This window comes from Chenopodium album, chromosome 8 (genome assembly GCF_948465745.1).
Source record: "Chenopodium album chromosome 8, dcCheAlbu1.1, whole genome shotgun sequence".
NCBI lineage: Eukaryota > Viridiplantae > Streptophyta > Magnoliopsida > Caryophyllales > Amaranthaceae > Chenopodium > Chenopodium album.
In genome coordinates this window covers 53,978,129-54,050,217 of record NC_137841.1, presented here as the reverse complement: position 1 = coordinate 54,050,217, position 72,089 = coordinate 53,978,129, and the positions used below count along the sequence as shown (strand labels likewise).

At 36.3% G+C, this 72,089-nt stretch overlaps 3 protein-coding genes, 2 long non-coding RNA genes and 2 pseudogenes across 6 annotated transcripts in view; 4 read left to right on the top strand and 3 right to left on the bottom strand.

Moving 5' to 3' along the window:
• Positions 1-608, top strand: part of LOC145556131 (uncharacterized) — a 3,310-nt gene extending 2,702 nt beyond the window's left edge. The window contains exons 3-4 of one of the 2 annotated variants that reach the window (XR_014091764.1): positions 155-446; positions 551-608. This is a non-coding gene — a long non-coding RNA (uncharacterized LOC145556131). Of the gene's footprint in view, positions 447-550 lie in introns of both variants that reach the window. The other variant, XR_014091763.1, reaches the window with a different exon arrangement.
• A 6,668-nt stretch (positions 609-7,276) lies between these two features.
• LOC145556130 (uncharacterized) lies at positions 7,277-12,317 on the top strand. Its single transcript, XM_081617789.1, has 4 exons — positions 7,277-7,691; positions 8,643-10,101; positions 11,142-11,280; positions 11,366-12,317. The coding sequence occupies exons 2-4, from the start codon at positions 8,659-8,661 to the stop codon at positions 12,019-12,021; spliced, it is 2,238 nt and encodes a 745-aa protein (XP_081473915.1). The 5' UTR covers positions 7,277-7,691; positions 8,643-8,658; the 3' UTR covers positions 12,022-12,317.
• A 1,109-nt stretch (positions 12,318-13,426) lies between these two features.
• On the top strand, positions 13,427-14,074 carry LOC145556129 (dirigent protein 25 pseudogene; annotated as a pseudogene).
• Positions 14,075-15,374: 1,300 nt separating this feature from the next.
• Positions 15,375-16,706, bottom strand: LOC145556128 (dirigent protein 24 pseudogene; annotated as a pseudogene).
• Positions 16,707-23,141: 6,435 nt separating this feature from the next.
• LOC145643052 (dirigent protein 24-like) lies at positions 23,142-23,597 on the bottom strand. Its single transcript, XM_081694213.1, has one exon. The coding sequence runs from the start codon at positions 23,595-23,597 to the stop codon at positions 23,142-23,144; it is 456 nt and encodes a 151-aa protein (XP_081550339.1).
• A 10,575-nt stretch (positions 23,598-34,172) lies between these two features.
• LOC145641861 (uncharacterized) lies at positions 34,173-37,432 on the bottom strand. Its single transcript, XR_014115569.1, has 3 exons — positions 37,305-37,432; positions 36,886-37,042; positions 34,173-35,165 (listed from the first exon to the last, which is right to left on the bottom strand). It is a non-coding gene; the product is annotated as an uncharacterized LOC145641861 (long non-coding RNA).
• Positions 37,433-41,292: 3,860 nt separating this feature from the next.
• On the top strand, positions 41,293-48,679 carry LOC145643051 (uncharacterized). Its single transcript, XM_081694212.1, has 10 exons — positions 41,293-41,358; positions 41,755-41,779; positions 41,906-41,993; positions 42,171-42,317; positions 42,883-42,895; positions 43,037-43,093; positions 45,956-46,084; positions 47,498-47,611; positions 47,694-48,138; positions 48,445-48,679. The coding sequence occupies exons 1-9, from the start codon at positions 41,293-41,295 to the stop codon at positions 48,135-48,137; spliced, it is 1,083 nt and encodes a 360-aa protein (XP_081550338.1). The 3' UTR covers position 48,138; positions 48,445-48,679.
• The last annotated feature ends 23,410 nt before the right edge of the window (positions 48,680-72,089 follow it).

The window sequence follows — 72,089 nt, the reverse complement described above, 5'->3', positions numbered from 1 at the left end:
TAAGAATTTTTAGTTTAACTTGCAGTTCTTCTGGTTGTGAGCGTAATTGGAGTGCATTTGAGATGGTAAAAAGCTCCACAATCTAATGATACATTCATGAATCATATAAATGGGTTTATGTTCTGATTTTTTAATTGATATTTGATAATAACAGGTTCATACAAAGAAGAGAAATCGGTTGCATCAACAAAGAATGAATGATCTTGTTTTTGTGATGTACAATTTGAAGTTAAAGCGTAGACAAGAGAAACGAGCAAGCAAGTTTGTGATACAATAACCTATAATTTTTGATGAATTGCAATCTGATGATGAATAGATTACTGAAATAGAGGAACCTGTTCTTCCGACGGGTGGAGAATGGTTTGATGAACTCGATCGAACGGCTAGAAGATTCACTAGACAAGGAATACGAGATGAGAATGAAAGCTTGTACAGAGAAGTACAAGGTATGTATCTTTAGTGTTTTTTTTTTCTTCATTCTAATTTCTAAAACTCCTAGTCTCCTAATATATTACACTTCTTGTTTTTATCTTTTCCTTTTTTCACATAGATAATGTGGTTGAAGTCCAAACATTAAATGATGATGATGATCCTGCTGAAGGAAATGAAGGAAATGAGGCTGCTGCAACTTTTATTGGCTCTAATGAAATTGATTTGGATGATTTTGGAGTTGTTGACGATACCGATGTTGGAAGGACTACCACAGGAACTGATATAGGAAGTGATGATGTAGATTGTGGTAGTTTTTGCTTTGATGATTATTAATTAATTTCAATTTATTTTCTAAGAATGATTTGTAATTACTACTAATTAGTGCTTTGCACTATTCTAAACATCATTATCATTATAAAATTTAGCTTTAGATAGATAAGTTTGACAATATTGTCATTTTCTTAGGTTATATGTAAAAAAAATGTATTTAATATCATGATTTACATAAAAAATGAGTAAATAAGTGAAACAGTTGGGTATACTTTCTTATTTTTACAAAATTGGTAGAATCGGTCGATTCTACGATTTGATTCTACCCCCCTCTTCCGATTCAAAGTAGAATCCCAATCCTAATTACGTTGGTACCAGCTATAAAGGAAAATTGGCCAAATGAAGGGAAGCCAAAGGTTATTTATATTCAACAAGATAATTGCAAAACACACATAACTCAGGATGATCTTGAGTGGCAACAAGTCTACAAACAAGATGATTTCACATTCATTTTGGTACAACAACCACCAAACAACCCTAATCTTAACATATTAGATTTGGGATTTTTCAGAAGCATACAATCATTGCAACACAAAAAAAATGCCAAAAGACATTGATGAGCTACTCAAGGCAGTTAATGATGCATATCATGAGATAGAGCCACAAACACTCTATTTTGTGTGGTGTACTTTGCAAACTGTCATGAATGAAATACTAAAGGTTGGAGGTGGAAATGACTTCATCGTGCCTCACATTAATAAAGAGAAACCTTTAAGGCAAAGCAAACTAAAGGAAAGAATTGATGCGCCTACATGGGATGTTTTGAAGGCATGCGAGGCAATTTAAGGGGATGTGGGTGATCCAACATTTGAAGAACAAGATGAAGAACCAGAAAACATAACAGAAGCATAGCACCAACTACCACCAGAAACGGTTGCAGGTATTTAGGAGGAATATAACACAAAGATTCATGAAGAAGAAGCAGAGAACATGGAATTCAGAAGGTTCGACTATAGTTAGTACAATGAAGAACTACATCATTGGGCATCATTACTCAACAATGAAAATTTTCTAAAGTCACAAGGCTTGTCAAAATATGGAACTCTATTCTGCAGCAATGACCATGAGGTTGGTTCATCGAAGAAAAGTAATATGATGTTATGTGCATAGTGGTAGCAAGTTTTTGGGGACTTTACTACATGTGGGCTATGTGTTGCTATGTAAGTAGTGGTAGCAAGTTTTTGTAAGTGTTTTAATGACTCAATGAAATGAAAAGTTTTTTCATCATATAATCAAATGTTTTTTTAAGGCCAAGTATAAACATATTCTTATAATCTCAGAAGTCCCCATCGATCACTGATTATTCACACAAACGTTGCTCACAATTAGCTGCTTAAAAGTCTCAACACCCATAGGTAAAGGTGGAATCAGATGGAAAATAATCATGACATGTTGTTGCATAGATAATCTCATTTTTTGGAGTCTCATAATTGATTGAAAGAAGAAAAAAAACATATGTGTAGGAATATTTCAAGCATTCCACACTTGAGCCCCACTGTGATCATAGACTTAAGTATGATGGCATCCAAAGGGAAAGAATCTAGAGCAAAAGAGTCGCCAACAAGTTTTAGGAACTTGTAAACCATTCACAGGGTGAAGGTTACACCCCTTCACGATCCATGAGATCGCTAACTCCATAGTGGTCTGGAACCGTGACTGGATATTTGGGGATGAAGGTACAAATCCAACCTAAAAGAGATTGAACCTGCCCTAATAATAGGCCTCTACTTTATTCTTCTCATATCCATGTGCGCTTTCTGACTAACATACAATCAATATATTAATCCTAAACCTGTTTAATCTATGTTGGTTGAATATTAATGCACAAACAAATCTATTATTGGCGATCACTTGAATTATAATCATATTAGCCTAAACAAGATTATTAATTATCTTATTAAGCGTGATTACGAGTACAAATTCCCTTTAAACCTGCAAGAGAGGGCGTGATCAAGCAATAATATAATATCAAGCAACATAATATTATATTGACACAACAAATCATCATCATAATAATAATCTCAATCTCAATAAAGCATAATAATATTAGGAAGATCCTAGGCATAATACTAACAAGATTAATGACAAATCCTAGCATGTCACTAAACATTAAAGATCAAAGTTTAACCCTAACATGATACTAGCATGATAGAAAAAGACAGGAAGCAACCTAAAAATGATACTAGAAAGCAATAAAAGCATCCTAACATGATACTAGGAATTAAAATAATATAAACATGCTTTCTAAAGATATATAACAATTAAAACAACTAACTTGGTTGCCTTGTATCTCTTTCTAATAACAAAATACACGCGTTAGTAACTTCAAGGAAAATATTAAATCAAACAATTGATTTAAATAATTGAAATAGAGATTTGGGAGCAAACCCTCGGAAATTATCAACCTTTGACGTCTAGGGCGAAGGCAACTTTGAGCTTGGCTAGGTGTGTCTAGAACTCGTGAATGCGGTATTTTGTATGTAAAAGCTAGCTATAAAGCAAAAGAGAGAAAGAAAAAGCTATTGCTTGAGAGAGAGGAGAGAATAAAATTGATGATGATTGTTGATTATTAAAAACGGGGAAATACAACCCTATTTATAGAGAAAATAGTCCGGAAATGATAGAAAAGAGTTAGAATTCGAATCGGAGTAAAATTGGCTCCTGTCGCGAACGACAAGACCCAACACGAAACAACAGGGATCATGCATGGCGACAGAGTCTGTCGTTTGGCACTGGTTTAAAAGATAAAACGCGCTTTTGTGCGGAATCCTTTTCCTAATATAATTAAGTAAACAAACTTCGTGTTTATCAATTTTAAATCAGATTTATCACAATAAAACACTTGTTTCATTTCAAATCAAATTTCATATTTCTCAAAAGATATAATTATTAATCTTAACTCTATTAGAGCTCAAAATAACCTTCTAGATTATTCTAGAAGATTAAAATCAATCCTAATAATTTTAGGAATATTAATTAATGGGTCCTTTACTAGATCATTAGGCCACAAAACCATTTCAGGCTCAATTTAGTGTTTTGGCCATAACTTCCTCATTATTCATGGGAATTAGGCTTATAATATATCATTGGAAAGCTCTTTGCGATCCCGATCCAACTACACTATTTTTTTTACTCCTTTTTAATTCAAATTTTCGAAAATAAATAAAGAAGAAGACCAAAAAATTTCGGCCCTCCCCCCTTAAAAATTTTTTCTGACATTCCCTAAAATTAAAAAAAAAAAAAAAAAAATCGGACCTCTTTTAAAAAAAATTCGGACCCTTTTTAAAATAAAAAAAAAATCAGGTTTTAATTTAATCAATTAAATATTTGATTTTCTCAAAATAAAATAAAATAAAATAATTCTTTTAAAAATTTTCACCAATAAATAAGTACTTGGCCAAGTTTAAAATTAAAACACTTTAAAACACGTTTTTGGCTTTAGTGGTAATAAAATCTCAACCAAAGATCTGATATTATTCAAATCAACCTTGGCAAACATTTAATCAAAATAGGAATCATAACCTTTGATTCATTAGCATAGTCAAAACAGAATCAAATCATGACTATAATCAAACCATATAGAATTCATAATCATAATCATAATCATAATCGACGAAGAATCAAATCATAATTATAATATGTACGCCCTGGCAACTGGAAGAAAGTAAACGAGATAAGCATTAACATATTGGAAGCTAGGACAAATAAAGGGCAACTAGTACATGGGGAAACAGAGGAATCAGAGAATAAAGTAAAGCATATATCATATATCAAAAATCATAAACATGTTAAAACAAAATCATATCAGATCATATATCATAAACATGTTAAAGTAAAGCATAAATTCAATCTTAACATGCTCCTATTCGTCGTTCTCCTCATTCAAACACACATAATTCCCCTGGCCAGCAAGAGATCACACTTGCTAGCATACACTTTCAACAACTAACCTAATCAAAAGTTCTTAAACAACATAGATTTAAAAGGAGGAAGAATACTTAGCTATGTGATTCACATGAATCACTTACGTAGCCGCCAACATTAACGTCATTTGAAGGCGAATTAGTGTTGCTGGAGTTACTCATATAGCAAAATGTGTAATGACGAACTGAAGATGGAGATGACATAGTGCTGCTAGAGTTACTCACATAACCAAATACAAGGGACTTTTTTCATCAACAGGGGACTTTTTTTAACAGCAGAGGCTTTTTTTTCAGTAACAAGGGAGCAGTTAACTTCCTCAACATGTTTTTTGTTTATTTTAGATGTCACCTCCCCACCACTAAGGGTTTTACCGTCACTGACAAACCACCTAAAATACCCACTTTCTTCCCTAGGGTTGAGGTAACAACCAAATCGCCTCCGCCAAACATCTAGGCTGTAAGAATGGTTGCCATTGCTTTCAATCGGCCAGTGACAGTCACAATTCGAACACTCGTAAGGTGGAGTTTCCCCACCATCATCATCACTATCAGAACGAAACAAAACATCATGATCTGGGCCAAACCGCTCATCCCAAACAAGGAACTTTTTTCAGCCATTTTAGATGTCACCTCCTCACCACTTAGGGTTTTACCGTCACCGTCACCAACAGACCACCTAAAACAACCACTTTCTTCCCTAGGGTCGAGGTAACGACCAAATCGCCTCCTCCAAACATCTAAGCTGTAAGAATGGTTGCCATTGCAGTTAGTTGGTCAATGACAGTCATGATCCGAACACTCATAAGGTGGAGTTTTCCCACCATCATCATCACTATCGCAACGAAACAAAACATCAGGATTTGGGCCAAACCGTTCATCCCAAACAGGACGATTTGGTTGTTTTGGAAGATAGGAACTCGAATTCTTAGACATCCTTCGAAAATAAATGGAAGAGGGAAACTCGGTTTCAAAGAAATTGATGAAGGTTGTCGAAAATTACCTCAAAATAATCGGGGGGGAATGCATAATAAACATCGATTGAGCAAGCTAACCCTAGATTTGATGGTTTTTTAAGAGAGAGAAAATAAACGGTGATTACGAAAACTTCAAATCTACGAAAAAGGAACACTATTTGTGCAAAATTCACATGATACTTTTGTAGAGAAGACTATTTCAGATGTAATCATGAGAATTAAGGAGAGAGAGAGAGAGAAAGAGAGAGAGGATGAAGAAGAGAGTAGAGAGAGAACCTGGTGGAAGAACCCAAAAACAACGATGAAGGAGGAGTGGGAAAATAAGAGTGAGAATGATAAAATAAGAGTGAGAAAATAGAGAAAATATTGATAGCAAAACAGAAAAATAGGAATTATTTGGGATATTTGGTAAAAATTCACTTACTAAAAAAGGAAAGTAGGAATGTAATTTTGAAAGACCCAAAAAGGAAAGCAGGAATGTAAAAAAAAAAAAAAAAAAAAAGACGGAGGGAGTAAGATATTTTTTTATTTTTCCAAAATATAATTGCACAAAAAAAAAAAAAAAAAAAAAAACCCATACATTTCCTTGCATCCTCGATTTATAAAAATGGGCAAAATAAAGAGGATTCTAACTCTATTAAATTATTTTCAACAAATTAAACCACATATATAGAGAAAACTTATATTACTGTATGTCATTTACTTTGTGTTATCTATTATAGACAATTATATATATATAGTTGCATATATATGAATGGAAACTTTTATAGGTAGCTGGTCGCATGGTGTATAGGTTATTTTGTCAGTGTTATAGGGGTTATTTTGACACTTAAGTGGTATTCAATAAATATAATAAGGGGTTACCATGTTAGTATAATAGAGATTATTTCGTTGTTTTACAAGTGGCCACGCACTGTAGCCAACTGCATACAAAACGCGATGTATACAAATTTATACAAGTAATTTATCAAAATAATTATTTTGTTGTGTGAATACAAATTACTCCGAATAAGAGTCTGTTCAGATTTACAGAACTGAGCTAAACTGAACTTATTGGAGCTGAACCAAACTGAACTAAACTGAATATTTTATGAGAGAAAGAACTTAAGAACAGAACCGAACTTAACTCATTGGAGCTGAACTGAATTAAAATGAACTAAAAATAAGTTGAAAAGAACAACCCTTAGCCCCTTACTTTTTTTTTTTACTAATCAATAGTAACATGCCCTTTCAAAAAAATAAAAAATAAAAAACAAAAAAATAATAAAATTAATAGTAACATGTGGAAAAATTGTGTAATTAAGGCCCTGTTTGATTCACCTTAAAAAAATAATATTAAGTAAAAATAATTTCAGTTCAGTAAAAATAAGTTCAGTTCAGTAAAATTAATTTCAGTTCAGTAAAAATAAGTTGAAAAGAACAACCCTTAGCCCCTTACTAAAAACTGGTTATAAACCAAAACCAACATGAATTATTAATATTGAAAAAAATAAAATAAAAAGGGACCCCATGGCGCCTACCCATTTGCAAATGCATGATATAGTTCACTTTCCCTCGCATTTCCAATTTCCATTGACCTATAACATTATAAATTTGGGTTGAATCATATAAGTTGGCAAGTAGATATACCATATACGTATATGATAATGACATATTTAGCATCAATTAATTAATTAATTAATTATTACTCCATACAAAAACAAATTTTGCGTCCAATTTTTATTTTAAGAGATGTCATAGCCTTTGGCGGGCCGGTTCGACTTTCTAAATGTCGGCCGGCGAGTCTTCTCATCTTCCTACTTCACATCCAATTTTTTTTTCTTACTTCCAAATTTTTTCGTCAAATTCTTTCCTAGTTTTTCTCTAATTTTCCCGCAATTTCGGGTATTTTTTAACCCTTTTTTCTTTCTTTCCATTTTCATTTTGGGTTTATTTTTAGACAGATTTTTCTTTATTCTTTTGAATTTTTGTTTCAATCCATTTTTTCTTCATTTGGGCGATTTCTTCCTCTCTGTAATAATTCTGGGTTAAGGTTAGTTTTCTGATTTTTGTTAAATTTTATTTTGGTTTATGTTCATTCATTTTGTATTTATGTTTGTTATAATCTGAAGCTGGGTATTATTGAATTCTGGGTTATAAATACTTTGATGATTTTCGTTTAATTTTTATTAATGGAAGATGGGTTTCAGTGTTCTCGGAGTTGTTGGCATTCTTAATGTTAAATAATGGAGAATGAATAATTATGTATGTTATTTTTATTATAATAATTTGGCTTTATTTGTCATTATTTTGCTTGTATGGAATCACTGTGTAACCACTTTCATGCTTTAGTGAATTTTAGCTATAATATTAATGGGTTTTCTCTGCAATGCACACTTTTTATATTCAGAAATTTCTTTTTTTCGCCCGAATCTTCATATTTTCCCCTTCATGTACATCCGACCGTTATTGTAGAACCCGAACTTTGAGGCCCTATATATAAATTTCTAGAGAATATCGGTCCAATTTTATATAGGGATTTAAAAAATGTAGAGAAATGTTGTTTACTATAGATTATATTTGATGTTTAATGTGAAAAAATTAATGCAGAAAATTCTGTTTGGTGGGTTGTATTTTTGATTATTGTATGTTGTAGGAATTTGCTTTTTTAGTGAATTTCTGAGTGGCTTCTTATGCAAATTTAATGAGTGCTGAGTAGAGCATTATATTTGTCTTTTCTAGCTTTAATTAATTTGATAAAAAAAAAATAAAAAAAATTAATGAAAGTATGAGTTGTAATTAGTGTATGCTGTCTCTGGCATGATGCAATTATGGTTCCAAAGAGATTTATGTTAGATATATAGAGTGTGGGTCTAAAAGTGTGCGGTGCTAATTTGTGTTCTTCATACTTTTTTTTTTAAAACTAAAGGTGCATGTATGATGAATTATGATACGTTTCGTGGAATTTTCGTGTTGATTTGTCCTGTCTTTGTTATGCATCTAGTGTGTTGAAGCTGTATATGGTAGCAGCTGGGTTACTGCATTGGGAAATGGCAACAGAAAGTAATGCGTCGAGTGTTTTAGCAAAGTTGATGGGTATTGATAGACCATCAAACTTGAATACTGCACATCAAAGGCATAAAGTACTCTCTCAGAACTATCTTCAGAATATTGCTTCAGTTGCTAAGAGGAAGAAAGCATTCTTGTATTTGGATGAGGTTGATTCTTACATGGAGGAAAGTGAAGATACAGCTGATTATTTAAGAGGAGCAAGTGTGATTGATTACCAGAGTTTGCTTTGTCGAACTGAGAAGTCCTTTCTTGCTAGGAATTCACGTTCATCATCTAATTCCTCATCTAGTGACCGGAAAAGAAAATTATCTGTGTCTGAAGGGATTAATGGACATTTTCAAGGGAGGAAAACGAGTAGCTTCTATAACAGCTTAAAGTCTCCTACTCATGGCTCTTTGTCATCTCAGGAAATAGCAAAGCAAATTTCGGGTCAAGTAAAGCATAGTATTTGGCATAGTTGTGCAGAGTTATCCAGTTCAAGGCCTAGAGGTGAAAAGAATTCTGAAAATGATGAGGAAAAAATGACTTTATCAGCTCGTTTATTTGATTCAGAGAAAAAACATGAAGCTTTGTCTTTCAATTCAGCTGATGGATCTTCTAGCAGGGTATCTCAGACAGTCAGAAAACAGATCTCAGAAAGGTACAGAACAAGGAAATGCTCTGAGGAGGTTAGAACATCTTGTGGAAGCAGCAAAATCCAAGATGAAGTGTTTGTTACAAGCAGTAATAGAAGGGATTCTGTCCTCAACAGTAGTGATGGGAATTTCAACACTCCTTTACATACTGACACTTTGAATGTTTGTCCGGTTTCTGCAGCCAGATATTTGTCCAAACCAACACGTTTTCCTTCTGCTTGGGTTCCCAGAAGCAGAGCAAGGCAATTTACTTTTGATAAAAGTTGGCGCTTGAGACCAGGAAAGTGGGGTATTAAGCAATGCAATGACTCAGGGGAGGACAATATTGGGCATAAAGATGTACAATCAACATCTGAATGTAATAGCTTAGACTCAGAGAAGCCTGGCATTCATCATGCAGCTTCCACAATACTTAATGATTCAGTTGAGCTTGCGGAAGATAAGTCACATGAAGAAACTTTGACATCGATCAATTCTGTAAATAACACGGCCTTTTCAGATTTAGAGAGTCCTGCTTACCACGAGGCTCACATCATTTTGAATGAGATTAAGGGAAGGCATCGAGAGAAGGTTGTTTCTCAAAACAACACTGTTGAACCCTTGTCTACAAATTGTAATCTAGCCTTGGAGACAGAGGGCCTTTCTGATGATGAGCATAAAAGAGTGAACTTGTCTACTGAAGTTAGAAGGGAGAACTCGTCAGCTAAGTCAACTTCATGCATTTTGTTGGGAGATCAAGAATCTTGGAAGCACCAGGTACCTTTTAACTTTATTTTATCCTCATATGACTTATCAATATACGCTGGTGTAATATGGGGTTGGTAAAATTGCAAATAATTTAAGATGGAGGGTAATTTTTACACTTGGAAGAGCTAAAATATGAATGAAACCCTTCTTATACATTGCTTCTAAATCTGTTTGTTGCAAAGCAACGAGCCATGCTTTTTATCTACATTTCATCTACTCCAGATTTAAAATGCTATGTTTATTCTTGTTGCTGATTGTGGCAGCTATAGTCTCAATTCTTTCAGCCACCACGTAGGTCATTTCTGTCTTGGCTGTTTCCTCTGGTAATTTGTTTTTGACGTCAGGTCCTACAGGCTTGATGAAATAGAGAATTTCTCAATTTTTCTAGAAACTGATCTAGAATTTTGATTAAAGTTTTGTGGTGTTCTCATTAAATCTTAATAACTTTATTGAAGCTTGAAGATCAATATACTGTGTCTATTGGGAGAGTACTGTTTTTGGGTCTGGTTTTAAAATCCTTAGTTACTAGTAGTTTTAATATACTATACCTTCAAATAAAGATGCGGCAAAGTGTTTGAGAAATTGCATGAGGATGATTCCCGCAGTTGGAGACTTGGATTGTAAACCGTTATAACACACTTATTTCATTAATAAGACAAGATTTGAGGTATTGTGGGAGCTTTGCTTCCAGAATAGGATGAAATATTGAAAAATCTTGGAGGATGTTACCTTTGTTAAAGATAAATGTTGGAGGTCTTATATACATAATTAGCAGAGACATATAACTTCATTCATGGAATTTCATTTACATTGTGTTGTTTCTTGTTTGAGCTTGATTTGGCTTTATTACCTTTTCATAAATATCCTTAAATCGGTTAAGGAAGTTGTTTTGTAGATAATTCTGGTCCAACCCCTCCCTCCCCCCCCCCCCCCCCCCCCCCAATCCTCTTTTTCCAAAAGCTATCATCCTCCTAATTTTTAGTCTTTACAATGGTTCCTTAGTCCATTTCAGTACTTCTCTTCTCATTATTTGGATGTCATTTTTGTAGTTAAAAAAGAAAGACAAGGCTGCTGAGCCAAGGTCTCCTGTGAGTTCATTGGAAGGCCCAGAAGGTTGCATGCATATTCCAAATATATCTGTGGAGGCAGTGGGATATTTGTCTGATCAAGTAGAGAACGATTGCCAAGGTTGGTAAAAAAGTCTTATTTACTGACTCTGTTATAGATGATAATGTTGTCTCTCTAAATTTTAGATCCTCTATTGTGTGTGTAGGTTTGCAAAGAAAGCTTCAACTCATAGAAACCATGTCTTTAGAGTCAGGATCAGAGGGACCTGAGATGGTAGTATCTAGTGAGGGGGGCGATTATGAAGATTCGGTTGGTTTATATCAGAATGATCCACAAATAATGGAAGTTTATCAAACTTTAATCAAAGAAAGCTTGGATTTCTCATATGTAGTTGATGTGTTGGTGGAGTCCGGTCTTCAAATGATGGACTTGGAGATAGAAAGCAAAACTTGGTGCTTGCGGGGTTATGTCTTGGAACCTTTTGTGTTTGATGAGTTAGAGAAGAAGTTTGGCAAGCATATGCCATGGGAAAAGTCAGAAAGACGGCTATTATTTGATCGCTTAAACTTGGGGCTCTTGGAGATAGTCAAACCTTCTGTTGGCCCAAGTACATGGAAGAAACCTGTAGCGAAAAGATTTTGTCAAAGGCAAAAAAGTCAGGATCTCATTGAGGAAGACCTGTGGTCGTTGCTGGTCAACCAGCAAGAGGTTATTAAGAAGAAATCTGATGAAGTGTGTAAAAAGGAGATTGAATGGTTAGATTTAGAAGAGGAAACAGATTTGATAGCACAAGAAATACAAAGTTTGCTGATAGACGAATTTATAGAGGAGTTTGTGAGTGGGGAATTTTGTTTTTGTTGAACGCGTGTTCGTGTAGATAGGTTTAGTCATTGAAATTGTACAAAATACATTTTTCTGCAGAACGTATTTGTAGAGTCTGCATGCTCCCTAAATACTGAGGGACAAGCATATAGGAGTTTTGTTTAGTGACTTTTCACTTGAGGTGAACTACTATTGATTGATTTTAGCACACATTTTTTGAGTCATTGTTGAAGATTAAGTTGATAAGGGTTTGCAATGATTGCTTCATTCTTGTATAAAGCACATTTTTCATAAAGTTTGTTGAAAGTGAAATATAGTGATTGTTTTTCCTGTAATACTTGGTCCTTGATACTTTGATTGGAAGCAACCTTTATTGAGTTAAAGCGTCTTTGCATTGTGATTTTGATAATTTGGTTGGATTACGTTTCTAATTATTCTTGATATGTTGACTAGAGTGTCTTATTACAGTCTTAGGATGCTAATTAGTAAAAGAGCCTTTGTTACAGATTCTGGGCAACATTAGTAGACTCAGACAGAACCGACCTATATTCAGGTACTTGATTTTAACTACTTGCTCTGGATTCAAAAACGTAAACAGCATGACTTGAACTGCGATTTTCGAGTGCTAATACAATACAAGTAATATTGATTGATTTTTGGTAAATCTTAAAATTTTTTTTGAAAAACTGTAAACCTTAAATTTTAACTAGGCTTGAATATGACTTTTTCATTTATTATTATTTTTTTTTAATGACTAAGATAGAGCATGCTGATATGAATAATTTAGGAAATAAGTAGCTGTCACTCTGTATGTGAATTTCCTAATAGTGCATAATCTTAAAAGTCAATGATCAAATTATCCCTTAAGATTTGCTAATTAAATTGGGAAAGGTGACAACTGCATATCTTCTTGATTGTTCTGATCAAGTTGATTTTCCTTATCCAACCAATCCTCTTTGACTTAACCAATCTTTGAACACAAAAATAGTCCACGTTTGACTTTTTAAAGCTAACCAAAACACCACTCACCAGTTTATTGCATGCATTTACCGATTTACGTAAACACCAACTCCATTTCATCAACGTACTACTGTATATTTTTAATCATAGCATTTTTTTTTGAAAGGGGAGTATTTATATGTTAGCAAAATCCTGAACTTTTTTACCAAATAAAAAAAAAAAATAAATAAATAAAATAAATAAATAAAAAAAAAAAAAAAAAGCCTGCCTTTTCTGTTCAGATTTTGACCTTTTCGCCATGGAAATGCATATTTTAAAATCCATGATTGCCAAGTACTTGATTGTTTCATTGTTGCTCCTAGGCTTTATTGCATTAACCTCCACTGCTCGATTTCTCGATGAACAAACTGATTGGGAAGCTATGCATCCTCAAGGGGCCCCTGCCCCCAACCCTGTTCCAAACACAGAACTTGCTTTTACTTTTTTTATGCATGATATACTTGGAGGGTCTAATCCCACAGCTAGAGCTATCACTGGTATAGTTAACAACCCGCGACTAAGTGGCCAGCTCCCCTTCGCTAAGCCTTATAGCGCAGTCCTCCCTATCAATAGTGGAGTCAAAGTAGATAATGCTGGCAGCTTCCCCTTCCTCACAGGCTTGAGTGGCACCACTTCTAATATATTTCAAAATGGCATGAATGGAGTACGTCTCCCAGTTAGTTCAACCATAGAGAAGTTTATGTTTGGGACTATGACTGTGGTTGACGATGAGCTTACTATAGGGCCTGAGCTGAGCTCTAGTAGGGTGGGAAAGGCACAGGGTTTCTATGTGTCAAGTTCTGTGGATGGTAAAAGTCAAGTGATGGCCCTCACTGCTATGTTCGAGACTGGAGGTTATGCTGATACAATCTGCTTATTTGGGGTTCATTTGTTGGGTGTATCAGAATCTCAGGTGGCGGTCATGGGGGGAACTGGCAAGTTTGTCAATGCTAAGGGGTATGCCATTATCAAGACCTTACCACCCTCAAAAAATCAGGTTCAGACTGATGGAGTGGAGACTCTGGTCCAATTCACTGTCTATGTTACGTATTAGATTCTTTTTTCATTCTTTTTCTATTTTTATTTACCTCCTTTCTTTGATTTGGAGAGCTACAAGATTATTTTTTTTACCGTGATTTGCATAATCACAATTAGAACCCTTGATTGTTTTGTTAGTGATAGTGTTCACAGTTTATTACATACCTTTAAGGCTTGGTATAACATTATTATCTTACTATTTTCTCGCTTAAAATTAGTACTGTCGACCAGCTTTGTTTTTGTTCAGTCTAGGCAGATATAACAGCTTACTTGTAGCAATAAGAGAGCTAATAACATATCAACATTTAACAAGGAGATGGCTTTACACAATTTGTAATCGTTATAAGACAATATTGATATATGATGATGTCGAGTGCATTTTCCATGTCAAGATTATTTCTCTGTTTACCAATTTGTTTAATTCGACATGAGTAAAACATCTCCTGGGAAAGACTGATAGGAAGTTGGAATTTGAAGAAGGTTATTGTATTGAATGGAAAAGGCCGCAGTGGGGTTTCCTGATAGTTTGATATTAGCTGCTAAATCTAATAGCTGCGCGGTCATCAGGGCCCTGTAAAGTTTTGGATAGCACAACCTGCTCAAAACCTTAGACACTTCCAGCATTCGGTTCCTTACAAGCTACAGTACATTGCAGGAATTCCCCTGAATTCCGGCAATGAAGTGCTAGATTAATTTCATGTGTCTAAAACTCATGTTTATATAATCCTACTTGAAAACCACGCAGTGCAATATATATCCGGTTATGTGCAGAAATTTCTCTATTTCAGAAGATAAGTCTTCTGCTAGAAAAAATTCAGCCTCTATCTTGATTTGGCTTGATGATTTGACCTCCATCTCTCTAGACTAGGATTCTTTTATCTGTTTGTGATCCATGCAAAATAGTAACGGCTAATGTAGCCTTGATACTTTTATTTTGTTTAAATTTTCCTTACAACGCATTACAAAGTTTGATGTATTCTTAAGAATGCTAAAGTGTCTAATATTTACATAGAAAAATTAGTGTTTCACTTACTACTTGTTAGTTCATACTTTGTAGTAGTATTAAATCGTTGGTTTCTAATTGAAGTATAAGTCTAACAATGGTTTATTTATGTAATTAAAGTATTCCTTTACACATTGTGCTGTACGCCTGTACTTTGTATATATGAATAGAAACTGAGGTATATTTACAACATGGTTACTCTTAAGGCGTAATTAAAAACCAATTCTAGTTTTCTAGGAAGATAACTAAAGAACCCTTCAGACTCTTTAATTTTCACATATTATCAGATTGAAGAATTGATCTTTAGCAGGATGTCTTGCATTTCATATCAGGAAATACAGAAAGAGGAAGGTAAATCCAAGAAACTCATTTTCAATAAGTACATAATTTCTGATTAGCTTACATGGCTTAAATATACATACATAATACGTACAACAAAGTGAATGAAACTCCAACTTAAAAAAAGAAGAAAAAAAAAAAAAAAAAAAAAAAAGCACAAGCATCAAATTACACAAATTTAAATTTCAGGACTCTGCAGTTATACCTAGATAAGGTAAACACTAAAATGAGCAACGGTGTCAACGCCGTCAGTAGTGTGCTGGTTCTGATCAGGGATGGTTTCAATAGTTGTATATCCCTTGGCATTCTCATACTTACCGGTTCCACCGATGACAGCCATCTGAGAAATTGGAGAGGCAGTCCGGTGGACACCGAAGAAGCTGATGGTGTCATCGGTTTCTTGTTCATGACCCTCACCATGGAAGATTGCGGTGAAGGCCATGGTGTGACTTTCTCCGTCAAGGGAGCTAGCAAGGTAGAAGCCTTGGCCTCTGCCCATGATGCCAGACCCGAGCTCATGACCCTCAGTGAGCTCGTCATCAATTACTGTGATGGAACCAAACAGCAGCTTCTGGAGGGTTGTACCAGAGGGCAGCTGACCAGGGTTGACAAATGCGGCCTGGTTGTTGTTGCCACCATTTACAACATTGTTGTTGCCAGCGTTTTGTACGACTTGCTGTTGGTTCTGACCGTTAAGTCCTGCAAAGGAGGGGACATTGTTGTTGTTGAGGACGTTGTTGAGATTGCCATTGTTCATGAGGGGAATTCCGTTGGAGACTGGGAACACTTGGTTGTTTGGCTGTGAGAATGGGATTCCATTGACGTCGCTGGAGGCAATTAGACCAGTGACAATCCTGCCTGAGGCACTGGACCCGCCTAGAACATCATGCATGTAGAAGGATATAGCAGGGTGTCCAGGCTGCTCAGCTCCGCCTGCAGCACCACCTTGCGCAGCAGGTCCTGCAGCGAGTGAAGCTGCAGGAGCTTCCTCTGGGGTTGCTGCAGCAGTAGTTGTAGAGTCTGGCTGAGGCTGATCAGGTTGATTATCCGGGGTTGCAGCTTCCTCAACTGGAGCTTCTGCTGCAGCATCTGGAGTTTCGGCAGCAGCTGCAGCTGGAGCTTCTGTTGCAACAGGAGGGGATTCTGTCGCAACAGCAGGAGCTTGGCCGCTTGGTAAAACAGTTGTAGAAGTGGAATCATCCATTGGTGGTAGACTTGGTAGTTCTTCTGGAGGAGTAAACTGAGAGCTCATTTGGTCGAGCATTCGAGCAGAGTTGGCCAGACCTAGAGTTAGGGACAGCATTAGTAGTAGACAGATGGTGGGAAGGGAGAAAAACTTAGCCATTTCGGTTTTGGAATTTGATAATGCAAATACAACAGATTATAAAAGATTGGATTTTTTGTATCTCTCAGAGACAATTGCTTGAATTGCTGTTGTTGATGAATAGAAAGATGTGAATGAGGGTATATATAAGTTTCGAGGAACTTCAAATTTATTTTAATAAATGATTGTCAGGAAAAAAATATTGTAGTGGAGCTGATGAAATTGATTGTATGTAGTAGTAGTTGTTTGCAAATGAGGGTTTGATCATATAGTAGATATATTTGTATAAGTTTTGATGGGTTAAGTCAACCTAAATGTTTAAGCAGGTTGAAAAGAAGATGGTTTAGAAAAATAATGGTTAGGTAGTTGATTAGGAAGAGTTCATTGGTGTTAACAGGTTGAAAAGTGCATTGATAAATTTTCTCTGTTTTGTCTTTGAATGGCTTAGGTGTGCTTAATTATTAATTAACCTTATGTGCATGACAATTTACCGGATACAGTTTTTTAATTTCCTCATTTGAAGTTTGGTCATATAGATAATATATATATATATATATATATATATATATATATATATATATATATATATATATATATATATATATATATATATATATATATATATATATATAAGTGAAAATAATACGGAGTACCGAATTTAGATATTAAGGGTCTGTTCACATTTACTGAATTGAGCTGAACTGAACTAATTGGAGCTGAACTGAACTGAAATTAAGTAAATATGAACCGACCCTAAATAATAATAGAATCTCAAATGTGATAAGCTCTTGCCATAATATCAAGTTTGCTATTCTTTCAAGTGTTTTGTTTTTATAAAAATTTCTATCGACTTTTTACGTGTGGTAATGCATAACTTTAATCGATAATATGTAATTTGAATTATGAATAAGTTTAATAAATTACCAATGGATGATTTCACTTCAACAACTGTTACCAAGAGTGATAAGATTGCCTCAACATATAGTTTTAAAATTAAACTAGTTATTGGCTCGGGCGATGTCCCGGGTCATTATGAATTTATTACATTAATCGAACTATATATATTTTTTGGCTTATTTGTCATTGAGAGCTTAAGTGGTGGTTTTATTTATTTATTTATTTATTTAATACGAGTATAATATAATAGCTTAAGTAGTTTGTTGCTTGTATAAGTTGGTTTGATTATAAGAATAATTTTTTACATTAAAATCATAAAAATATGATAAATCAAATCTTTATAAATTTGGTCTGATGCCAAAATATATACAATTCCATAATGCACAAAAATCTTTTACTCTATGATTATATTTTAGGAAAATTGACGTAAATAATCCCAACTTTCGCCGATTCACTCACTATAATCCCAACTTTGGATTATTTTTTAATAATCTGAACTTTGGAGGGTATTTGCTCAAAATGATTCCAAGTGACCGGTAACCTGTTAAAGAGGTAATATATTCTTTTTTTTATTTAAATAACACTTGTCATCACGTGATTCGTTGATAATAAAAAATTATAAAAATAAAAATAAAAACAAAAAAATAAAAATAAAAACTAAAAAACAAAAAATCAGCCCCAACCCACGACAACCCCCACCACCACCGGCAGCCTTCTCCTGCCACTTAACCCAGGTACCTCATCCGCCCCCAAAACGCTACTTTCAGCGTCCCCTCCCCCGCGCAGCTGCCGGCTCTGCCGCCTCCCTTACCCCCTAAATTCCCAAAACCCCAAACCACCATTATCAACAACCCCAAACACTGGAGGAGGGAGTTTTTAGAGATTTCGGTTGTTGGGGCCGGGGTTGGTGTTTTCGGGGGAATGGGGGCAGGGGAGGGCGGTGCCGGCATGGGGGAAGAGATCGATATGGCAGATCGAGGGTGGCTGTCGATCTAGCCTGTGCCGGTGGGAGTAGTGCTGCTGGTCGTGGGTTGTTGGTGGTGGCTGGGGAGGGTGGTTCGTGGGTGGGAATTGGGAAACCTGCTTTGTTTTTTTTTTAATTTAATTTATTTTTTCAACCAATGATGTGGTGACACGTGTCACCTAACCTATTATAGCAAGTTAGGTAACCGGTTGGGATCATTTTGAGCGAATACCCCCAAAGTTCGGATTATTTAAAAATAATCAAAAGTTGGGATTATTTTGAGCGAATCGGCGAAAGTTGGGATTATTTTTGTCAATTTTTACTATATTTTATGAGTTAATGCACAATATAAAAATGGAGTAATGTTTAATTTCTTACAAACTTTATTATTGTGTAATTATTAAGGAGTTACATTCCAAGGGAAATTGCCATGCATTGATGCATATGAAGAGTTCATCAATTAAACTTAACATTAATATATGGAAGTTAATACATGGAGTTTTTCAACAATTAATGTTATGATATAATTTGACGACACATCATATGCCAAATGACAAAATTGGTGACACATACATGACAAAACACCATGTCTTGCCATGAGTTTTAATAATATATATTGATATCGATTGATTTTGATATCAAGAAATAAGGCGTGTGTGTGTGTGTGTGTGTGTGTGTGTGTGTGTGAGAGAGAGAGAGAGAGAGAGAGAGAGAGAGAGAGAGAGAGATGAACTCCTTTTTATTTTTTAAGATGCATCAGTTTTTGAGACGTATTTTTTACCATTAATATTTTTTATTGTCTATTCGTAAAATAGTAACAAAATTAAATTATGAAAATAGACATTATGACTAATCTAGTGATATATTACATATAACATTTATACATATCTTTATAATGTCAATTTATAATGCATAAGCCAAATAAAAACATTTTAAAAAGAAAAAAAAAAGAAAAAAAGAGAGAGAGAACTAGTGAAATGAGAAGAAAGAAAAGTCAATATTTATAAGCTCACAAAAACAACTAAATATTATATACTTACCTCCGTTAATGGTTATGTATAACTTTAAAACATTTTATATCTCACAAATAATACCCCAAAGTTCAGCGCCGTTTCGGAGATTATGGGGGTCCTGTTCTAAAATATAATTTGGGGCCCTATATATTTAAAAATCTATACTAAATTAAAAAAAATGGATACAATTGAAGATTTTAGTAAACAAATGCTGTTACAGCAAGATAAGTAAACGTTAGAAGATGCAGTACTAGGTTATTGGCTTGTAGCATTGTAAATAAAACAAAAATAAAAAAAAAATAATAATTCAAACTTTGTCAAAAAATAAAATTTAAAAAAAATATACGCACTTCAGTAGAGATGAAACCAATTATAAAAGTAGTATTGTTGTAGTTTACCACAAATTCCCAATATTGAATAATGTTTTTTTTTTTTTTTAATATACGTATTAGGAATTTCTAAATCTAATTGACATTCTTGTATGGAAAAGAGGGGAAGTATTGAAATTAATTGATTATTTTGGAAAAGAAATAAAATTTAATGGGAAGCTAAAAGAAGAAGATGGAATATAGAAATTAAATACAGTAATAATTGTAATTCAGATTTGATAATTTGAATAAGTGTGACTATTTCTTTACAAAAAAAAAAAAATAAGCGTGATATGATGGAAGAGAGAGTACAGAAAATTGATTTCCAAGCCATAAAAAACGAGAATACAACATTATTGGGCCCTCTAATTTTTTGGGCCCTGAGCAAAAGCATACTTTGCACACCCTCATCTTCGGGCCTACCAAAGTTGCACACACAAAACTTTTAACAGGGTAGTATTACATATAATATATATAACATTTATATATTATATAACTGTCTATTTTTATTTTTATAAGCTCACAAAAACATCTTACCTATCCCTCAATAAGAGAGAATGTATTGCTATTGTGATCTTAGATTCATGGTTTTTTTTTTTTTTTTTTTTTTTTTTTTTTTTTTTTTTTTGTAAGGTATTTTTCTGTAAAGGTGTCAAAACCCACACTCAATCCGACCTAATTTGAAACTAATTTAAAAAAATATCCAATTTAGATTTTGACTCGTGTGAATACAATAATATACTATGACTCAAGTTATAAAATTGATATGACCCAATCCGATCTCACTGAACCCGATCCGAACACCTGAATTGACACCTTTAAATTTTTCCCTACATTTCTTGCATAGTCCTTATTTGTTTCAAGTCATTTTAGTGTTTGTGTGTGGTTTAGCTCGCCTTCAACTATTTGGCTATAATTTCTTTTACTTTATTTGTTACTCCCTCCGTTTCATAATGTTAGTTCCATATACTATTTTGGGCGTTTCAAAAAGATGTACCCATATTGAATATATTTCATTTATAAATTAATTTTTTTTAGAATTAATAAGTTGTGAATTGATGACATGAAGCTAAGTAAGGAAATATTTACCTTAAATTATGCAATTATGACTTGTGCTTTCCTAATTAAAAATTTAAAAAGTTAAATAAGGTAAATTAATCATGTTAGGTAAATTAATCATGAATTATGTTGTTCTTTAATGTTAGATTCCAAATATATTTTTTTTTTCTTATTTTATGTGATTGATTTTATATGGGACTAACATTATGAAACGGAGGGAATATATGATAGAGTATAAAACATATTTCTTGGCCTCAACCATCAGCTTAAGCTTTTGGTTGAGTTGGTCCTCTAACATGGTATCGGAGCCAGCGTGACACAAATGTCACGGGTTCGAATCTCATCCACCCCTCCTTCAAAGGGGAATTAATTCGCACCATGTATGAGTGCGCTTTTAATGGAGGAAGAATAACAATGGAGTAATTCTCAAGGTGATAAGACAGATGATTTTCTTGGTGGGGGGCTAGTATCAAATCTTATGGAGTACATTTTATGGAAGATAGAGAGGAAGGGCCAAATATGAATAAATTAGCTGTACTGTTGAAACTTGTACTAGTTGTCAAAAAATATAAATGTAGTGTCGCAATTATTTAAAACAGCCCAAAACAAATAAGTGTTGTAATTTTAGTGACATAGAATATTTTATAATTACTTGCCTATATTTTTCATATTTATATATTATGTATTCATTTTTTTTTTAAAAGAAAAAAACTAGGAAAAATTAGAAATAATAATTCCAACTTTGTCTAATTTGTGTAGAATAATCCCAACTTTTAATTATAATGAAATAATCCGAACTTTGGGGGGTCTTCTTTTTCTTCAATCCCAAATACCCGTTATTACCGTTTGAATGGGTTAATTTTTTTTTTTTTTATTAAAATGACACGTGTCTCAAATTAATTGGTTAAAAAAATATAAAAAACAAAATAAAAAAAACCCACCAACAACCGGACAACCACCCAACCCCTCCACCCTTGCTCACCGGAGCCCCAAACCCCACCCACTGCCCTCTCCCTTTTTCACCGGAAAAACCACGGATGCCAGACGGAAACCTGGCCCCGACCTTCCCCCACTCCGGAAAACACCATCTCCACCCCTATCTGACCTCCCTCATCTTGAAACCACCGAAACCCCAGCCCCACCCATTGTTGGCTTCCCTTCGTGCCTCGCCAACCACCACAGCCTTGCCAAACACCACGGTTACGAACCCCAGCCGCAGCCACCGACCTCAAAACTACCGAACAATCTCTCAATTCCCCCAGTCACAAACGCCGGCCGGCATACCGGTCACAAAACTCACTTGAAACCCTTCCCCTAATCTCGAAAATACCTAACCCACCCTCGAATTTGCGATTTGGGGTTTCGGTAGCTGCGATTTTGGGATTTATGTGGCTGCGTTTAGGGGTTTTGGTGGCTTCAACCTTGGGGTTTTTGTGGTTGCCTAGGGAATAGGAAGGTGGGGAGGGGGAAAAACGGCGACGTAAGGGGTGGGGGATAGCGGCGGTTCAGCGAGGGGATAGGAGGCGGTCTAGCTGTGGTGGTGGAGGTAAGGGTGCATAGTGGGGGAAGGGGAAGGAGAGGTTGGCTGGGTTTTCATTTTTTTTTAATTTTTTTGGACCAATCAGGGCTTGCCACGTGTCAAGTGACCTAATATAGTAGGTTATTGACTTTTGTTGACTGGTTAGGGATTGAAGAAAAAGAAGACCCCCAAAGTTCGGATTATTCCAGTATAATCAAAAGTTGGGATTATTCTACATAAATTAGACAAAGTTGGGATAATTATTTCTAATTTTTCCAAAAAACTAAGCATTACTTGAGCATTACCTATTAAAGGTATAAAACAATTCATCATGTGCATTTCATTAGGTGTCAACAAGCATTGGAGGAGTTGGAGCAATTGATCGATTAAGGAGTTGTTCTAAGGTCCCATTCATGTCCTTTAACGAACAAACCATCCATCATTGGTAGGGAAGCTTCACTTTCACACTTAATACTCAACCTGACTTGAATCTAGATTTATTGGTATCTAATTCTATATATTGTCTATATATAATACAATATGGTTCAATTCTATTGGCGTTCACAACTATTTAATACGAGTAGACGGTAATAAATAAATGACAATAATTAATTTATACATATAACAAAATTATAGTTAGCTGAGAAAAACATTGTACATAAGCATTAATTTTACATCATCACTTGACCCATGAATAATATCAGTAGACCCGATATCTCTATTATTAACCACTTTAATAACAGCATATCCATTAGCATCATTAAACTTGCCAGTACCACCAATCACAGCAACATGACACTCTAAAACATCTCTCAAATGCACCCCAAAAAACTTCAAACTATCTATCTCATCACTACTCTTATCATCATCATCTCCATTTTCAACTGAAAAACTCACTGTCATAGCCATCATATGATTATTATCTGATGATGAACTCATGGCCACATAAACCCCCTTAGCCTTCCCCACCACCGTCGGTCCAAACACTGTGTTTTCGACGTATATATTCTCTTCAATGTTAGTCACTGACCCGAATTCCAACTCCTCTTGGATAGTGCTAGCTGTCGGGAAAACAATCCCGAACCTAGGCATATCTGTAGCTGTTTGTGTAAAAGTGTTTCGATCATTATTAGGGTTAGTTTGGTAGGGTAAGGGATTTCCCCCATATGTAAGAGGAAAAGTTCCTAAGGGCTTTGAGAAAGGAAGTGGTTGTTGTTGTTGTTGTTGTTGAGGGTTTATTGTGTTTTTTGTTGAAGGTTGTATGTCTTGCATAATGAATGTTATTGAAGGTTGAGTTGGATGTTGGAATGCTTGAGGTGGGTCGGCGACGTCGAAGAGGATTCGAGCTGAGTAAGCGGGAGTTAGGATTGTGTAGAGAAAGAGGAGAAAGAACTTACATGAGAAAGACATGATTTAATAAGAAAGGTTGTTATGTGAAGGTATTGGAAGATGGCTCACATCATGTTATTTTAGTTTTTGCATTTAGGAAATTTTGTTATTTATTAATCATAGTTCTTAAGCTGATGGAGTTGTTATAATTTCATAACTGCAAGTTTACAACTAATCCAATATCCATGTATCATTAATTTGATATAATATTTGTCACCATTGTTGGAGCAGTTTTGGATTCATAACTAGCTAGTAATAACTAACTAATATAACTAGAACTAACTAATCCTAACGGCAATATATGAAAATGGTATTCAAGTGCTTCTCTTATACGAGTAACAAAACTAGACAACTAAAATTTTTGCCAACCTATCTGGCTATCTTATGCTAGATGACAAAAGTTATTTATGGAAAATGGTATGGTCTAGTTAGGGGTGTAAATGAGCCGAGCCAAGCCGAGTACTACCTTGTTCATGTTCAAGCTCATTTAATTTAGGCGAGCCCGAGCACGAGCCTGAGCTTTCAAGCGAGCTCAAAAATTTGTTCAAGCTCGGCTCATTTAGTAAACTATATGTTCGCGAACTGCTCGTGAACGGCTCGTTTATTAAACGAGTATTTTTCATAAATGAGCAATTTTCCTAAACGAGCTTAATAATAAACGAGCTTTGTACTTTTGACATTCGAAAATCTCAAAATTAGCATAATAATGAAATTCTAATTATAATCATAAAAATTAAATTAACAATTGTAACATCAATAATTAATAAAAAAAGTTATTATCGATCAAGCTATATTTCACTTAAGAACACTTTGCGTCTTTGGTAATCATATATTAAGATACTATACATATAATTCAATAATAAAACGAGCTTTTTCATGAACATATATAAACAAGTAGTTAGTGAACATAAATTAACTAGTAGTTCGTGAACGTAAATAAACTAGTAGTTCGTGAACGTAAATAAACTAGTAGTTCGTGAACGTAAATAAACGAGTAGTTCGTGAACATAAATAAACGAATTGTTCATAAACTTACCTGAACGAGCATATATGTGTTCATGTTCAAGCTCATTTATTAAACGAGCTTCAAAATTTGTTCAAGTTCGGCACAATTATTAAATGAACGAACATGAACGAGCTTCAACCGAGCTCGAACCCGAGTAGTTTATTGGTCGGCTCGGTTCATTTACACCCCTAGGTCTAGTATTAGTCCATTTACATATATATATATATATATATATATATATATATATATATATATATATATATATATTAGCGGAGGCCGAGGCAAAAGATCTTAAGTGTAGTTATTGAAAAATAAGGGCATTTACTTAACTATTAATCCAACCCCAAAAAAAAAAAAAAAAAAAAATTTAACAATAATTAAAATAATTAACCCACCACCAACAACAACGCTGCCACTACCCGCCACCAGCACTGCCACCCCCCCCCCCCACCACCACCAAGTCACCAACAGCATCGAAACCACTCACGACCACCACCACCACCGACACCCGTACCACTAACACCACCACCACGACCACTACCACCGAAACCACTAACACCAGCTACCACCACCGAAACCACTAACACCACCACCACCAACCCAGCGAACCTACGAAAACCACAACCACGACCACCACTACGAACCCACGAAAACCACGACCACCAACATCCCCACCAATCCCACAAAAATCGACAAATCTGGAAATTAAAACCCACAAACCACAAATTAAAAACCCTTGAACCCACCACCACCACCACCAACACCAACCCAGAGAAACCACTCACGACCACCACCTACCCACAAAACCACGAACCCTTGAACCCACAAAACCACGAACCCTTGGACCCACCAACCCATTGAAACCACTCACGACCACCACAAGCAGCCAACGAAACCACCGATCTCGCGAAACCACCAAGCCATCGCACCCACGCACTAAACCAACGAACCCACGAAACCCTCTGGAAAAACCTTGAAAATTGAGTTTGAGGAGGAGAGAGAAAATAATGGGAATGAGGAAGAAGATGAAGGAAGAGAGTGAAAAATAATGGGGATGAGGAAGAAGATGAAGGATGATGAAGGTGGTTGAAGGAAGAAAGTGGCTGGGAATTGGGATGATAGATGATTTTAGATGGAAGAGGATTGATTTTAGTGGAAATAGTTAAGTTAATTAATGTTAGATTTTAAGTTAATAAGATAAAATCAGTTTTTTTTAATTAGGGTGTTTAAAACAATAGTAAGGGTAATTTTGTAAAATTATACAAAAAATCTTACTAAAAAAGGAAAGAAAATAAGTTGTTGCGAGTAATGTGAAGCGGCCGTTTTAAGAAACTGTTGCGAGTAATCCGAAGCGGAGGTAGTGTATATATATATAAATAAATATATATATATATATATATATATATATATATATATATATATATATATATATATATATATATATACATAATTAATTTTTTTCATAATTATAACATGTTTGATAATTAGCTTAGATGGCTAAATAGTCAATTTTGTTGTAATTGGTTTGGGGTTCGAATCCTCTTATCATCATATTTTTTATATTTAGTGATGATGTGGCATGTTGTGATCAATGTTGGGTAGGTGACGTGGCGTCATCAAGTGTTTGTGAACTGAAGATGGACGTTCTACCTTCCACCGGAATGACACATTTGACTTTTATTTTCCGACGTTGATCATGTCATTTGTGGGTCACGTAAACCTTTAATGACTTTAGTCCCCCCCCCCCCCCAAAATTTCCCACTTTATACCAATTCAGCCCATATAATTATCAAAGGGTTGCAAATAAACAATATAAAATTAAATATGATTAGTTGTATTATTAAGGAAAAGAGTTGGTGTAAAGCAGGAAAATTTGGGGGAAATGAGGGAATTAAGTCATTAAAGGGTCATGTGACCCTCACATGACATGGACAATACCAGAAAATAAAAGTCAAATGTGTTATTCCGGTGGGAGGTAGTCAATTACAATATTTTATACTTTAAGGTTGTTAATTACAACATTTTGTTTTTAGGGTAGTTTTTTCGCAAAATTCGAAGTTTAAAAGGTAGTTTTTCACAAAATATCCAAGCTAATTTTGTAATTAGCTTTTTATGCCATATAAGTTTTTAAGCTGATTAGCATTTTAGCTACTTTTTGCTCCAATGTCTAGCTATTAGTTTAGTAGTAATTGTTGGATAAAAATTACATGGAAAGAGATTAATTTGTGCAATAAGCATTTTATTTTGGCAAGTTAAATTCCCATGCTTAGCCAAGCTAATTGAGTTTTCTAGCTCTTATAAGAGCAACTCCAATGGCAAGCTAATTTGACAATTAGCTTGTCATGCTACATAAACTTTTAACCTAATTATCATTTTAACTATTTTTTACTCCAATGGCTAGTTATTAGCTTAGTAGTAATTATTGGTCGAAAATACATGAAAAGAGCTTAATTGGTGCAATGAGCATTTTATTTTGGCAAGTTTGGTTCCCAAGTAAATTAGTTTGGCAAAGCTAATTTGCTTAGCCAAGCTATAATTGAGTTTTCTAGCTCAAATGGTCAAGCTAAAAGCTAGTTAATTATTGAAATTGCAAGCAAGTCCCTAGCTACAACCATTGGAGTTGCTCTAATGGTCAAGCTAGTAGCTAGGATTTTATTGAAGTTGCAAGCAAGTCCTTAGTTACAACCATTGGAGTTGCTTTGAATTTAGCATAACCTTTAAAGAAAGTTTCATTAATCATTAGTTCATTACGTTCATACAAATATCTACAAAAGTAGTATTCAAGTGTATGCTACTCCTAACAATTAGGAAAAGTAGGCAACCAATACATAGGAAAAAAAATAACGTAAGTGTCTTATTTTGGGTGTAAAAAATGTATTGATTTACGTGCAACTATACATTTTGTAGCACGTAAAGTAAAATGAGACACTTATTTTTTTTTTTTTTTTTTTTCCCAATTCTGAGCTCAATTGAAACCTTTAAAATTAAATTGACCACTAAAATTTTAATGGAACATTTTTCGACTTGCAAATCGAGAGCAAAAACTTAATGACTGATCACTAACGAGATGTTAATGGTTATAATTAAATTAATAGAATTTTTTTTTTTTTATTTGCATTTGGTGGTGATACTTACTAGTGGTAGATTTTGACTTTTACCACAAACTAAAATTACAAAATTTGTTTTTCACCACCTTGTCGGTTGCCGTACAAAAACCATTAAAACTAAAGAAATTTGATTTTTGACATATTCTTCCATGATTTTGGGGGTTATTTGGTCCTTTGAGAAAAATTTAAAGTGAAAATTAACAAAAAAATTATCATGAATGACTCGTTATTGTAGGGAATATTTCAAGCATTACCCCAAGCTTGAATCCCACTGTGATCATACACCAAAGTACAGTGGCATCCAAAGGGAAGGAAGATAGAGCAAAAGAGTCGCCAACAAGTTTTAGGAACTTGTAAGCCGTTCACGAGGTGAAGGTTACACCCCTTAACAATCCAGGAGATCGTTAACTCCATTAGGTCTGAAACCATGACTGGTAGTTCGGGGATGAAGATACAAATCCAATCTAAAAGAGATTGAACATGCCCTAATAATAAGCCTCTACTTTATTCTGATCGTATTCATGTGTGCTTTCTGACCAACATGCGATCAATAGGATTAACCCTAAACCTGTTTATCTATGTTGGTTGAATTTAATGCACAAATAAACTATTATTGGCGACCACTTGAATTATAATCAAATTAACCCTAAACAAGATTTTTAATTATCTTATTAAGCATGATTACAAGTACCAATTCCCTTTAAACATGCATAAAAAGGCGTGATCAAGCAATAACAATAAATATCAAGCAACATAATAATAATTATAACAATAATTAATAATTATAGCAATTATAAAAATAAACATGTTAAAGCATAATATTAATAGCAAGATCCTAGGCCTGATACTAACAAGATTAATAACAAACCCTAGCATGTCACTAAACAATAAAAATCAAAGCTTTAACCCTAACATGATACTAACATGAATATTAGGAAAGAATATAGGAAGCATCGCAGGAATCATAATAAGCATATTTGATATTATAACTTTTTCCCTAAACATGATACTAGGAAGATCAAAACGCCCTAACATGACACTAGGAATCATAATAACAATCTAGACATGGTTTCTATGTCATAATATCAATCAATTAAAGCACTTACTTGGAAGCCTCATACCTCTTTCTAATAACAAAATACACACATTAGTAACTTCAAGGAAAATATAAAACAAAACAATTAAATTAAATAATTGAAATAAAGATTTTGGACCAAACCCTCAAAAATTAAAGCCTTTCACGTCTAGGGCGAAGGCAACTTCGAACTATGCTAGGTGTGTCTAGATCTTGTGAATACGGAATTTTGTGTGCAAAAGCTTTTAGAAAAGAGAGAGAGAGAGAGTAATCAAGAGATTCTTGATGAGAGTTGGTGAAAGAGAGAATTAGAGAATTGATGATAATTGATGATTGAAAACGGAGGTTTTAGGAGGCTATTTATAGAGAAAATCAGCCGGATGGATAGAAAAACAAATCAGAGTTTTGAAGATAATAAAATAGGTTAGCACCAGACGCTGGACATTAGCGCCAGGCGCTAAGGCTAGTGCCAGGCGCCAATCATTAGCGGCAGGCGCCAAGCATTAATTTCACGCGTTTTCTTAATTTTGATAAAATTTAGCCGTACAGAAGGGAAAATTCGTATTTTCCTTAAAAACACTTCTTTTATTCTGATTAAAACTCTAAAAAGTCAACCAAAGTCAATTTATCAATGCTAATTAAATTAGGAATGAAAAGAACCTTCTAGAAGAATTTAGAAGACTAAAATCAATTCTAATTGCATTAGGAATGATTAATCAATATTAGACCCTCCTCTAGATTATTGGGCCGCATATAAAGATCAAACCGGGCCCAGTTTAGTAATTTGGCCATAACTTCCTCATTATTCATCGGAATTGGGCTTATAATATATTGTTGGAAATCTCTTTTCAAACAATCAAACTCCATCCAACTATTCTATTATTGGACCCTTGCCATGGACCAAACCAAACTAGATTGGCTATTTTCTTATAATAGGTTTTCAAAAACAGAGAGAAAGAAAAGAAATAAAAACTAACTGCAACACTAGATTTTTCACACTTTCACTTCATTCGATTATGATTCGACGTGAAAGGTACTCATCACTGGGTTTGGTTTTGGGGAGACACAAATGGGTGTCTACAGAAGCCCCCACTTTGACTAAGTTTGGAGAAACGCAAGTTTCAAAAACGAAAGTCAAAGTAGCGATAGGGACGGAGAATGATTCAGAACGTTCTGCGATCCTAAATCATTCTTGTAACGCCGATACCTGCAAAACTAGCGTTAGTTAAAACAGATAAAAGAGTTAAGAAACGCGTATCTTGCACTGTTGACAGGGTTCAGTCGTATCTCCTAATCAAAAGTAAATACCTAAGTCCTCTAACTAAAGTAGATAGGGAAGTAGGGTCGAACTCCACAGGGAAACAAGTCTTTTTACTCCTAATTAATTATTATAATCTAAATTATCTAAGTAACCAATATTTTTGGGAATAAATTCTATACTACGAAGAATAAGTTTAAGGAGAAAAGAAACAATAATAAGAAAGCCTAGGGTCACAGGTTCACCAATAATTAATATTCCGGGATAAAACATAATAATTAATAATTAACATTGCACAAATAACATGATTAACAGGCTCTCGCAATTTATTAATCAACATAGATTAACAGGCTCTCGCAATTTACTAGATCTAAGTTCCTATTAAAAATAGCCCTTAATATTAAATTAACATCTGCTCGATTCATCAATTCAATATTGCTAAACATTCACAATCAAATTACATCTGCTCGATTCATAATCTAATTGCAAAGAATTAAAACAATTCAATAAGAAATTATCATGCAATACCAATAATCAATAATAACAAATTATCCCTTCATATTAATTATGGATCCCCATAAACCCTAGAATGAAACTACTCACACATAATCATAACTAAACTAATCAAATAAATAAAACAAAACATAATCAAAGAAGTAAATGAAATAGCTGAAATTAAAGGAGAAGAAATTGTTACCAAAGGAAATCTGAATTAATGGAAGTAATTAAGAACAAGAGTTGTGAGAGAATTTTAGAGAGAGAAATATCCTAAGTAGAGAGAGAAAATCTAAAAAAGAAGGTAATCCTAAATTACGTACATAATTCGTACTTAAACATTCCTCAAAACAAAAATTAAAACTAAACTAATCAGGTTTGAGAAAAACACGAGCCCGATCGGGCTAGAGGCCGCCCGATCGGGCGTGCCTTTTTCCTTGCGCTCCTTTTCAGCAGCGTCGCCCGATCGAGCTAGATGCTCGCACGATCGGGCGCGCTATAGGACACACACCAGCATTGCACGCCGCGCCCGATCGTGCTAGCTTGCCCGATCGGGCCCTTGCTTCTCTTCGAGGCTTGGACTTCGATTGGGCTTGATTCCTCGGCCCAATTCGGATTTCCTCTTCGGGTCTTGAATACTCGGTCCAAATACCTCGGTATCCCGATTACCGAGCCCTTATTCACCGGCTCGGTGACTCTAACCGGCCTTGGGCTTCAAAGATGGTCGTGCTCTTCTAATTTCCGTAGTTGCTCTATGAAAAACCCGAGAAAATGCTCCAAAGGTGCAATTTCCTACAAAATTCAACAAAGACTACGAAAGCACTAGAAAACACCAATTAGCAATGAAAGTGGCTCGAAAGAGCCAAAAACACTACTAATTATGACCAAGGGACGGGGGTACATTACTATATAAAATGGACATATCAACCGTCGAGCACATGTCTCTGGGGTAACCGATTTGTTGCTACATTTTTCGTTGTGACAACCTTCCACAATCTATGGAACGCCATCTTGCTATTTTGATGTTCACTTATCTCTGAACAATAGAGCTTTTTTGATATGATTGGATATATTCACGCGCCTCTGAACAAAGAGCTTCTTTTTAATATGAACTTCTGAATGATGTGTCCACGCGTCTCTGAACAAAGAGCTTTTGAATGATATGCCCACGCGTCTCTGGAGCAAAAGATCTTGATAAAAGGATGCCCACGCGTCTTTGAGCAAAAGAGCTTGAAACAAATGTCCACGCGTCTCTGAACAAAGGAGCTTTGATTATATGTCCACGCGTCTCTGAACAAAAGAGCTTGAAAGGATTGTCCACGCGTGTCTGAACAATAGAGATTTGATGCTTGAATGTTTGTTGCGATAATATTCCGAAGAAAACTTCTGAAGACCAACGTTTGTCGATCTTTAAAGCTCGCTTGAACTTTGCTTCCGTTATGCCAGTACGTCGGCGCTTTTTCTGCTTGTGAACCATTATGTCGGTGTCTCTGCTGTTTATGAACCAGTATGTCGGTGTCTTGCGATGAGCCAATGTTTAGGCGCTTTAAGCTAAGTGAGACGATCTTTTGTCAGGTCGATCACTTATTGCGATTGTAATCAAGCCGACTACTTAATCATGTCAAATTTCTTATAGGGGCTAACTAGCGTACCAAGGAACCCAAAATTGCTGAAAGAGGTTGAAATAACTACTTTGAGTGGCTAAGCGTTCTGTCACCGCTGCAATGCCTTTGGCGCCGCGATTTGGCTCTGTCGCCAGACGCTGGGATCTAGCGCAAGGCGCTGAAATCTGTTGCCAGACGCTAGATGTTGTCGTCTGGCGCTGAAGTAGGGTCTTCCCTATTCTGCTCTTGCTGCCGCTTGGATGCACCTGTATTTATCTTTGACTATAGGACTTTGTTAATCTTTTTAATTATTTTAGGGTTGACCTAAGGTTTAATGTCGCTTGACTCATTGACTTGACACGACTCAAAGTATAAACTTGACTCGCTGTGATTGACTCGAGGTTGACTCGACTCGAAGTGAAATGACACGTGTGACTCATGACCCGTGTGTGCATTGTATTGTGATCGTGTGACTCGAAAATGCAAAAAAGCAAAAATTTTCCGTCATTTTTGTGGAGGGTACCGACTTTCTCCCGAAAAAAGAAAGACGCGAAAAAAGAAAGAAGCGAAGTTTTTGAAGGTGCATGTTGAATGAGCTTAATCCGTTAACGTTGTCTCTCACAGTGCAAGGATTGTAACATCTTAGACTATCCTAGTTGACTCGATAATGAAAGTATTTAGGTAACTTAGGCGCGGAGGCTAAGTACTTCATACTTTGTGATGTAATGATGATTGATTGATGAGACAAGGCATGCTTCAGCGTTGTGTTAAGATTTCATGACAGAGGGTTCCTAAGGGAAGTATATTTGGTCATGTATCTGTGATGTGTGTGATAGTGACACTAAAGTTAGGCTGTAAGGGCTAAGTGTGTGGAAAATATATTGAAAAGAAGAGTCAAATGACACTACAACAAATTAACACTTGTGCCACGAATTATGCCACGGGAATACAAAATTCGTGGCATAATTTGAGCTAGCCACGGGAAAAATAAATTCAATAATAAACTTGATATGACAACAAAAATTATGCCACGGGAAAAATGAAGTTCGTGGCTAATTGAAACTAGTGCCACGACTAAATTTTTTTCCCGTGGCAAATAAACACTTTTGCAACAAGAAATTATGTTCCCGTGGCAAAAGGACATTGTTGCCACAACAAATAATTTTTCTCGTGGCAAACAAACACTAGTTTCATGGGTACTTTTTTTTTTATACCGTGACAATCATTCTCACACTTGTGCAACATTAAAATTTATTTCCGTGGCAGTATGTTAATACAAACGGATCATATTTTTTGTAAAGAAAATAAACTTAAATTAATGTTATCAATCTTTTAGTTTTAATCATGAGATATAACCTATGTAAAAATAATTTTTTTTTTACAAATTCTTACAAGTAAAATTGATGGAAACTTGATTATGCACCTCTATAAATTAATAATCGTATTACATTTACTCAAATAAAATTCAAATTATTTCATTTTCAAAATATCGCACCTTGTAATTATTGTTAATAATTTTCGGAAAAAAAAACCTTAGCGTAAAATAGCCTGCAAAACATTTTTTTTTTCAATTTGTAATTATTAATTCTGGGTCTTTTTGTTTGCATTTTTCAAGATTAGTTTATAATACAAATTGTATAACATATACATAAAATAAATTATTCTCAAATGAACTTCTGGAAATTGCACTAAGCTAGTAAAAGGTACAACACATTTCCCTAAAAGATTATACATGAACCAAATGGCTAATAACACTTCCTATTATAAAATTTTGCAGCAATACTTCGTATAGATGCATGTCTTAAAATACTAAGTAAAAAGGATCTTAAAATCAAAAATAGTTTTTGTGTACCACGAGCTTTCTCCAAAGAACAATTGCTACCAAGAAAGCTGAATAAAAGGTCCATGTTTCATTTTTGACAAGATATACAGGCACCAAAAAAACAAAACCAAGAAGTCAACAAACCGACTAAAAAAAAATAGAAAGGTACGACACTAGCATGGCACTAAGGGGGAACCAGTTTGGAATAGCCATCCTTCGATATCCTCCTTTTGGGAACCTTAGCTAGTTCTAAAGGAACATCTAACGCTAAATTAAAATCATCTGATAGAGCTACACCAATGTTTGCAAGCAAGTTCGCTATGCGATTGCCTTCAGGATAGCCTTGAAGCACCTAGACTTCCCAATCTTCCTTTTGTATCAAATCATTACAGAAATCAATTAAGTAGGCACATTCACTCACATTATCTTGCTTGTTTAATTTGATAGTACTTGAATATAAGCCTTATTATCTAACTACACCACAAGTGTGTCAATACTGAGATCCCTGGCTAAGATCAGACCCTTCTTAAGCGCCAGAATTTCAGCTCGAAAAGCTGAGCAACACCCAAAGTTGGCTGAACACCTCGAAATTAACTTCTCTCATCTCTGATAATATCCCCTCCCCCAGCTAGCTCAAGAGGGCCATTTGCTGCTCCATCTGTGTTAAGCGTGCACCATCCTACTGGTTAATGGGAATGGGATTGGCTATGACTGCAATGCCTTCTACAGAAGCTCGGTCTGTCCTTTGCTAAAACCAGTAGCAGTTGCAGCAGATGGAACGCGCCCAACATACTCAATGTCGTCAGCACTTCCTCTGTCGAAAGATGTGGAAATAGATGAGGTGAAATATAGCTGTAAGCGCCCATGTTCATTGGCTCTTCCTGACACCAGACTACCTCAACATCTGCAGCAAATAGTCCAAGTCAAAATTCCTTTTTTTTTTTAAATATATAATGGAAATTCTTGTTTATTTATATACTGGAATTTCCAAGTCTAAATTCTGATGCAACCAAAATTCTTGTTACATGATGCTAGAAATCCGATTATTAAGGAAAGTCTTGGTGTGTTTAGGAAACAACAATTATGTATATATCTTGTTTCTTAGTCTTGTATTATTAGGATTCTAGTGCTTTACTTAGTCACCAAGGCTTTGTGCTTAGATATAATGTAGCACATTTCCACAAGTTAAACTAAGTTGATTATATGCAACTTGAAGTAAAATGTGGAACGCTTAAATAACTGAAACTACACATCTCCAATGCCATCCACAGCACCAGCAAATCCCTCATTTTAAGTAAACTAGCTATAACAAATGTAACCAGACCAATTTAAAAACTTGTATATCGATTCAACTCTCAATGGACAAGGTCATATGGGAAAAGGCAAAGCTGCTCCACTCCACAGACCGCAACATCACTCCTATTTTGTTTTTTCCTGTGTTCATCAAGCTGAAAATGATCATACATGTTTTTAAAATGACAACTACTAACGTCCCTGTACCCTATGCCTGATGCATTAAACTATTAAAGGGTGGCTATTTCCCCTGTTTGCATCCTATGCAAGCTTGGCTAACCAAATAATTTTTAATAAGGATGAACTCCTCACCACAGGGATGATTTCATATCATGACTCGCTTTTCTCAAGAAACTAAGGCCTGCATTTATAAGAACCGATTCTGCACGTGGGTATTTTTTTTTTTCTTGGATCTATGATAAGAGTGCTTCTTAGATTTAAGACACTACAACAAATTGACTCTTGTGCCACGAATTATGCCACGAAAATTACTTGAAAATAGAGTGATGATAGATAACTAGAGCAATTACTTGAAAATAGACCAAGAGCAACATAAGACAATAAAATTAAAAGAAGGGAGTATATGCATATATACAAACATCAATCCCAGCAATACCCTTGAACACTTGAAGCAAAGTAATACCCTTGCATATATATCTTTTATTGATGCAACCAGAACTACTAATAATAGTTCAGAATATATGTCAGACCATTTTTTCTAATTTCATATGTTTAAAGTCATAGCTATTAAATTGAATATAGAAATAGTACTCTAATTGGTGATGGTTGAAAGTTTTTAGGTGTACATTGCCATTATTCTAGACACTAATTATGTGTGATAAATCACTAGATTACATGAATATTATCTCTCCTCATCAACTGTAACACCAACCCAAAACTTCCATTATCCCGTGATCCGTCATTGATAAACCTTTCTTACCTCTCATCTACTCCAACATCTAAAGATAAATTATTTGTAATTTAAAAAATAATCAATTTTCTCAATTGTGTGTTAACAGCCTGATTAAGGTCGAATAGATAGAAACAAAATTCAGGTGCAATTGTTCAATTTTATTCCCCATTTTCTTAGGTCCTAAAACTTGATAAAACAATACTCCATAATTATAATGATGATGTACTATGTATTTGTTAATTGCTTATATTGTACGGAGTAAATAAATAGACTTTACAGATACTTCAAAATTTTCCATGTTTTGGAATTGGATTTAAATTATGAGTATCCAAACGTAACATAAAGCAATTGCAAATTTATACTCTCAAATCAATTGAATGAATTATTATGATAAAATGAATAAACAAAGGAGTGTTACCAAACAATGCTTTTACAAAGATGATGAACGGATGGCGCAGATATGAGATCTCGTCTAGCTTCATGAGAACAGACTACTTTGAACTTGAAATCGCTGATACCATTCGACCGCAATATGCCAGAAAGACGCTATGCGGTGGCGTCAGTGGCGACGTCATCTGAAAAGAAGAAAAGGAAGAGAGTTGGAGCTCAAGTTTTGTTATTATTTCGAGGATTCATCTTCGAATTCATTCTAATTCCTCCATCTCTTGATCTATGAGAAATGGTGATAGATTAAAAAAAAATCACAATCTATGGAAACCCCAAATTGATATCAATTATGTTAAAAATAAATTAAACCGATAGAATCTCCAAATTGATTTGAAGAAACCTAATTTCAGAGAAATATTAAATTTTAGATCTTGGAGAGAAAGAAATGACCTATAATTTGAGATTTCCTACTTCAGTAGAGAAGAGAGTAGATGATTGAGAAGAGAATGGAACATGAAGAGAAGAACTGAAGAACACAGGAGGGAGTAGGCTTTCCTTCCTTCTTTTTTTTTATTTTTTTTTATTTTTATTTTTATAATAAATTACATGTATTTGGAGGATGTTTTTCTGCCAAAGACTGCTTTTAGAGGGGAGAATTTCCCTAAAATTTTAACTACGTTGTATGGTTAATTGATTATGGAGGTAATTTTCCCTCCTAAATTTCACTTGTATATTTTGTAGAATTGCAATATTGATAAAAAAAAAAAAATTATTGGTTAACAACTTTATTTATAAAATTGTAATTTAGTATACGACTTTCTTGCTACTTTTTACTTTATTTTTTTGAGTGTAAAACAATTACATAACAATTGAGTAGTAGATATATACTTGTCAAAAAAAAAAAAAAAAAAAAAAAAAAAGTAGTAGATATATGAGCATAGTTGCAAATTTGCATTACACATATGATGGAAAGTTTTATTTAAGTAATAAAAATTTATTACATTATTAGTTTAGTTGTGTGGTCTTGTAAAATATAAATGATGTAATTTAATAGTATTGAAAAAATGCATATGAAGTGAGCTAGCTAGACCAAAGACTAAACTATTACTTCCTCCGTTTTCTTTTAGATGCAACACACCCTTTAGCGCGGTAATTAAGAAATGTGGGGTTTACATGATATAATAAACTTTAAAATAGGATGAGTGATTGTTAGGAGTGTAATTTAGTGGGTCATGTGCTTTAAATAAGGGATATAGTATAATTTTTCCCTAAAGTAACTTTCCTTTTATAGTGTGTTTTAAGTATTGTGACATTTCCTTCTTAGGGAAGTGTTGCAAGTAAAAGAAAACGGAGGAAGTACATAATATGACTAGGTTTACTCTAAATGTATCAAGTTTTAATTCGAGATAGTTGATTTCGAATTGAAAACCCTTACGAGTATATGAGTATGGCTAGATAAAAATATTTGGAATCAAGTTGTTAAAACGTGTTTTAACAACCAGCTAATATTACTCAGCTCTAATAATGTTGTTAGTCAACTTTTATTAGATTATTAAGATAGTATTTGGAGTATTAACTAGTAAGTTACTCTGTGACTATTTTTTTATTTGGCCTTAGTTAAATAGGTAAAATGATAAACTGATGTAATAACCTCATTAAATATTCAAATCTTAGTTGTAAGAAAAAATGATAATGTTTATCATTACTTGACTTTATAGCAATGATTTATGTTACATTGTTTTCAACACTAATGTTTAATTGCTTGAATACACGGAAGTTCACAAGCAGTTTAGTTATTGACCCGATCCAAACTCGTCCCGAATACCCAATTTGCCAAATCTAGTTATTACATGATGATGTGGTAATTTTGTTATTCACCTAAACCATTTTTAGTTTTTGACCCATTAATCAATAATAATTATATATACTACGTATATAGGAAACAATATAATAGTGTGTGTACTTGTTAGAAATCAACATTATTAATCTTTTATTAATAATCAATTGTTATAATTGAAATTACTTACTCTACTTTTCTTACAAACGACTGGGGTTTTATAGACTTGTTCTCTTTAACTTATTTCAGATAATTATTACTTATTCCTTAATAAATCCATATCAGAACTTTTAATTATAATCACTTACTTATTGCTAAATATCGTTAATTTTGTATTTTGTTTTGATAATTATTAAATCAAATCAGACTAGACCAAATCTAAAAATTTAGATCATATCAGATAAGACACTAAACAAAACCTTACTATATCTCCTTGTCTTAGGTGACACTACAACAAATTGACACTTGTGCCACATCAAAATATATAGTTTTGGGGCATACATAACTTAACCCAAAGTCCAGTAACATTCATTCAAGGAAAAAAAAGCTTTGACTAATGTCAATATATTAGGAAATAATTATTATATTCACGACTAATTAATTTTAATCATGAGTACATATTATATAATATATTCTATAAAATTTCTATATATAGTAGTACCTTAGGGGAGGGATCCGGTAAGAACCCATCCTTATATAAGAACCCTAGTTATATAAGAACCCATCTCAGCCGTAGGATTAAGTTATTTTGGACGGCTGAGATTAAAACACGTATCCTCCTCTAACCCCCCCTACCCACCGCCCAAAATTCTCTCTCCTGTTTCTCTCTCTTCCTCACGCAACTTTCCTTTTCTCTCTCTTCAAACCCCAAAAATCTCCATTGAATTGCAATTTGAAGGATTTTAATTTCAGGTATGTTTTTCTTTTCGCTTTTGTTTAAATTTCTATGAAATTAGCATGATGTTCAAGTGGAATTTGTTTTTCTTTTCGATTTTTTTGAGTTCGATTTTTGAAAATTTAGGGCTCGAATTTAGGTTCAATTTTTGCGGCTTTAGTGTTCGAATTTACGGTTCAATTTTTGCTAATCTTTTGATTTTGTTCGATTCGATGCTAATATTTATGGTTTTGATTGATTATTTGAAGTTTGTTTTTCTAGCTAGGTTTAATTAGTTCATCCTCTGTTTACGATTTTTTTTTTGATCTTGAAATTTTGTTGGCGAGAATCTTCAATTTTATTGTTCGAATTAATTAGTTCGATTGTTGCGAATTATTTTGTTCAATTTTTGTTTGATTTTTGCAAATTATTTAGTTTGATTTATGTTCGAATTATTTTGTTCGAATTAATTAGTTTGATTTTTGCGAATTATTTTGTTCGATTTTTGCAAATTAATTAGTTAGATTTATGTTCGAACAATATAGATATGTGAGTTATTTTTCATCTTTCCATCATGAAAGTGTGGAATCTCATGATGAACAATAATTTGAGGGAGTTTCAGTCTAAACTCCCTCAAATTATGAACTTAGAAAATGCTCTTTGTTTTTTTTTATTCCTGGCATAATGGAGCTGTCCATCTTGTATACTTAAATTTCATCTTAATTGTATGCTCTTGTATAAGTATTTTTTTGTATATAAATACTTAAACAATGACAAACATTTGAGGCATCCTGTTGGAAGACCAACTGTATTAGTAGTAATTGTATTTATGCACATTCATGAAAGTTGAAATGATTTTAGAGGCTGATGAACTTAGAATATTAAAGTAGGAATTGGACTGACCTGAAAGTACTGCTGTCAGATGGAATTGACCATAACAAAATTAATACATCATAACAACTGAATAAGGCGACGAATTGAAATCTGAATCTTCGGTGAACTGCAAGTTGCAAGATAATTATACTATTTTTTTTATCATTTTCTAAACTCTTTCTCAGCATGTTCTAAACTCTTTTTTTTTTTTTTTTAATCATGTTCTAAACTCTTTCTCAGCATGTTCTAAGGTAGTGATACATCTTGCTGTGTTCTTAATTGTTAGTGATATAATTATGATAGCATGTTCTAAACTATTTTTCAGCATATTCTAAACTATTCCTATGTTTAAAATATATTACTAATGTTGGAATGTTACTAATGTGTTTGATTTCTTAAAATTGCAGCAAAATGCAAGGCCAAAATGAAGAAAAATCAGAAGAAGAAATTACTATTATACCAGACGAAAACATTACTTATGGAAGAAAAAGGTTCTTATAATTTTATGTATTAATTTTCCCTTATGTTCTAAAGTTTTCCCTTATGTTCTAATGTTTTCCCTTATGTTCTAAAGTTTTTCTATTATATTCTAAAGTATTTCTATTATGTTCTGAAGATTATCATATATGTTCTAAATCATTTATATTTGATTTTAAAGGAAAGTTAATGAAAATGAAGCAGAAGTAATTGACAAAGCTGAATTTGAGAAACATGTGCAAAGTCTAAAACGAAAAAAAAGTAGCAAGCTTCCATCAAGGATTCAACCACCTAGAAAAATGAAAAAAAAGGAAGAAGAAGATGATGACGATGATGAGGATGATGATCAAGATGATAAAGATGATATTGAAGATGAGATGGATGGACCAAAGTTGGAGGAGAAAGATGAGGAAAGAGAGGACGTGAAAGATGATAGTAAAAAGGTTCTAAATTATTTGTTGATGTTCTAAATAATATGCTTATGTCATAAATTGCATGTTTATATTCTACATTCATGCTTATGTTCTACAGTAAATGATTTAATTAATATGTAACTTTATTTTTGTAATCTACATGCTTACATTTCCAAGTTTATGTTTTAAATTATATACATATGTTCTAAACTTTATTTTTAAAACAATAACCTATATGCTTATGTTCTAAGTTATATGTTTTAAACAATAAACTTATGTTCTAAAGTTCATGTTCTAATTCAAATCTTTTTTCTCATAATTTGTATTCTTATAACCTGATATGCTTATGTTCTACACTTTATGCTGATTTTCTAAATTCGAGTTTTTATTATGTTAAAATTCTTTCTAATGTTCTACTTTTTTCAGGTGGTTCTGAAAAAAAATGTGAAAAGTAAGAAAAGAAAGATTGAAAAAGAAAAGGATGATGAGGATGTCAAAGTAATCAAAGAGGAAAAAAATAAGAGATCAGCTTATCAAAGAGTTACTGCTAAGGAATTGATGAAAAATGTGTTGGTAGGTCTTTCTGATAAGCATAAACAAGCAATTAAAGAAATTGGATTTGGAGCTTTTTTGGAATTGGATGCACCACATTATGTTGATTCTTGGTAAGCACTAGCATTAAGTTTTATTTTTGTTTTTATGATTTAAAGATCAACTATTATGTTCTATTCTTATAAGGTTCTAATTAATGTTCTAAAGTTTAATTATTATGTTAAATTTTATTTTTATTTCTATTATAATCTATATGTATTTTGTATTCTAAACCTTTAATTTAAATCTAGGTTGACAGAACAACTTCTTACAAATTTTGATCCCGAAAGATGTTGCTTGATGCTACCAGGGAGAGAAGAAGAAATATTCTTTGATGAAATTGATGTTCACATGACATATGGATTGCCAATGGGGGATGTCGAAATTCTTGACATAATGTAAGTGTCAAGACAGATGATTAGGTTCTAATTACATCTCCATATTCTGATTATGTTCTAAGCTAAATGTCTATGTTCCAAAGTTAATCTGATTATGTTCTAAAGTGTTCTAAGTTAAATGTCTATGTTCCAAAGTAAATCTGATTATGTTCTAAAGTAATTCTGATTATGTTCTAATTTTAATAACTATGTTCTAAATTACTTGATTATGTTCTAAAGTAATTCTGATTATGTTCTAAAGTAATTCTGATTATCTTCTAAAGTAATTCTGATTATGTTCTAAGTTAGATGTCTATGTTCTAAAGTTAATCTGATAATGTTCTAAAGTAATTCTGATTATGTTCTAAGTTAGATAGATTATGTTCTAAAGTAAATCTGATTATGTTCTAAAGTAATTGTGATTATGTTCTAAGTTTAATGTCTATGTTCTAAAGATTACTTGATAATGTTCTAAAGTAATTTTGATTATGTTCTAAGTTAGATAGATTATGTTCTAAAGTAAATCTGATTATGTTCTAAAGTAATTATGATTATGTTCTAAAGTAATTCTGATTATGTTCTAAAGTAATTCTGATTATGTTATAAGTTAAATTTCTATGTTCTAAAGTAATTCTTATTATGTTCTAAATTACATGGAAATGTTCTAAAGTATTTTTTATTATATTCTGAATTACATGTGTATTTTAAGTTTAATGCCTTTGTATTTTTTTTGTTTGCAGTTTGAGCAAATGAAAAAGTTACGAGTGGAGTATTGTGGGAAGATTATAACATCAGAAGTAAATGAAGAACGGAAAAGAGTGATGAAGATGGCTAGAAAGTGGTCAAAGTTGAACAAAAATTGATATATGATTGTGTAAATCTTAAGTTTATATCTTTAGACATATATTTAAAACAATATATAGTACATTTTTTGTATAAATATGGAGATGACTATTTTGAACATGGGTATCATTAGGAATATTAATATCATTTGAAACATTAACCTAATTTGAAACATTATTTTTATAATGTTCTAAAGTATTTCTAATTTGGAATAAGTTGAAGTTTTTCTTTTGTACAATAAAGAAGGAAGAGGATAGGAATGAGGTCACACTAAAGACACAAACTCCTCCAAAAACGACACAAAGATATTTCCACTCTAAGCTTCAATTAGTTGTCGCTCTCACCAACTTTTTTTTTGATATATATATATATATATACATTATACTACCTCCGGTCCACTTTAGTTGCAACTATTTCATTTTTGGGCTGGTCCATATTACTTTCAACTTTCCTATTTTTTTCCTTTTTTAGTAACTTTTTAGTGATAAAATTACCATTTTAACTTTACTTTTTTTTAAACACCCTAAATACAAAACTGATGGGTTTCAAATCGGTGGGTTTCGGGGTTGATGTTTTGGTTTTGGTGGTTCCGGTGTCGGTGGTTTCGAGGGTAATTGGGTTTCTAGGGTCATTGGGTTCGAGGGTCGGTGGGTTTCTGATGGTCGTAGCTGGTGGAATCGATGAGTTGGAAAATTTCCTAAGCATGTTTAATGAAAGATAAGGGTATAAAATTAAGTATTAATAAGGAATAAAAAAAAGAAATTCAACCAAATTAATCAACCACCACCAATCCAGCCATGACTACCAACCCACCACCACCACCAACCCAGTTACGACCACTTAACCACCGACCCCAAAAACCCAACGACCCCAACTCATCGATTCCACCAGCTACGACCATCAGAACCCTTTCTTATGTAAGAACACTAATTATGTTCTAAACTTTTTCCTATGTTCTAAATTTTTTTCAACTTATGTTCTAAAGTTTTTCCTATATTCTAAAAATTTTCTTACTTATGTTCCAAATTTTTTCCAATAATGTTCTAAATTTTTTTTTTTTTAGATTATGTTCTAAATTTTTTTTTTTCAACTTATGTTCTAAATTTTTTTTTCTGCTTATTTCTAAAGCTTTTCCTATTTTCTACTTATGTTCCAAATTATTTTTAATAATGTTCTAAATTGGTTTTTAAATTATGTTCTAAATTTGTTCCTATGTTCTAAATTATTTTTTCAGCTTATGTTCTAAATATTTCCTATGTTCTAAATTATTTTTTTTTCAACTTATGTTCTAAATTATTTTTCAACTTATGTTCTAAATTATTTTTTCAACTTATGTTCTAAATTATTTTTCTTATGTTCTAACATTTTAGTTGTTTATGTTCTAAATTTTTGCTATGATGTTCTAAAATTTTCTGCTTATGTTCTAAATTTTTTCAGCTTATGTTCTAAATTTTTTTCTATGTTCTAAATACGAAATTGTCAATGTCATTACTAAAGGATCATTTTAGATGGTTAGATCAAAACTAGTAAAGGTTGAGATTGGTTCTTACGCGCAAATTATGATTACCCCTAAGACTAAATGATATGTATTAAATTAATTAAAACTCAAACATATGTAACATCATATCAAAGACTTTTATCAAACACTTGGTGTGCACATTACATTATGTTGATAAGAACTCAATTACTACCTAAAAATTCAAACATTAACACTGCATTATTTCACAAGTAGCTAGCAAACTATAAGAATTAATAACTTTTAATCCTATTGCTAATGATCTCCTAGCCCATTACTAACCAACTATGACAAGCTACAAGCCTAATTAACCTTCAAACACCCTCCCCTGAAATTTCGCCAAAAAAAATCGAAAAATAATCACCAGAAATTTTGGCAAAAAAAATCAAAATATAGTAATCAGTATTTATGCCCAAAAAAATCGAAAAAAATAATCTGAAATTGCAATAACTAATTTAATCTTAAATTTAATATAACTTACAACATAGGTTGGAAATTTCATTTGAATTGTACGTGGTTTTGGCATGTCCAATTGCAAAAAAAAAAAAAAAATTACTTTTGTAATTATAAGATAATTAACTTACAAAATGTTCTAATGGAGGATAGTTAGCTTAGATGCCGCTTCAATGGAGAATAATTAGCTTAGATGCTGCTTTAATGGAGGATAGAAAGCTTAGATGGGGCTTTAATGGAGGTTCAAAACTTTAAATAGATGCTTCAATGGAGGAGAGAGAGGGAGAGAAGTGGGTTGCTCAATTCAAAGAGGATATAATAAATGAAACGTCAACTTGTTAAAGTAATACATTTAAGGGTTTATGTTCAGCAAATTACAAAAATGCCATTACTCACTAATTAATCTCAGCCTTTAGATCAAATAAAATCAATGGTCCAGATGGGTTCTTATATATAATGGGTTCTTATATAGAGGAGGGTTCTTACATGAGCCTTCCTCTATATATATATATATATATATATATATATATATATATATATATATATATATATATATGTTATACCTGTATAAAGTATCACTTGAGCTTAGTTTGTTATTCTATATGTTATATTATAAGATCATGTTTCCTTCCTTAAATAAAAAAAAGTGTATAACCACGAATTGCTAGATTTAAAAAAAAAAAAAAAAAAAAAAAAAAAACCTACTGATGTGCTGATTAGGCAGCTAATTAGCCAAAACAAAAACATCACACAAATCCCAAAATTGATTAGGCGCTAAATTCCCTTTCATTAGCTGCCAACTTATTAAAAAAATTAGCTAAACCACAAAATTCCCCTAAAAAATTAGAATCTTTCCCCGAAAAAAAAAGAAAAGAAATCAAAAATCTTTTGCAGAAGAATCAAAACCGTTCGAACTATCCCTAATTCGAAGAGTCGACTGACGCTCGCAAGATCAATTCTTGGACAAAATTTCAAGGTTAGATCTATAACCTGTTCGTTTATCTCATATGTAGTGTTTTACTATGTGAATCAATGGTGATTTAATCTATTTTTTCCAATACCTATGTGGTAGCAATTGAAATACGTTGGACTCTACTTCCTATGCTTGAATAGAATTGTTCTCGAATTTTGATTATATTTTTGCAATTTCAGCTTCAATTTGGTGTGGCTCAACTGATTTTGCTCTCGCTTTCCTGTTTTCATTTAATTAATTCGATTTTTTTGTAAAAAGTAATTTCTTTGATTATACCTTTTTTTTTTGTATAATCTGTTCAATCTTCTGATAATTTGTTTGCATGTGCTGCTATTCAGTTTTTTTGGGCTAAAAAATCAAGTATAACAATTTTTCTGTTAATATGATTCAATGTTAATCGATTATCAAATATGTGCAATTCAACTCTTCAATTTACTCTGTGAAAGCTCTTTGTCAAGTGTGTGTGCAAGGGAGGGGGAGGGTATATAGTTAAGGCCAGGGGCAGTGTGCAGGGAGCACTAGTAGGGAAAATTCATATAGCGTTGCCCGAAAATCCAACAACTGAAGACTGAAGAAACAATTAACAGATCACCATTTACTTCTAGACTCTCTTTCTATTCCTATCAAATGATTGAATTGAAAAATGATAACTTATAGCTCTTTAAAAAATAGATACCAGCTCTAACTATAACTTTACTGTAATATGAAAGTTTAAGAAACAAACTATGGAGTAATGCATGAAGTATATAAAATAGTAGAATGTAAGAAATAGTACATTTGCAATTATTTTGTCTTCCCTAATTAAAGTCATTCATATTTAGTGGGGGACCATATATCTTATGCGTTACTGAGAGGCAATGCACTGAGAGGCAATGCACAATGTATCTCGAGACAATTATATGTAGTGGGGGAAGCCATAGAAAACGAAAGATAAACCGAGTCACATAATAACAAAACCAATAGTCCAACAAAACAAAAGTAAATGATGATTTAAATAATTTCAGGTCCACTTAGATAATAAGTAAGACTATTTATCAAACCAAACCCACTGAAATTAGAACAAAAGCTTAATCTTAAACTACTACTACATAATACTAGCTCTAACTACAAATCTATTGCAACATAAACTGACAAATTCTGTTGGAAATGTGCCATTCTAGTCATTGTGAATTGTGCATAACTAAATTTATTATCCAACAAAACTTGTACACCAGCTGAATTTTTTTTTATTTTTTATTTTTTTATTAGCTGAATTCTTGACACATGGAAATTTAACTTCTGTTGGACATAACTAAATGTCATTAGCTTCTAAACCACTAAAAATTTAACGAAGTAATTCTCGTACTTATTCAAAATATGCAAACGTACAATAATTGGGAGTGTAATTTGATTCTAAAAACTCTGTAATGTTTGTAGAAGAAGAAGAATGGCGGGAAGTGTTCTCGAGTTGATGTATTGGTTGCAACTCGTACAAGAAAATCTGAGAAGGCTGTGAATGCAATCAATTTGGCAAATAACACTCATGCAGTAGTAAGTTTATAAGTTTTATGTTTGTTATTTTCTATTTAACATTTACCATCTTATCTTCTAACTTAATATTGTTTATTCATAGGATGAGATAAACAAATTAAAGGAACAAAGAGAGCAAGGTCTTAATGAGAAAACAGATGAGCAAATTATTCAGGATGTGCTTGGCAAAGATACACATGGGTATTTGAAAGCTCATGGACCTGGTAGAAGTATAACGCAACATTTTAAAGTAAATCCCTCTCGAATTGATCTTACTCAAGAGGTGAATGAAGTTATAAAGAAAGCAGATCAAGCAATTGAAGATGCAAGAAAAGAAGCTGAAACTGCTAGAACAGAAGCAGAACAGGCTAAAATAGAAGCTGAACAAGCCAAAAAAGAGGCGGAAGCTGTTAAGAATGACGTGGACAGAAAAATTGCTGATAATAATGCAGTTTGGGAGAAGAAGTTTAGTCAACTTCTGGATTTTCTTGGAGCAGGAAGTTCATCAGATTCTGATGATTTAGGAAGTCAAGGTTCAAAGGAATGAAGTAAGTAATGCTATCTTCACCTGTTATACATTATTCATTGGTGCATGATTCATCTTAGATATAAGTTTATGAGCTTAAAGTAGTTATACATTATTCACCTGTTATACATTATTCACCTGTTATAGCAGCAGTAGTTAGACATTAAAGAATTTTGCCATGTGCGAGTTGTTATAATTTATGAGCTTAAAGTTAATTGTTCTATATTTTGTGTCAATTTGACTTTTTCATTTTGAAAACATATCCTTTTTTTTGGTGCTCTTTTTGAAAAAATATTAACTTGATCATTTATCTATTTATTTATTGTAGGTAACAAGGAGCGGAGCACAGACATATTGTCACATTGTACATATATATAGAGTATATATTGTTCTTCAGCAAAACGATTTGAGTGTTTAATTTTTTATTTATTTTAGTAAGAGTGAGCTAGTGATGAGACAATGAGACAATTGATTTCTAGTATGTTTGTATGTATGGATATCGAATTCAAGTATGTTTGAATGAATGGGATTCCAAGACATAATATCACCTTTTTAATGTTATATATCGATTTCAAGAATGACAAATATGACATATTTGAGAAAAACTCCATCTTTAATATTCAGTTATGCGTATACCATAAATGCTGCAACAAATTAAAGCTTATGCCCATTGAAATTATTAGCCACGATAGTCATTAGTGTAAAATGATATTATTTGTCACGAAAGTAATGTGGCAATGGATTTATTTGCCACGGTATTATTTGTGGCAAATAAATAATTATCTACAGTATATTGCGGCGACAAAGTTTATTAGCCACGGTAATATTTGTGGCAAAGAAGATTACTGGTCATGGTAATGTTTGTGGCAACTAAGTTTATTAGCCACGGTAGAATTTGTGGCAAAGAACTTGTTAGCCACATTAATATTCGTGGCACGTGAATTTGTTTGCCACGTTACATACCCGTGGCATAAAATTCGAAATTTGCCACGACATCCATTTTCCCGTGGCAAATTTCCTAGCCACGGCCTCTTGTGTCACAGGAGTAAATTTAAAAATTCCCGTGGCTACACTACATTGCCACGAGAATTTTAAACTTGTACCACGATTTTACTCGTGGCACAAAGGTGAATTTGTTGTAGTGTGATGGTGACTTTTTAGGCTAGGTAAACTAATGATGTAAGGCTCAAGCCCCCAAGTCTAGCTCTAAGTAGATAGGGATGAGCATTGGAGATCCCTTGATATGATCATGGTGTGTGAATGTGAATATGAATGCGTGTTTACTACGACCGCACCTCGATGTGAGGTTGCCTACGTATCCGTTAGGAATCAGGCCGAACGTCGCTCTAGCAGAACCTCGCACAAGTGTGTGTATACCTCAAAAATGTCTTTTTAAGGGTTGTAACATGGTTAGGCTAAAGGTTGAAGAAGAAAGGGATAAAAGGCTCAAGACCCTAAATAAGTCCCCAAGGTGTGAAACCTTGCTTTTGAATCTTTATATTTTTATGCTTGAGGTTTCTCACTTTTGAATTCTCTTTTATATTTTTGCTCTCTTTTTTTTTTGCTTTTGCAATTTTTTATTTTGAACCTTTTTGATAAGTGTGGGCAATCCCGATCATGCGGTCTATCACTCACTTGGTATTCATGTTTCTCAGACACGGTACCTGTAGACACCTAAAAATGTCTCCCCAAAACCAAACCCGATGATGAACAACCTTTCACCGCCATTATTGGTCGGGTTCAGTATTTAATCCCGAGAGTGCTTACAAAATCGTATTTAATTAAATCCAATTTTCTAAATAGTCCATGGATCAGTCTTAATGTTTGGTCAAAGCATAGTTTTAATTTCAGCCCAAACTTATTTTACTATTTTATCATTTAATTTTGGCCCAAACTTGTTATTTATCCTTATTTTCTTTTTTTAGCCCAAATAATAATAAAAAAACAGAAATGGCCCGAAATTATCAATCGGCACTTAAAATGCTGAACGAAATTAGGGTTAAAAATGAATTTAGACGGAAAAACGGACAAAAAATTCCCGCGTCACGGCAATAGTCCACCGTGTCACGGGAAACTGTCCCGTCTGACGGTGGGATTTCCTGTGACACGGGAAACCTGCTGTGACATGGGAGTTTCCGTGTCCGTTCCGCGTAAACCTTTCACACGTTTTATTCCCCGTACCCTAAAATATTTCCCGCGTCACACAACTGTTCACCGCGTCACGGGAATTTTTCCCGTCTGACGGTGGGAATTCCCGTGTCACGGTACAAAGTGCCGTGTCGCGGTATACTTTTTTAGGGTTTTTTTTTATCATTTTAGGGTTCCGTGTGTTCCCTCAGCACATGTTTTCTATAAATACCCCTCATTTCTGATGTACGGGGCATCAATTAATTCTCTATTTTTCTCTCTTCTATGCTCTAGCCTAAACACTAGCCTACCCTTTTTCTTTCAAAATTCCTTCTTCAAGCACTCCAAGGAGTCCGTACTTTACTCGTGGTTCTGTCCTTAAGCCAAGGCGTGAAAGGTAGAACCGTTTGAGGGTTTGGCCCCAAATCAACTCTACTTTATTAAATTTAATTTAATTATTGTTTTATTATTATTTCCTTGAAGTTACTAACTCGTTTATTATTTTGTAGTTGCAAGCAAACAGTATCAAAGTAAGAATTATGTTCCTTTTATTTCTATTATTTTTCTAACGATTTTGTATTGTTGGATTTATTGCTTCCAATATTAATGTTTATTCTGTTATATTTATTAATCACCATATTGCATGTTTAAAGGGAATATGTAATTGAAAATCACGCCTAATAAGATAATTTGGACAATCGGTTTAGGTTCTTTTTAATCTTATTGTTTAATCAAGTGATCACAAATATTTTAGAATTATATGTTGCATTAATATTCAACCAATTTAGCTTAATAATAGTTTGGAGCAAATTGAATATTTTGTTTGTATGCCTTTGAGATCGCAGTAATGCTTTTCACTATAAGAATCGAGTAGAGGCCAATACGGGCGAATGTGACTCCATGACTCACTTCGTACCATCATCCCCGATCCTCCTTTCGTGGTTCCGAACCATATGGAGTTAGTAATCTCATGGATTATGAATGGGGTGTGACCTTCACGGGTCAATCGTTGTTGCCTATCGTTGTCCCTTATTCGTGGTTGCCTTTTATGATTTGTGAACGGTTTACAAGTTCCTTAAAAACTTGTTGGCGGCTCCCTACTTTCCTTGTCCCTAATCGTATTATGTCAATTCCCACTTCCTATGAGTGCCAAGCATATTCACACATGCTTTAACGTAGGCGCACTTCGAGCGACGCCTACAGTACCGAGCACTCGATAAGGGACGCAATCTGAGACGTGTTCATATTGAAGATATTTTCATATCAAAGACATTGGAACACTTGCCCTTTTGTACACTTTTATTTATTTATTTATTTATTTATTTATTTATTTCTATTTTAATCTTTTGAAGTCACTCAAGCTTTTTATGAAATTGAAAATTGCATAAGTTGCACACAGTCCCATCCCAAGGTTAGGTAGATATGGGTTGAAAAATGAAAGGTCTATCGTTAGACGAGGCTCAAAGTGGTTTATGAAGAAAGGATTGCATATTAAAAAGGTGAAGGGTGAAAGGTGATATGATGTGGCTACAAGGGGTGCCTCAAATCATTGGTATACCTTGTGCTTAGTTTGACATGGATTTTTTTTTTAATGCAATGATCATATGTAAGGAAATAAATGCTCATTTTATTTAAAAGGGGAAAAAGAAATAACGATCCTATAAAATAAATCTAAGGAGAATAAAAAGGTGCCTATGCTAGACTTATTGGGGAAAGGGTAAATAAAAAATAGAAAAAGATCATGAAATCTTGTCGTTGAAGCTTGCCTCTCGTCCCTTGACTTATCATCACTTGGTGTTCTTGCCGACTAGAGGTATTGGAAGCCCGTTATTGTTGATCAAATATTGGATTGCTTCCCTTAGCTTCCAACAGCTCTCAGTAGTATGACCCCTACCTTGATGGTACTTGCAGCGTACATTTAGGTTCCAACTAGGCAATCTCTTCTCAAGTGGGGGATCTTGAATGGGTCCAATAGGAGTAATGAGTCCCTTTGCATGGAGTCGATCGAAAGTATCATCGTAGCTAATTCCAATAGAGGTAAAATCCTTTCTTAGTTGCTTTTTAAATCCTTGATTATCCATGTCTAAGATTTCATTAAGGTCGAAAGTACCAACACTGTTACTAGAGTAGGTGTTTTCGGAAGAAGAAGGATAGTCGTTCTTCTTTCCTTTACAACCACTGTTGTTATTGTTACTAATCCTGGCCTTTTTGTTGCTTGGAGCAACGTGGAGGAGACTTTAATCAATGAGGTCTTGAACACAATCTTTGAGGGCGAGACATGCTTCGGTGGTGTGACCGCGACCTCTATGGTATTGACAATAAGAATTTGGGTCCCAATTGGGATACCGTTTTTCAGGCGGTGGGTCTTGACTGGGACCAATGGGGTGAATGAGACCTTGATCGTGAAGACAGACAAAAGCTTCATTGTAAGTCATTCCTATTGGTGTGTATTCTTCAATGGTCTTTTTGCCCCTGGCTTAGGAGCATTGAGTTCTTCATTAAATCCTTGGTGAGAATTTTGTTCAATAACCATCACCCGATTTGCTAATCCCTCTACCACATTCAAAAGCATGGCAATGACATCTTGCAGTTTTCGGACGTCTTCTTTTATACTTGACAAGTTTTCCCTGGTATTATCTAAGAAAATACTTTCATCCTCCTCAATCATTGCCACTTCATCAAGAAAGGTCATATAAGTTGTCTCGGTTATGGGCTCACCTACAGGTGTGATAAGGAGTGAAGGATCGAAGGATGTTTGATCTTCTGGGATGGCTAGAATCTTGGAAGTTTTATTGTCATCAATCAGATCTTGAATAGCTTCTTTGACACTACAAGAAATAAGCTATTTTGCGACAGCCAAAATTTGTCACAAAAATAGTAAAAACCGTCGCAAAAAATAATTGCGACAGTCAACTGTCGTAAACCGTTTGTCGCAATCACAGTTGTCGCAAAATTTTATTTTTGCGACAGTTTGACTGTCGTAAACCTTTTTTACGACTGTTTTACTAATTTCAGCGACGACTTTATTTTTTGTCGTAATAATTAATCTGCGACAGCTAAAAACTGTCGCAAACTACAACAGCCATGAAAACTGTCGCAAACACCAACTTTAGCGACAGCTAAAAGCCGTCGCAAAAAATAAAAAAATAAATAAAAAAAAAAACGTAACCCCTCAACCCAGCCACATCCCTCCTTTAACCCTCACCCACAATAGCCCAGCCGCATAACCCGTAACCACGACCAACCTCCACCACAAACCACCTAGCGCGACCACACACTTTCCACCGCCACCCAAAACCACCAAATTAAGCCCAGAAAACTCATAAACCCACAAACAACCCTAGATCTGAAATTAAACCAAAAAAATCTAAAATCCAACAATTCCCCCTTACACTAACCACCGACAACCCCCTAACCTTGCACCCAAAAAAATAAACATTAAGATCTAAAAATTAAACCCCAACAAACAAAAAATCAAAGAAAAAACCCAACATAATAACCAAAGATAAATGAAAATATAAAACAAATACATAAAAATAACAAACATCAAACAAGAAATACAAATATACATCAAATGATAAAAAAAACCAAGAATAATAAAAAAAAAAAAGTTAATGAAATAACAGAAGTTATAAAAAACGGTACAAAATTCAAACAAAAATACCACAAAAAATCAAACGAAAATAAATGACAAAATAACAAGATTTAACAAATTAAATAAAAATCAAATGAAGATGAACGAAAATAATTAACATACCTTCGAAACTTTCCTCTTCTTTGGGTTTTAAGGGTCAAATTCGACCATAAAAACTCCAGATCTAGAATTTTTATGGTCCAATTTGGCTAAAAAAAACCTCACCATCACGATATTGAACTTTAAAAATATTAATTTGACTAAAAAAAACCCCTCAACATTAAGTAGAAAGAAGGAGGAGTACGAGAAACAAAAGAATGGAGGATGAGAAATAGATAGGAGAAAGGAAAAGAGAGGAAAAAAAAGGGAGGAAGAAAAAGAGAGGAAAGAGAGGAGGAGGATCGGAAAGGGGAGATGATATGAGAAAGTGAGAAGAGAAAAGAAATGAAAGAGGAGAGAGAAACTGATAGGGAGAGGAGTAACGAATCGGCGTTATTAGGGTTTGGTGTGGGATTGTGGGGTATTTATATACCGTATGTTTTTTTTTTTTGAAAAACAACTCTGCGACAGTTTAAAGCTGTCGCAAATATTAAAAAAAATTACACTTATTTTTAATGTCTATTACGACAGTTTATTGGCCAAAAACCGTCGTAAATCAGCGACAAACTAGAAAACTGTCGTAATATTGCGACAAAAACAAAAACCGTCGTAAAATTTAAAAATTACGACAGTTTTGCTGGCTGTCGTAGAAAAATTGTCGCTATTTGCCCGGATTCTAGTAGTGTGAGTTTCCAACACTCCTCAGTGTCGTGACCCTTTTCTTGGTGATATTTGCAGTGTTTATTAGGATCCCACTTGGGTGGCTTGGCTTCTGGAACTGGATCCTTGATAGGTCCTATGGGCATGGCTAGTCCTTTATGGTGTAGTTCCTCGAAAGCTGTTTCATAACTCATACCAAGTGGAGTGAACACTCTTTTCGACCTTTGGATTCGTGATTTAGAGGCGTTCGTAGCATGTACTTCATTAATGGGAGAGGAAGAAGAAGGATGGTCGTTCTTCTTTCCTCTTGCACTATTATTTTTCAGAAGGTCATTTTCATTGTCAATGCCTATATTATACACAGCCTTGAAAGTATTCAAGTTGTGTTGATATTTTAAGTGCTTTACATATTTTTCTTGAAGGTTTTTTATGAACATCCTTACATAATCTTTTTCGGTAGGAACCTTAACCATATTAGCAAAAGTTTCCCTCAGTTGTTGAAGAAAGAAGTGAACCCTTGTTTTCTTTTTGTTTTAACATCTCAAGTTGTCTGTGGTCTGTTTCGTCTTGAATGTTGTACTTATATCTATCTATGAAAGCGTTTGTTATTGACTCCCAAAAAGAGGTTTTCTCTTTGTCAAGGGAAAAGAACCATTGTTGAAAAATGGTTTTAAGAGATAAAGAAAACAAGGAATGAAAGACTTTCCTATCAATCCCCTTAATGTTCATTATGGTTTCAAAAGCTCTTAGATGAAAGTAAGGGTTATATGTTGCCTTGAATTTAGGGATGTCAGTGGCATCGAACTTATGCGGAAGAAGTTCCTTGTCCAGCGAGTCCCCTTGTGAACTAATGCCCTGAAACTTGTAATCACTAGATAGCTTGATCAAGCTTTCTTGCATAAGGTCCATTTGTTGTTGCTTCACAGGGTCATTGATTTTGAGGGTTAAAGCCTTCAATGCCTTAGTCACGGTAGTAATTGATTCCTAAGTTCGTTGACTTCTTCTTGAGTTGCCATTATCTTCTTAGCTTTCCTCTTTTGACGAATCGGTTTATCAAAAAGTAAGACTTGAACAAAGGTGTTTTCCTTGATTAATCGCCCTTCTCTCCTTGACCAAGTACTTTGGAAAGGGAAATTAGGGATATTCATTGTTAATTATTTGACTCAACTCTATTCAACATGCAAAGATGGAAGAAGGTAGGAAAAATGAAGGTTGTGATGTGGAGAAAGATGATGTAGATGGAGAGATATAAAGAAACTAGGAATAAATTGTACCCCCAACTTAAATGACGGAAAGAACCGACTCATGCATGAACTTAAGACATGGTCATGGTGACATATACTCAAAGTGTGTGCTAAGACTAATGAGTGTAGGTGACATATTAAGACTCTTGTCATGACCATCTGGCTAGATTATGTGACTAGACTCAATTAAGGACTTAACGAGGTATTATTATTAATAAAATTAATTGAATTGATTAACAGACTGTTCCATTAGACACATAGTGATTACTCGAGCAACATACCGAACTGTCGCCTAAACGACAGGACTGGCGCCACATTGTGTGGGGTAGCGCCAAACGACAGAGCTGTCGCCAGGCGCTACACTCCACAGAATGGCGCTGCAGTCCAAATCTCGGCGCCATTGCTGGAACGTTGATCTGGGACTGCTTTCGGTATTATTACTCTACAGGGTATGTCTAAAGTCGTACTAAGTCAATTCTGATTAAATTATTAGACTTTAATTACTCAAAATTAATTAATTAATTAATTAATTAATTAAGCAAAGTCCTTTTAGCCATTAAGTAGTTTATTTAATCTTAACACAAGTCAAACAAACGGTTAGGAAAAACACATAGAGTATGCACAAGTAAGAGATGCACAAGTAGTCAAGTAGTCATAACATGATGCAATGAGTTTGCAACCTAACCATGGCTCTAGTTCTCTAAAGTTCGGGATATGGGTTAGTCAAAGAGGGTCCATGGTTAATTGTCTGGATGCACCGCGCGGAAGCCTAACTGTGAAGGGTTGGCGCGAATGGATGGGACACCGCGAATTTAGAAAAACTCGCTTCCATGGTTTGGTGAATTCAACATTCTCGGATGTACCCTTTGTTGCATAGAGCGTTCAATCAGGTAGATGGAGCATGAATTTCCAGAGGGTTATGTCCATATGTAGAACACATATGGGTTTCAGAAAAGTGAGAAAACCTCAATCAGGAAGTAGGATCGAGCAAACAGTGCTAAAAACTAGTCAAAATTAGAACGCATATTTCTGGCTCGGTATTGGAAGAACTTGGCGCCAGCAAACAGAGGTCGGCGCCAAGATTTGGCGCCTGGCGACAGAAGCTGTCGCCTGGCGCCAGAGTCAAATCAGCGGCGCTAGACTCTATTTTCTGACACTAGTTCCTACATGCCTAAGCAGCTTTCTGTGCTCGATAAAATTTTCCAATTTCGCGCAGCATTATTTCGATCCTAATTGTGAAAGATATTCCTCAAATTTCCTACGTGTAAAAAATCCTATGTTTTAACTCATTACGGATGGTCTTTCCAATGAGATCTTTTTTATGCATATGACAATAATGTTAATCAAAATTACGCACATGAAATACTTTGAACTTTTCGAGTCTCATCCACTCATTCTAAATCATTGCCGAAATAAATTTTAGGAATTAAAATAGAAATCCTCCCCAGTGAAGTCCCCAAAAACTGTAGGGAATATTTCAAGCATTACCTCAAACTTGAACCCCATTGTGATCATACACTAAAGTACGGTGGCGTCCAAAGGGAAGGAAGATAGAGCAAAAGAGTCGCCAACAAAGTTTAGGAACTTGTAAACCGTTCACGAGGTGAAGGTTACACCCCTTAACGATCCAGGAGATCGTTAACTCCAATAGGTCTGGAACCATGACTGGTAGTTCGGGGATGAAGGTACAAATCCAACCTAAAAGAGATTGAACCTGCCCTAATAATAGGCCTCTACTTTATTCTGATCGTATTCATGTGCGCTTTCTGACTAACATGAAATCAATAGGATTAACCCTAAACCTGTTTATCTATGTTGGTTGAATTTAATGCACAAATAAACTATTATTGGTGATCACTTGAATTATAATCAAATTAACCCTAAACAAGATTTTTAATTATCTTATTAAGCATGATTACAAGTACCAATGCCCTTTAAACATGCATAAAAGGCGTGATAAAGCAATAACAATAAATATAAAGCAACATAATAATAATTATAACAATAATTAATAATTATAGCAATTATAAAAATAAACATGTTAAAGCATAATATTAATAGCAAGATCCTAGGCCTGATACTAACAAGATTAATAACAAACCCTAGCATGTCACTAAACAATAAAAATCAAAGCTTTAACTCTAACATGATACTAACATGAATATTATTAAAGAATATAGGAAGCATCGCAGGAATCATAATAAGTGTTTCCGGGGTTTTTGTCCCTTGGGAGAGTTACAACACTGAGACTGGATTCAACAAAGGACGCCTGTACCTGCAAAGCAAACGGACCGCCGGATGGTCGGTGGTCCGCCTCCGAAGATTAAGTTAGTAAGCGTTCGGTAATAAAACGTGCGGAAGTAAAGTTATCTGCTCGGATTCCAAGCTCAGGTAAAGTGTTGTCTGTTCTTTGAAAATGACAACTCTGTAGTAAGTGACGTATTGTCTCGTATTGCGTGTATATCTGTCTTGTCATAAATGTAATAATGTCCCTATTTATAGGGTCCTTTTGGAAAATGTGCCCTCCCTAGGATCTGGCGACCTAGGAATTAGGTCACGCCGCAAAACGGCGCCTCAGGATTTGGGCCCTTAAAGGCCGCCATTCCAGAGGCAATGCCTGAGTGACACGTGTCACTGAGCCCAAAAGGCCTTTGGGCATCTTTTTGGATGACACGTGTCGCCGTCTGATTGGTCCATGCTGGATCATTAGTCTGTTTAGGACAGAAGAATGTCCGCCCTCCACGTGTCATCATCTCATAGGTCCAAATGACACCTTTACTGAGGACACGTGGCGTTTTCTGATTGGGCCACCTGGCCGGGTAAAAATACCCAAATCATTTGCCCCTCACAGGGGTCACGTGCATTGCACGTGGCTCCTGTGACAGGTGTCATCATATGACTGGGTTGATTTTCAAATTGTTTTTTGGAGGGAAAAATTAGGGTTTCCCCTTTCTATAAATAGGAGGGTTTGACTTCGTTTTTGTTTTCACACCTTTGCGAATCTTGGAGAATCTCTGGACTTTTGTCTCTCAAAGACTCTTAAAGACCCTGACTTTTGTCAAGCATCCGACACTCAGCTTTTCTGACCGACTGCTTCAGCCATCCAGGCGTCTCAAATACCTTCTTCTAAGGTAACCGCAAGCTCTTTTCTATTATTTTTTCTTGTGTTTTTTGTTTATTCAAATGGTTTCCCAAACGTACACGACACAGCCTAGGTTAGCGATCAGCCGGTCACCGGGGACGGCTGAATCTAGAACTAGGAGTGCCGAATGCTCATTCGAGAACTTTCCTTTAAGTACATCTCCAAATCCGACAATGTCTGTGCATCTGCAGGACACGATGGCTCGAACAAAGCAGACAACAAGGAGATATAGACCGGATGGTTCCTTTTACCATTCGGACAGTGAGACTCCAAATTTAGACGGCTCCATTAGGGTGCCAGCTAGTGAGATTTCTGAGCACCCCCCAAACCCCTCTTCTGACCTTCCCCAAACTCCAACTTACTACTCTCCCTCTTCTTCAAGCGGCACCCCCAGTGATACTATACTGCGGGAAGCCGACAGTCAGTACCAGGCCGAGCCTTTAGGACAGGCGCCGGAGGAGAGTCTAGGGGAGGACCCTGCTGGCCCTAGCCGGTAGTCCCTTAGCTCTGGGGAAAGTTCTGATGACGATTCGGTCTCGTCATCTTCTGATAGCGCCTCTGCTAAGTCAGAGGAGGTCCGAGCAAAAATAGATAATGCAAGGGAGTCCTTGTCAGTAGAAAAGGGGGAAGGCTGGGCGGAGCCGAGTGCTTCCAGGCGCTTGGAGTGCGCCCCCTACTATCACCATGTCCTGCAAAGCAAGCGGACCTTCATGACATCCGGTTTTGCTAATTACAGGCGCAAGGTCGTAATGGGGCATGGCTTCTCCTTGTCCGTCCCCAACAAGGAGGATACTATAACCTGGCCCTCCCTGGCCAGTTACAAGGACAAAGCCTTCGGCTGCTACGAGGCGGTCCTTCAGGCTGGTATACGCTTCCCTCTCCATCCGGCCGTGGAGAGGATACTGGATGGATACCAACTGGGTATATGGGAACTTGTCCTGAATTCATGGATAAATATCATCGGGTACGTTGCCGCCTGTGAAATGCTGGAGGTGGATCCCAGCTTTGAGGCATTCACTTATATGCACTATCTCAGCCGAGCGCCTGCCAAGAGCGGCGAAGGCTGGTACACCTTGTCCATCTGCAAGGGGTACATGATGGCAGTCGGCAAAGAGAACAAATGGAAGGACTGGAGAACTAAGTTCTACATTTTCCATTCCTCTGAAAGCCGACTGAACCAAAAATACAATTGGTGGAACAAGGATCCGCCCCTCCTGGCTGGCAAGAGTGCCTTGCCCCCTCTCCCTAGGCGGGCCAAGGAGGAAATTTTTGACCGGGGTCTGTTTAAAGTGTCCGTTCGGACAAACGAGCATGGGGAGAAAATAGTCGTCCCCTAGAGCTACATTCCCCTTTACAAGTGGCTAGAAGATGGGGTGTTCTTGGCCGCTTGTGGTCTAAGCTCTGAGATGCCGAGAGGTAGTCGACCGTCTGACTTTAAGTAAACTTAAAATTGTTTTCAGTGTATGCTTATAAAGCCTAACTCCCTCTTTTTGGTGCAGACAAAGCAATGGAAAAGCTCTCGGCAACAAAGAAGCCGGCTGCCGTCTCTGCAGCTAAGTACCGCACCAACGTCCTCAACAGGGCGAGTGATGAGCAAAAAGCAGCCGGTACTCCCAAGGTAGTAGTTTATGATACTTGGTATATTTTTTCAATAGAGGTTAAATTTTTCCCGCCTGCTTTTCTGACACCTTTCCTTTTACTCATGTAGAGCGTTTCCACCAGGCCTTCTCCCTCCAAGCAACCCCAATCCAAAATTCAAAAAACAGGGGCGGGTGATGTAAGTGCATCCGGCAAGAACCGGAAACACGTCGCTCACAAGCCCAAGAGAGGGGACGGCTCTACTCTCGAAGCTGACAGGGAGGTCAGCAAACCGGATGCCACTCAGGCATCAAAGGGTGGCTTTAAGCAACCCAGCATTGTTATCGGCTCAGCAGGAGAGAAGAGGCGTCAGGGGAAGGAGAAAGAGGAGGAGGCTCAGCCGGACGGTATGGGCCGCATCTTTATTGAATTCCAATGCTTAATATTGTTTCTTGGAACTTGACTTACTTGTAATTTTGCAGCCCCCCCCCCCCCCCCCACAAAGGCCGACCGTCGTCCAGATGGCCAAGGAGATGCTACGGGCGCTTGATCTAGAGGACAAGGCGTCCGTAAGAGGAGTCGGCACCCTTAACTTGGATGCCATCTTGGGGAACCTCTGCGAGGTAAAAAAGTTAGCTAAATTTTCCTTAACATTTAGCACATATCTGACTGGTTTTGACCATCCGCTTTTTCTTATTTCCAGGCCATGCTGCGCGTCCAAGGGCTAAGACGGCCAATCCAGGAAAAATCGAAAGAGGTAACAGCTGCTAAAGATCGAGCCGAGTCCGCCTTAGACCGAGCTCAATTTGAAATTGCTCAGAATGAGCTTCTGACCCTTGATATGATGTATTCCCAGGTGGACGCCAACCTGCAGGTGAAGAAGGACTTGGATTCGGCCCGCTCCAAAATCAATGATCTTAAGGCCGAAGTTAAAGGCCTTAAGGAGAAGCTTGAGCCTCTTCAAGAGGCCAAGAAAGAGGTCGAGAGGGCCAAGGAGCAGGTTAGCCGCCTGGAGGGGCGTCTGGCGAACCAGCAGGAGCAGCTAAAGGCCAAGTTCCAGTCTCGGGCTGAGGAGGAGAAGCAGGCCCTTGTCAAACAAATGATGGAAGACTATGAATCTATCATGCGGGCGACATGGGAGGCAGTACAGCCGGGTGCTGATTTTGGCATATGGAAATCTAAGTTTGATCAGGCAAACGAGGATTACAATGCTGAACTCCTTCGCCAGGCTAAGGAGGAGGATGCTGACGGCGAAGAGGCCAACTCCTCTTCAAGCTCCTCCGGGGATGAAGACGGGGAAGAGGAGGGTGATGAAAATGAAGAGCAGCCAGCAACTGATGATGTCGCTGCCAATGCTGACAATCCCTCTGCCCCTTAAAGCTTTTTATTAGTTATTTCTGCGGCCGATTGGCCATCCATTTCATCTTCCGGCCTGCGTGCCGAGTATCCATGTATCTTTACCGACCTAGGGGTTGGGTAATTTGACAATTCCTCTGGCTTTGCCAGCAAACAATCTTACCCAATCGTCTGATGGCGATTGGGCCTTTTAATTTAAAATCATTCGGCTGTTTGGTTGAAGTTATTCATGTTGTTGTTCTTTAAATTTTTTCATTGCATGTTTTTTGGCTAAGTATTATAACCTGTATAGCATGCGAATGTTCTTGCCCCTGGACGGATGTCGAATGGTTTCGGTTGAGTGGATTGATTGACTTAGAAATTATTGATACTTAGAAGAGTATACATGGTTTCTAAGTCAATCAATCACTATGGTGATTGCCCCAAACCACACGACAGACGGCCATCCGGAGCGAAAGAATAATTATTTTCATTCGGCCATTGGCTCAAACGAAATACAAGATTTTTGACTTAGCAAATTTTGCTAAAAAGAAATCCCTCGCCTGTTTTGCTCCAAGAGCTAAAAGCAGACGCATCCGGCCTAAGGCCTTGACGAGATAAGATGCTAAGTTTTAACTTAGTCTTAATTTTACTTTACAATAGTCCGCCTGTCTTGCACTAGAGCAAAAATAGGCGCATCCGGCCTAATGCCTCAATAGCCTCTACTTATGAAACAGTGACCCTTTTCTGACTATGCTATAACAGTTAGAAAATTCTGGCCTTTAAGATTTCACTTTCGATTAAACCGAACGACTGCGAATGCTGCCTTAGCATTCGGTAGGGCCGCTTGGTGTATTTGTAGAGTAATGTGTCACCCAAATGGGAGATGCTTCTCCTCGACAAATTCGCCCGAATGGACGTCGTCGGTTATCTGACTCATGTTGGAGCAGACGGTCATACTCATGTTGGAGCAGACTGTGACCATTCGACCTCTTTGTGACTCTATGTGCTTTTCCTAATATCCGGCCATTGGCCTAAAAATGTTCTTATCTGGCCTTAGGCCTTTTAAAGAGTTAAGCAAATATTCGTTAAGTGTTGGCGTAAGTTTAAAGATTTTCGTAAAAACGACTGCTTTAAAGCAGTCGGCTTCTTCAGAGGGATTGGGACTTATACTGTTGGGACAGACGCTATCCAAATGCATTGTCCGTCTGTATTTTGTACAGGCGCCACTAATAATAAAAAAAAACAAGCTGAAAATGAAGGCATATTCTCATTAAACAAATTTTTAAATGACAAAATTTGAGATATTTACATTTGTACTTAGAAGTAGTACTTTTTCAAGTTGTCCACATTCCAAGTCCTAGGCAGCTTCCTGCCGTCTGGTTCTTCTAGGCGGTAGGTGCCGTCTCTTACTTCCTCATATATTCGGTAAGGGCCTTCCCAATTTGGGGTTAACTATCCCTGCTCATTCGCCCTACCGACTGCCTCCATTTTCCGTAGCACAAAGTCCCCCACTTTGAGAGGACGCTTGTGTACTCTCTTGTTGTAAGCTCGTGTCATTCTCAGACGGTAAATCTCATGGCGCAAGGCGGCATTGCCCCTGCGCTCTGGAAGTGAGTCCAATGCCAGCCGCATGGCCTCCCAGTTAGCTTCTTCGTCATATAACATGACTCGTAGAGTCGGCTCATAGTGTTCAATGGGCAGGACAACTTCTGCACCATACACCATGAGGAACGGGGTTTCTCCAGTTGGCCCTTTAGCAGTCGTTCTGATGGACCAGAGAACGTGTGGTAATTCATCCGCCCAAAGACCACCAGCCCGTTCAATTTTCTTTTTAATCCCGTCTGAGATTAACTTGTTGAAGGCTTCAACCTGGCCGTTTGCTTGGGGCCGGCCGACTGATGCAAAGAGGCTTGAGACCCCTTGTTCTCCCAGCCAAGTCTTGAGTTGAGGCGTCTCAAATTGAGGACCATTGTCAAAAACCATAGATATGGGCACCCCGAAGCGAGTGATAATATTCCTCCAGATGAAGGAAATAACGTCTTTTGTCTTGATGTTTTTTACCGCCTCCGCCTCTACCCACTTAATAAAGTAATCCACAGCTACCAATATGTAGCGCTTGTCGCCTGGGGCCGTGGTGTAAGGCCCAAGTATGTCCATGCCCCATTTGGCAAAGGGAATTGGGCTGTGGATGACCGTCAGGTCTGTGGCCGGACGATGGATGAGCTTGCCAAACTTTTGACACTTGTCACATTTTTTGACCATTTCCATAGCGTCCGACTCCAGAGTTGGCCAGAAATAGAGCCGTCTGGCCTTGGCAGCTAAAGACATGCCGCCTATATGAGAGGCGCAGAAACCCGCATGCAAATCTTCGAGGACCTCTCTACCCTTTTTTGGGGTAACACACTTCAATAGGGGTTTCAAGAAACCAGCTTTGAAGAGTTCTCCTTGTCTCAGCTCGAAGTTTGCCGCTTTCTTTTTTAGAGCAGTCGCCTCCTGGGGTGAATCAGGGAGCGTGCCGTCAGCAAGATAAGCCCGGATGTAGTCCATCCAGGTAGAGCTTCGTTTGAGAGTTCCAATGGGGTCTTCATTAGATATACTTCTTTTTTCCATGACCTCCCAGAAGACCGACCGAGGAGTTTCATAAGAGGCGGATGATGCTAGTTTTGATAGAGAATCCGCTTGATTATTTGAAGACTTGGGCACCTGAGTTAACTGAAACTCCTCAAGTGTACCAACTTTACTTTTGACCGCCTGCAGATATTTTATCATGGCCGGATGAGTGGCCTCGTACGTCCCATTAACCTGGAGTACGACTAATTGAGAGTCAGAGCAGGCAGCTATCTTCCTTGCCCCTGCCGCCTTGCAGTACCGAATGCTGGCCAGCAGGGCCTCATACCCGGCCTCATTGTTAGAGACCTGGAACTTGAACCGTAGTGCGTATTCGTACTTATCTCCCTCAGGAGATTGACATATAATCCCTGCACCACAGCCGTTCACAGTGGAGCTCCCATCCACATACACTTTCCAAACCTGGTCTGTATTGTCCGGTACAACCGGCCTTGTCATTTCGACAATAAAGTCGGCGAATGCTTGCCCCTTTATTGTCTTCCTTGGTTCGTAAGTGATTTCTAATCCTTGCATTTCAATAGCCCATTTAAGCATTCATCCAGAAGACTCCAAGGTTGTGAGTGGTCGTTTGATCGGTTTGTCAGTATAGACTTCTACCGCATGCGCCAAGAAGTAGGGTTTTAGATTCTTGATGGCCATGTAAAGGGCAAGGCCGAATTTCTCAACCATGGGGTACCGAAGCTCCGCGTTTCTCAGAACATGCCTAATGAAATACACCGGGAGCTGGATGCCGTCTCTTTCAGCTAAGAGAACGGCACTGAGGGCATGATCAAAGACAGCTAAGTACATGAAGAGCTTCTCTTTGGGCAAAGGGCTGAAAGGCCTTGGCAAAGAGTGCAAATGAGTTTTCAGCTTTTGAAAGGCCGCCTCTGCATCATCCCCCATTCAAAGTTGGTCTTCTTTTTGATTGCCTGGAAGAAGTAGAGACACTTGTCGCCTGATCGACTGAGGAATCTCCCCAAGGCCGCCAGACAACCTGTTAGTTTTTGCACTTCCTTCACAGTACGGGGCGACTGCATGTCAATTACCGCCTGTATTTTCTCAAGGTTGGCCTCTATTCCCCTATGGTCAATCAAAAATCCGAGAAACTTCCCAGACTCAACACCAAAGACACACTTTTTTGGGTTTAGCATGACCTTGTGCCGCCTGAGTGTGGCGAATGTTTCTCGGAGATCAGCAAGATGATCCGCCTGTTGTTTGGATTTGACTATCATGTCATCAATGTACGCCTCTACATTCCTTCCGATTTGATTGATGAAGACCGTATTAATCATTCGTTGGAAAGTAGCAGGCGCATTCTTCAAACCAAACGGCATCACCGTATAACAGAATAACCCCTGATCAGTGATGAATGCCGTCTTTTCTTGATCTTTTTTCCACAGGGGGATCTGATGGAAACCTGAATAGGCGTCCATAAAACTCATCAAGGCATGTCCGGCTGTTGAGTCGACCAGACTGTCGATCTTAGGCAATGGATAGCTATCCTTTGACATGCCTTGTTGAGGTCTGTGTAGTCAACACACATCCGCCAAGTTCCATTCGGCTTTTTTACTAACACAACGTTAGCTACCCACTCAGGGAAATTGCACGGCCGAATGAACTTGGCATCTAACAGCTTTTTTACTTCGGCAGCTGCCGCCTGACTTCTTTCTTCGCCGTGGTTTCTTTTCTTTTGTCGGATGGGCTTCTTTTTAGGATCCACGGCGAGTTTGTGGACAACAAGATCCGGGCTGATGCCTGGCATCTCCTCCACTTCAAAGGCAAATATGTCTTTGAATTCTCTCAGCAGCTGATGAAGGCTTTCACCCAGCTTTGCAAACGCAACCGTCCCCACCTTAACCGTCCGCTCTGGACGGTTGTCGTCCAGAGGGATATCTATATGTTCACCAGCAGGCTGGGGACGGAGATCATCCGACCGTTCCCCGGTCAGTGATTGCTATTGTTTTTCTTTTTTGACCACCACCAGCTGATTAGTCTTTCTTTTCTTTCCGGCTGGTGGGGCCGACTGTTCTTCCTCGACATCGTCGAGGTCGATAGTTTGCTTTCCCCGACCGGATGTTACGGCCGCGGGCTTGACGTCCGAGAGGTAACACTCTCGAGCTGTCTTTTGGTCCCCATTTAGGAAACCGACTGTTCCATCATCCTTCTCATACTTGAGTAGCATGAGTGCAGGGATGATGACGGCCTTACACTCATTAAGAGTGGGACAGCCAAAGATGAGGTTGTAAGCTGTGAGCTCTTCAACCACTAGGAAACGGATGGTCATGTGCCGACCGTCTCCCCTGCTTCCCAGGCGCACAGGTAAGTCAATGCGTCCGACTGGGTGCACAAGTCCTCCCCCAAACCCAACAAGGGTATGGGAGACCTCCATTATGCTATCCGGTTTGTACTTGAGATTGGATAAGCATTTGAGGCTGATGAGGTCAGAGGAGCTTCCTGTGTCAATCAGAATTCGACCAACCAGCTGGTTGGCGACCTTGAATTCAATGACAACAGGGTCATCATGAGGCCGACGGACTTTGTCAAGCTCGGTGATGACAACTTTAGGGAAGGCGGATGTGCCTGCCGCATCCCCTTCCTCAACAGAGTTGACCATCTTCCTTAGATGGTCCTTGGTGCCCCGAATGGTCGGGCCACCATTGACAAAGCCGCTTGCTATGGTGTATACAGGATCTTCATCAATTTCGGCACTCACCACAGGTTGGGGAGTCTTTTTCTTGGACTGCCCTTGATTTGCCTTTGAAGTCACTTTGGACTTCACATAGGACTTCAACTGTCCTTTGTCGGCCAGACGGTCAAGCTCCCGCTTGAGACTGAAGCAGTCGTTCGTGTCATGGCCAACATCCTCATGGAAATGGCAATGCTTGTTCTTGTTCCGATTTTCAACGGAACCTTTCATAAGAGTCGGCTTCTCAAGAGTCAGCCGATCCTTAATTTCCAAGAGGATGGAGCAGCATTCCTTGTGGAATTCGTACCTTGGGACGTACGGTTTCCACTCTTTTTTCTTCTTCTGGGCCGGTTGATCAGAGTTATCAATGGCCCAGACTTGTTTTTCTTTTTTCTCTCTTCTGGCTTTGGAGCCGGCTGAGCAGGCCGACTCTCTTTATGCCGGTCGGACTTCTTATGGTCCGACTGCTTATTGGAGGAGCAGAGTTCGGTCGCCTGTATATAGGCTTCCGCCTCTCGCAAGGCTCCTTGCAGAGTAAAGATTTGTTTGCGGACGAGTTCGTACTTAAAAGTAGACCCGTCCTTCAGACCCTTAAAGAAGTCTGTGAAAGCGATCTCATCAGACATCCCATGAATATGGATTCGGACCAGATTGAACCGCCTGACATAGGAACGCAAGCCTTCTCTATCTCCCTGCTGTACATTGCCCAAGTCAAGACTTGTCTTTTTGGCAGGGATGTTCATAGAGAAGTTTGAAGCAAACAAGAACGCAAGCGTCTTGAAGCTATTTATGCAACCAGCCGGCACATTGCCAAACCACTGCTTGGCTATGCCCTTTAGGGTGGCTGGAAAGCAACGACACCATGCGACATCATCCAACCCCTGTAGATACATGAGGTTGGTGTATGCTAGCAGGTGGTCTTCCGGGTTGGAGGTCCCGTCATAGGCTCCAACCAGAACATTTTTAACTTTAGCCAGCTGTACGGCTTCAGTTATTTCCCTGGAGAAAGCAGAGGGTTGATCCCCAAGGTGTTGCAGCCTAAGCTTCTAATCCATCGGCTGATAGTCGTATGCCGCATGTCCTCCAAAGAGGGTAGGCTGCATGTAAGGTAAAACCGGCGCCTGGTACAATGGTTGTGCCATGTACTAGGCCGACTGGATCATATGAGGACCAGACTGAACCCGTGGGCTGCTTGTTGGAGTCTCATGTACAGACTGGGAACACCTCACAGAGGTATTCCGAAAGCTATCATGATAAGTTGACGTTGAAGCTGACTCTGATAGTTGGGTCCTCTTCTGCTCAATGTATTGCCGAGCATCAGAGAATGTTTTCTTGCTACCATCCGCTGTATGTGCTGGATGGCTTTTCTTGTGCCCGTTTCTGGGAAACGGAGCCGGGTAAGGTCAAATTGGGGTCGGGCCTTCTCCATAGGGGCAGGATGAGGAGTCGGCTGACGGTCCCTGACCGACTTTTGTTTGCCAGCTTGGGCTGGATTCTTGGCCGACTGCTCCTTTCTAGGAGTAGGCGACTTTTTTGAGGCGAGTTGTTTGATTTCACCCCTGAGGCTGCTCAGGAGTGTCATTAGTTCATCTCGGGTGACGGGAGTTGATCCTGCCGCCTGGGAAGGATCACCCGGCCGCCTCGAGGGCTTCTTTGGCTGACCAGCAGTTTTGCTCAGCCCTGCCTGGTCATGGTGACGCTCCCGCTTCTCCTTACTGCGGATGTTTAGAGATGAGGGATCCATTTGGATCCACATAGGTTTCGACATCAGCGTCGTCACCTGAGTCATGGTCCGTTTGGACCACTATGTCTTCCGGAGGCCGATTGGCCTCTAGGTTCGGTACAGTTACTTGTGAAGCCATTTCAGAGGTACTCTCCCCACAGACGGCGCCAAATGTTTCCGGGGTTTTTGTCCCTTGGGAGAGTTACAACACTGAGACTGGATTCAACAAAGGACGCCTGTACTTGCAAAGCAAACGGACCGCCGGATGGTCGGTGGTCCGCCTTCGAAGATTAAGTTAGTAAGCGTTCGGTAATAAAACGTGCGGAAGTAAAGTTATCTGCTCGGATTCCAAGCTCAGGTAAAGTGTTGTCTGTTCTTTGAAAATGACAACTCTGTAGTAAGTGACGTATTGTCTCGTATTGCGTGTATATTTGTCTTGTCATAAATGTAAGAATGTCCCTATTTATAGGGTCCTTTTGGAAAGTGTGCCCTCCCTAGGATCTGGTAACCTAGGAATTAGGTCACGCTGCAAAACGGCGCCTCAGGATTTGGGCCCTTGAAGGCCGCCATTCTAGAGGCAATGCCTGAGTGACACGTGTCACTGAGCCCAAAAGGCCTTTGGGCATCTTTTTGGGTGACACGTGTCGCCATCTGAATGGTCCATGCTGGATCATCAGTCTGTTTAGGATAGAAGAATGTCCGCCCTCCATGTGTCATCATCTCATAGGTCCAAATGGCACCTTTACTGAGGACACGTGGTGTTTTCTGATTGGGCCACCTGGCCGGGTAAAAATACTCAAATCAATAAGCATATTTGATATTATAACCTTTTCCCTAAACATGATACTAGGAAGATAAAAATGTCTTAACATGACACTAGGAATCATAATAACAATCTAGACATGGTTTCTATGTCATAATATCAATCAATTAAAGCACTTACTTGGAAGCCTCATACCTCTTTCTAATAACAAAATACACACGTTAGTAACTTCAAGGAAAATATAAAACAAAACAATTAAATTAAATAATTGAAATAAAGATTTGGGACCAAACCCTCATAAATTAAAGCTTTTCACGTTTAGGGCGAAGGCAACTTCGAACTATGCTAGGTGTGTCTAGATCTTGTGAATATGGAATTTTGTGTGCAAAAGCTAGTTTAGAAAAGAGAGAGAAAGAGAGAGTAATCAAGAGATTCTTGATGAGAGTTGGTGAAAGAGAGAATTAGAGAATTGATGATTGAAAACGGAGGTTTTAGGAGGCTATTTATAGAGAAAATCAGCCGGATGGATAGAAAAACAAATCAGAGTTTCAAAGATAATAAAATAGGTTAGCACCAGACGCTAGTCATTAATTTCACGTGTTTTCTTAATTTTGATAAAATTTAGCCGTACAGAAGGGCAAAATCGTATTTTCCTTAAAAACACTTCTTTTATTCTGATTAAAACTCTAAAAAGTCAACCAAAGTCAATTTATCAATGCTAATTAAATTAGGAATGAAAAAAACCTTCTAGAAGAATCTAGAAGACTAAAATCAATTCTAATTGCATTAGAAATGATAAATCAATATTAGACCCTCCTCTAGATTATTGGGCCGCATATAAAGATCAAACCGGGTTCAGTTTAGTAATTTGGCCATAACTTCCTCATTATTCATCGGAATTGGGCTTATAATATATTGTTGGAAAACTCTTTTCAAGCTCCATCCAACTATTTTATTATTGGACCCTTGCCATGGACCAAACCAAACTGGATTGGATGTTTTCTTAAAATAGATTTTCAAAAATAGAGAGAAAGAAAAGAAATAAAAACTAACCGCAACACTAGACTTTCCATACTTTCACTTCATTCGATTAATGATTCGACGTGAAAGGTACTCATCACTGGGTTTGGTTTTGGGGAGACACAAATGAGTGTCTACAATTATGCATACTAAAAATACCTTCTTTTGTGTGAAACATAAAAAAACGGAGCATTTACTAGGGGTGAAAGTAATTCGGATTAAAACCGAACCGAACTGAAAACCAAACCGAATTAGTAATTCGGTTTGGATTTTTTTTGAATTCGGATTAGATCGGATTGGGAAAATTAAAAAATATGGATTACGGATTGGATTCGGTTTGGGGTTTTAAAAAACCGAAAACCGAATTATAAACCGAATTTCGACCCAATACTTTAAGCCCATTTTTTTCCAAAGTATCCAACCACTTCCCCTTTCATATATAAACTTAAAAAAAGAACCTAATTCTCAATTCTCCTTTCTCAATATCTTACTTTCTCACAAAGAATGTAGTTAACAAGAAATGATTGTAGGAATTTTCAGGGTGAAGTTTGTGTTTTGGATTTGAATGTTGCAAAAGAAGGGAACAAATTTCGGTTTGGATTGGATTCTAATTTGAAAAACCGAATTAATTCGGTTTGGATTGGATTGGATAAAATCTTAATTCGGTTTGGATTTAGATTGAGATTTACAAAACCGAATTAATTCGGATTGAATTCGGTTTTGTCTATAATCCAAACCACAAACCAAACTTTCACCCCTAGCATTTACAATAATTTTTTGTTTATTATGACCTCTAATAGGATCCAAAGGGCCATAATGGCCCCCCAAAGCTTTAAACAACATGTTTTTGGTATGAAAATTAAATTTTTTTTTTTAAACCATTAGATTTTATAGTTTTTGTGACGTCAGGTGGTGAAAAACAATTTTTAGATTTTTTTTTGTAGTAAAATAAAGGAAATTTTTTAAATTACCACCCAAAAATGTATTCAATTTCAAAATAACCACCCGTTTAATTTTTTATTTTATTTTACCATCCCTTAAATTAAATAACTACTCAGATTACCACCCATTTCAGAATTACGATGGAAATCTATTATGAGGACCCACCCAATTGCTAATAACTGCTATGTCTAAGCATTACAATCAGCCATGTCTTCACCCCATCTCTCTCTTAAACCAACTTATTGAGTACAAGATAACCTAAAACCAAAAGAAAACAACTAAAAAACCAAGAGCATGCTGTCTGAATTGCCACTATTACGGATCATTTTCTCCCTTTCATCACTAGGAATCGTTGGGTGGGGTCCATCTAAGAAAATTCCACTTGAATTTTGAAATAGGTGGTAATG

What these genes read in the sequence shown, in the direction of transcription:
- LOC145643051 (XM_081694212.1), top strand. Translation starts at nt 41,293, where the DNA reads ATGGATGGACCAAAGTTGGAGGAGAAAGATGAGGAAAGAGAGGACGTG. An exon ending in TTCTTGGACAAAATTTCAAG is followed by an intron (nt 46,085 to 47,497) that starts GTTAGATCTATA and finishes TAATGTTTGTAG; the next exon opens with AAGAAGAAGAATGGCGGGAA. An exon ending in CAAATAACACTCATGCAGTA is followed by an intron (nt 47,612 to 47,693) that starts GTAAGTTTATAA and finishes GTTTATTCATAG; the next exon opens with GATGAGATAAACAAATTAAA.
- LOC145643052 (XM_081694213.1), bottom strand. Translation starts at nt 23,597, where the DNA reads ATGCCTAGGTTCGGGATTGTTTTCCCGACAGCTAGCACTATCCAAGAG.
- LOC145556130 (XM_081617789.1), top strand. Translation starts at nt 8,659, where the DNA reads ATGGTAGCAGCTGGGTTACTGCATTGGGAAATGGCAACAGAAAGTAAT. An exon ending in AAGAATCTTGGAAGCACCAG is followed by an intron (nt 10,102 to 11,141) that starts GTACCTTTTAAC and finishes TCATTTTTGTAG; the next exon opens with TTAAAAAAGAAAGACAAGGC. An exon ending in AGTAGAGAACGATTGCCAAG is followed by an intron (nt 11,281 to 11,365) that starts GTTGGTAAAAAA and finishes TTGTGTGTGTAG; the next exon opens with GTTTGCAAAGAAAGCTTCAA.